The sequence below is a fragment of the Amblyomma maculatum genome, chromosome 3 (genome assembly GCF_055883805.1).
Source record: "Amblyomma maculatum isolate TAMU_Amacu chromosome 3, ASM5588380v1, whole genome shotgun sequence".
Classification (NCBI taxonomy): Eukaryota; Metazoa; Arthropoda; class Arachnida; order Ixodida; family Ixodidae; genus Amblyomma; species Amblyomma maculatum.
In genome coordinates, this window is record NC_139346.1 from 189237886 (window position 1) to 189301002 (window position 63117).

General features: G+C 46.8%; 3 protein-coding genes across 3 annotated transcripts in view; all 3 read left to right on the top strand.

Annotated features, from left to right (window-relative positions):
• Nucleotides 1-14404, top strand: part of LOC146197231 (Na(+)/dicarboxylate cotransporter 3-like) — a 24611-nt gene extending 10207 nt beyond the window's left edge. The window contains exons 7-14 of the mRNA XM_084597146.1: nt 3877-4008; nt 4898-5014; nt 6418-6504; nt 7526-7633; nt 9193-9370; nt 10926-11087; nt 12954-13091; nt 14174-14404. Of these exons, the coding sequence (XP_084453272.1) occupies nt 3877-4008; nt 4898-5014; nt 6418-6504; nt 7526-7633; nt 9193-9370; nt 10926-11087; nt 12954-13091; nt 14174-14404 (1153 nt within the window). The remainder of the gene's footprint in view (nt 1-3876; nt 4009-4897; nt 5015-6417; nt 6505-7525; nt 7634-9192; nt 9371-10925; nt 11088-12953; nt 13092-14173) is intronic.
• A 9444-nt stretch (nt 14405-23848) lies between these two features.
• LOC146197232 (Na(+)/citrate cotransporter-like) lies at nt 23849-51699 on the top strand. The gene is made up of 11 exons (XM_084597147.1): nt 23849-23946; nt 25495-25634; nt 27910-28000; nt 29685-29816; nt 33608-33727; nt 35420-35506; nt 44831-44938; nt 46641-46839; nt 49420-49581; nt 50027-50164; nt 51550-51699. The coding sequence occupies exons 1-11, from the start codon at nt 23858-23860 to the stop codon at nt 51697-51699; spliced, it is 1416 nt and encodes a 471-aa protein (XP_084453273.1). The 5' UTR covers nt 23849-23857.
• Nucleotides 51700-56427: 4728 nt separating this feature from the next.
• Nucleotides 56428-60292, top strand: LOC146197233 (uncharacterized). The gene is made up of 3 exons (XM_084597148.1): nt 56428-57948; nt 57997-58074; nt 60057-60292. The coding sequence occupies exons 1-3, from the start codon at nt 56505-56507 to the stop codon at nt 60290-60292; spliced, it is 1758 nt and encodes a 585-aa protein (XP_084453274.1). The 5' UTR covers nt 56428-56504.
• Nucleotides 60293-63117: the final 2825 nt, after the last annotated feature.

The window sequence follows — 63117 nt, forward strand, 5'->3', positions numbered from 1 at the left end:
AAGTACTCGCGACAGAAGCTGGTACACGTGGCTCTGTGTATGCAGGGAACTCATTTCGCAAGGGTAGGTCAGTGGTTACAGTGTTACAGACCAAAAATGCGAGATCAAATTGTGCTGAGGCGACCGCAAATCGACGGAGGCAAAATTCAAAATACGCCCATATTATGCGCGTTCTCAGCGAACGTTAAATTATTGCAGATTGTTTAAATTAACATGGACAGAGCCTCTCGTAGCGCATGTGTACCTTTTCACTTATGAACCATACCAGAGCACACCATACCGTACCATATAGTGTACCATACCATATATACCATGCCTTACCATACCGTAATACCTTAGCATACCATACCATGTCATGTTATACCGTACCTTATGACATAATACCATACCAAACCATATTACTGTACCACACCATACCGTACCATATATCAGTGGCTCTCAGCAAAGGATGTGTTGGGGACCCATTGTGGACCAGTGGAACTGGTGCGGGACCATTGAGACCGGGGAGGTGGAATCTTGTGCGCACTATTGCTGCCCTTCCAATAGCATGTCGCGGAACTGGGATTCAGTTGAGGGTAAAATGGCCTCTAGAAAACGCACTGTTGATAATCCAGCGCGGCTCGGCTTGCAGAAGAAGGGGAAGACAGGCGATGCGTCGGCGCCAGTATATGCATGCCGCTAGAAGGAATTCGACTCCCAACACCGAGCCGCTCACTCTTCGGACACCCGAGGCGTTTTGATTTGCAGCCCCGTCCAGCAGTGCAGCCAGAGCTGGAGTTTCATCGATGCCAGCATCAACAAATGACGTAGGAGCTCTCTCCCTATCTCGCGCGCACGCTTTCCGTTTCGGCACTCCTCTCGCGGTTATTTCGCTTTGAGAAACTATAATGTCGGCTTTGAACCTTCCTGCGTTTAACCCTGCGAAACTACCTAGCCAGGTCAGAGCTATCTCGCGACCTTTTGTGTGCGCATGGGTTTCACTGACTTCCCAAAAATCGCTTCGCAGACTTCCCCTCCCGGTGGCTCCACGCACCCCAATTTGAGAAACACTGCCATACACCCATACCATACCATACCATACCATACCATACCATACCATACCATACCATACCATACCATACCATACCATACCATACCATACAATACCATACCATACCATATTATGCCATATCATATCATACCATACCACATACCATACCATATTGTGCCATTGTCACGAAATCGGCGCCCATTTTCATCAAGTCGGCACGGCGCGAGGCCCGCGCGGCGTCGCGTGGAAAGCATGTAGAGAAAAGCCCCCTTCCCCGCGCAGGAGAGCGCGTAGCTTTGTACGCGTTGCCGTCACCCTCTTTCCCATTGCCCGGGGTGGACGGTGGTTCATCGGACTGGAATCAGCCAGATTTTTCCAGCATGTTCTATGGGACCTGGCCAATGGCGACGCGCGGCTCGACGGGAGGAAGAGAGAGCGCTATAACCAGCGAAGCTATGTGTGTGTGCGCGTTAGCTTTGACGCGTGCTAACAAACAGACGCGGCGCGCCCTATTTAAAGAGACCGCGCCGTTTGATGAGTCAGTCAGCAAGTCAGTCAGTCAGTTCGTCAGTGTTTTGCGACGTGCTCGCCTGTGATTCGGCTGGACTCCCGGGGATCACCCGCTGCTGGCAAGCCCACGGACTTTCAAGGGAGCGGCGCTCGTCTCGTATGGCGGCCACATCGTGACTCTTGAGGCGTCGGACTGCAACAGTGCCCGGTGAACAATTTGGTGTTTGTTTATGTAACTCTCTCGTGTTTGATCTGTGGTAAAACCTCTGTGTTATAGAATCATTCTGTAGTTGCATGCTTAGCGTTTGTATTCTGTGAACCTCTCGTCTGTTGTATTTCAAGGGATCTTGTGTATTCCTTTGTATCGTCTGTTGCTGTGCATAAATTGTGTTTTGTTCGTTACTTCTGACTCTGATCCTTACTCTGGTTTGAACCGGCGACAGCTGGGCACCAAACGACCACCCCCTTCTGTCACCACAAGGTAGTTGAATTCCGGCTGAGCTCGCCACGCAGGTCGAGGGCATCTCCTTTGCGACCGGAACAGCTACCCCCACTCACTCTAAGGGTGTCTGGGAGTGTGCGCACCGTTAAGGGCGCATCGTTAACAATACCCCCCTAATTATTAACGGGTGACAGCCATACCATACCATACCATACCATACCATACCATACCATACCACGCTACGCCACGCCGCCCCGCCCCGCATCACACTATACTTCTTTGTTGGACGGCGCTGCGCTTTTGTGTGGCGAGCACCTCGTAAGTACGTGCACCGCATATAGGGGCGCCACTGATAGCCGTGCCTAGTGGTCGTCTTCGAAGTCCTTCCGGGATAAAAGTGGCCGCTGCTCACACGTCGCTGAAATAATTGCCTACGTACCCGGTAACTCTTAGTGTAGAAGCGATAAAATTGATTATACTTCAGCCATCTGGAAGAAACTAATGTATACACACGCTAGGTGCCTCCTACAAACGAGTGCTAAATGGCAAGCTGGAATGTTGAGCCCAGCTTCATTGACAATGTGCTTCCCCGGCTGTTCCTTATTTCAACAGAGGAATTCCATGTTCATTTGTTCTAGTTTCTTTTTATTCACCCTGTTTTTGCTTTGTAAGCACATCATGCGCGCGTGCTGACGCGCCTATGCCTAATGAGACATTCAACGCCGACGGCCAATAAATTGTTACAGCATCGCCTTTTATGTATCGCTTCATCGGCCGAATCCAGAAGATTAACGCGACGCTATTGTGACGTAAGGGTCCTGCGTGCTACAACAAATCCGGTAGCGTCGTCGTCGGCCTTAGGCGAAAAATCCCTGGAAGAATAAAACTTAGGAACAGGTCGAAATTTTTGGACTGACTTTAAATATCTCTAAGGAGTTCATGTAAACAAAGGAAGACAGTTCAGCTGAACTGAAAATAGATAATTTTGAATGGGTGTGAAAATTGAATCCAGGGCTGAATTCAGGACTTTCAGGTTTCCAGACACGCTGCTCATAAGTCGCCGTGGGGCTCTCTCGTTCAAGCTGAATAAGGGCACAATTGTGAATGCGCAATGCGAACGGGATCCGACAAAGCAGTTGAGTTCTGCTCTTAAAGGCGAAGCCTAATTAAACGCCCCTATGTTTAAATTATTCGTCATGGGATTAGCAGAGTCGATGGATTATATCGGGACGGTGGTATACTCTAGATACCCCCGATGATGAGGCCTCCACTGCGGCATATCCCTCTCTAGAGCTCTATCTCCTTTCAATCCCACTTTCCTCCCTTCCCTTACAGCGCGGTACAGGTGTGCACGGATATGTTTGACAGATACTGCGCCTTACCTTTCCTTTATAAACCATTTGATATTGCATTTATTTACCGAAGGTATACAACCAAGACATACCCGCCCGAACTTCAGAGTGCTGTGCAAAGTACAGACAAGAACAGTCAACTAAAGGCCGCCCAGCAGGCCCGGTGTGCACTCGAAAAAAGCACAAGCCTCACGGCCCACCACAAACGGGCTAAAATGACGTAATGCAGACTAGAGCGCTCAACAGCAACAATCCATCCGCCTGGCGGCTGAGGCCGTGAAGCAACAATGTGTCTTCACCAGACCTTAGTTTGCGAGGCTCCTGAGTAGGGCTCCCTTAGGCCTGCGTGCCGGGGGGTCCAGAAAGGAGTCTCATTTCGGCGGAAATAAAACGTTTTGATGATGATGATGATAACCCTGGGTCGACACTTGGCTAGCGTCACGACGCTTGCGTTTGCCGGCATTTCATTGAAGTTATACATACATAGTTAAGTGTTTTTTCTTTTCCCTAAGTACCTCGTGGTTTAAAATCTTCGCGCACAGGCGTTCGAGTGAAATTGCCGAGTACGTCCGAAAGATGATGCTGCTTTCGGTGATGTACGCGTGCAACGTTGGAGGCACTGGCTCGCTCATCGGCGCCGCGCCCAACCAGATCCTCAAGAACGTCTTTGACAAGTAAGTGGACGCCGAACGAAGCCTCTGTATTGGATAAGTGATAGCAAATGAGCGACTTGAGGGGGAAAAGAAATGAGTGGGGACACATATAACTCAGCTTTTCTTAAGAATATATGACGCGATAGCGCTTATAGCTCCCGTTTGCGTGCGATCTTGAGGATGCTCGTTCACATACGTACATGCACTTTGCTACTCACTTAATCACTAATCTCCTTATGTGCGGCCCTGTCATCTCGCTCGTATTCATTAACCTACAGTCTTAAGTAACCCATTGATGTGAAAGGCCATCCGACATGTTACATAAAGCCCCGGTTTGATCAAGCCGCATGCGGACATGCTGAGTTGCCTATATATTAGTAGAGTGCTGAAAGGTTCGGTTCCCATCTCGTTTGAGAAACCCGAGTTGGCAGCTCCTGCCATATCACGTGCTCTCGTGACGTCACACAATCCGCCAACCAATCAGTACGCAGCTATGCCACCAGCCACCTGCCAAAGCCATATGCTCGCAATTGGTTGTTCAGGACGCTAAAAACACCGGGTTTTCTGCAAAGCGAAGCCCGCTACCGCGTTGATACCTTCTTGCGTAGGACTCAAACACGATAGCACGGCCATACTGGAGAATTCGCCCGTACCGCTAATTAGGACGGCAAAGATATGTAGCACCGGTCGGGTTTCGTATTCATTTCGGTTTCGTAATATAGATGCTGGAGCGTCCTCTTTCTCGCATGATTGAAAAGAGCAAATAACAAACATACACTATGCTTACGACCTTTCAGTCACCAGCGGGACATAGCAAGGAGACTCAATGACTTTCCGCAATGCGAATTTATTGCCACCCTTGGAGAAGGCAGAATGTTTGCCTTATATTCAGTGCTTATGCGGATCGTAGGCGCTTCCCTGAATCGAACGAGCTGACGTACGCCTGGTGGATGCTGGTCAACGTTCCCATCATGGTCGTGCTTGTGGTCGTGTCGTACGCCTACATCCAGTGGAACATCGAGCGAAAGTAAGTGTCGCACGCGGATTAGCCAACAGCGTCACCGAGGAAAGTTTAAGCGAGGGGCTATGCATACAACGTCTGTATACCCTATACCTTAATGCAGGCCAACATAATTTGTTATATTTTAACATTACTTCTGAATAGCTGCGAGTCGGATGGCTTTGATCTATAATAGTTGTTCTTGCCGGAGTCTCTGCCTAATGTATAGTGAATAGTTTTGACTATTGCATGCTCTTCCGCGGTCTTGATTGTCATGTCCTTTTTTATATTCTAGATCAAAACACGTTCAAAACGGCCTTAGATACATTTGACCTATAACGTTCCAGTTACCTGTGTACACTTTGATGATGTGCTGCCCTGTTCTTGCTACCCCCCTCCCCACGAGAAAAAGGGCTGTGGTGGGCTGGCCAACCTTCCTTAGAGCAGCTTTTTTTCCCCGCAGCATGCCCTGCATCAAATGTGCACGTATGATGGCGAATGAAAGATTAATATTGATTAATATTATTAGCACTGTTATTATTATTGTTATTTTAAGAAAATAAAAATTCTATTATACATCGCTAAGCTTAGTGCAACTTAAGTACGTAAACAAATTTTAACCTTTTTTAAATTCTTTTATCTTCATTTGGATGCTGTTTACCTTTTTCATGTGCAGCTCTCCTTGCGGAGCCTCTTTCGTGTACACGCATTGTTTCTCGCTTAATCACTAACACCACTTTCGCGCCTTTATCACCGGTACCCTATGTATCGGTACTGCCTGTGCCCAAGCTGTCGTGGAAGCTGCGGACGTGCAAAGAAAAGAGGGAAAAGAAACCCAGGGATTGCATCATGACTGTTAAGTAGTGCGGCCGACACCTGCTTAGGAACAAGCCGAAGTTATGGGGAGGGCTGCGGGGAACGGCAGATAAAGGAACAGTTGTTTTAGGCAGTTCTCCTTACCTTTCCTAAAATTTTCATTTGCACTGAGCCCCCCCCCCCCCCCCCCTACACACACACACACACACACACACACACACACACACACACACACACACACACACACACACACACACACACACACACACACACACACACCACCTTACTGTTGTATTCCCATACACGGTCCTTTCACTAGTTTTGATACTCACCTTCGTTTGTACTATAAATCTAGACTTAAAAAACACACGCCCTTGTGACACACGACATATCGTGCATGTCCAGTCTATGGGATTATAGGATTATAGGTATAGGCGGTGTATATCAGAGCGCACCAAATGACTGCGAACTCTATGCAGCCGTCCTCGAGAGGGCTGGGGCCGTCTATAGTTGTCCTATATGCATTGACGCTGGATGTCAACATTTGGTCAGGCTTGTGCGTGGTTTTTAATTTGATCTCTCTAACTTCCGGTTTCTGTCGTTTAAAATGACAGGGGCGGATCGATGATGCTGGAGGCTGCGGCCGAGGCCAGACTGACGGCCGAAGTCACGCGCCGCTACAACGATCTGGGACCGTTGACGTGAGTCGGTTATTACACACATCCTCTCTAAATTTGTCTCCTTTGGCGGCACGCATCTCGTGACATGAACTTTGTCAAGTGGCCTGTTCAGTGCCGTGCGTGATAACGGTTTCTTTTTCTACATTGTATTTTGTACTTATAATTCTGCTTGCACAACTATGTAACACTCGGGACAATTAATATTTTCTTGTTTAGATTAATATTTTTGTTGTTTTTGCTTTTTGTTGTTTATAAGTTTTGTATTTTGATTTGTTATATTTGTAATCCAGTCTTTTTGTTTTTAGACTTTGTTGTTTGCCCTCCCCCTCTATAATGTACCTTGAGGGTAAAATAAATAAATAAATAAATAAATAAATAAATAAATAAATAAATAAATAAATAAATAAATAAATAAATAAATAAATAAATAAATAAATAAATAAATAAATAAATATTCACTACACTCTAGGAGAGTCGCGACGAACACGTGACCAGCTCTTTCCGCCACGGTTCAAGGTTGAGTTATTCGACTGCGATATTCGTTAAAGTGGAGTTCACGGAAAATATAAAGCCCGCAATTTTTTGCCATTTGCACAGGACTTATCGCCTAAATATATTGCACTCTTCTGGGCCAATAGAAATAACTTGTCATCACCAATAGCAGATAAAAACAAACTCAATCGTTCAATATCACCTGATAAGAAAGTAGCCGGAGTCACTTGTGCGCACCCTCCTGCAAACGTCCAGGCACAAGCCTGCCTGGGTAACTCTCTTACTTGCGAGAAGTTTGACAGTAATTGTTTTTTACAATTTATTATGACGGCCATAGTCGCGCGGTTCATTTCAAAGAAGGTCCACCGCATAGTTAGCGTTAAAACACATAAAACAGGAGTTGGAATGGTTATCCATGGGTGCCCAGTCTCGAGATATCGTAACAGCAGTTCTGCCTGATAGGGTTTGCTGCATAGTTTTGACGAATTTTCGCATTCATTCATACGAGAATGCAACATCGATGTCACACTACCGTTTTTACGACATGCAGGTTTGCAGAGTCGATGGTCATGTTCACGTTGGTGCTCGTGGTGCTCCTGCTGCTCACCATGAACCCGCAGATCCTGCCCGGGTGGTCCACTCTGTTCCCCGAGCCAAAGTACGGCTCTCGGGTGCAGTGTCACGCCGTATTGATGCATAATGAGCTTCATTTTTAAATGGAGGAAGCGGATTTCGTTGGTATGGTTCCTGGTCGAAGGAACAGAATGGAAATACACGGGACAAGTAACAGCGCTTGTGTCATCCCGTACTGGCACCTGATCTGTGTATTTTATGCACTGTTTCGTCAGACAGAGCTAAATTTTGAATTACTTTGTACGATCTATGACAACGCCAGGCAACGGTTATAGATGGCGACTGCTCTTGGCAGATCCTTCCTGCGTGTCGTCATTGAAATGATCATTGCGCACATCGAGTGTCTTAACGCAACCGCTGCTACTGAACAGACGACGGACGTAAGCAGCAAACGCAGCACTTTTCAAGCGAACGTTGCTTGCTCACAAAACTATAGGGGCTGTAGAGCGGTTCTGTAGAGAGCGAAAATTCCGCGGATGAGAGCAGCTCGTAACTATAATACCCTTCGGTGGCGGTATTATTGAGAACAGCTTTCATTTAATCTCATCTTTTTTTATTCCTTAAAGGAAAGCTGCACCGGTTTTAGATTTATATGAGTTTCGAGCGGTTGAATGATTATAGCTTTCGCTTAAAGCATGCGAAATATCTTGGCGCTAGCATTTGAAACAATGGCGCAATTAGCGATTAAAACCGCGACGGCTACCAGGCTTCACCGCACTGCACAGCGATGGGTGGGGGACGCATGATGACATCATTGACGATGCCGGTACGTTTCCTGAATAGACACACTGGGTTTGAAGAAATAAAAAGAAGGGCACTAAAAACAAAGCTCTAGAAATGTTGATTACCACCGTCAGAGAAGGCCCAGCAGGACGTGGGCGAAGGCAACGAATATCAGAAATATTACCGTTTGTGACGTCATCACCAAGCTTCTTCGCTGAACTTCAATGCTGTGAGAAGAAGCTCGTGGTTTAATCGTCGATTACGTCATCGGTTTGAATGCTAACGCAAAAAAAAAAAAAAAAAAAACTTTGCATCCATTGCCTGCAGCCTATGTAGATTTGAATCCTTGAATATCGCGAAAATCACGAAAAGTGATGCAGCTGCTCTTTAATGGCCCGAAGGCATTATATAAGGGGGGACTATTTTGTTTTGGAAATAGCGGAAATAATGGATATAAAGCACACAGAGAAAAGTACTCGAAACTAATCCTAATTTTTCATCGTAGCGTACAGAAATTTACGCGTGCGCGAGAACAGCACGCTTGCGGTGGCGCAATTGGCAGCAGCCAGTGGTGCGTCGAGGTGCCACGTCTTTGTGATTCACTACTGAAATGTTTTCGCTTCACTGGTGGTGGTGCATTTGAAATTACTTTTTTTTTTTTTTTGCTTCCTGGCGCAGCTTGCGTCAGAACGTAATTGGAGCAGTGAAATAAAGAAAAGGAGCAACAACAGGCCAAGAAGATGGCTTTAGGATTGTTTCACAGGGACCGATATAGGCGGATAGTTTGCCCGCTGCAACAACGTGTCTTTCGGTTGCTACCTGGATTGAGTTTTCAATTTCGTGCCCGGCGTCTTGCGGCAGCTACATCCGGGCCTCGGTCCCCATGGTGCTGGCATCCGTGGCGCTGTTCATCATGCCGCGCGAGCTGGGCACGGATGACACAATCCCCATCCTGACCTGGACGGAGGTGAACAGCCGCGTCTCCTGGGGCACAGTGCTCGTCATCTGCGGCGGTTTGTCGCTCGCCCAAGCGGCCATGGTGGGCATTTCACACCTTACAATGGCATATAATTGTGTAGGAACGTAATTTACTGCAATATCATGTTGGATAGTTTTCTCCCTAGCTGAGAAGCGTCAGCGGCTGGGACATTCGGCTGCCGACAACTAGATTGCGTGATCGAATGCGGGTGCCACATTTATTCGAGGTGAAATGAATAGATGATGTATACTAACGCAACACACCAATCGACTCGACGAAGACAGGCACACATAGGCGCTAAACATCCAACTGACATGTGTGGGTAAAACTGCTTTTTAATTACTGATTTCGAAATAACAACAAAAGCATTTTATGGTGAATCATTTTGTCAGGAACTGCAACTCGGCATTTGTCAGAGCAATCGAGGGCGCTGGTATAATACAACATGCAACATGAACCAGCCCGCACTCTTACCCTACTGAAATGAATAATGCACCAGAGTGCTTCGCTGCATGTCAGTGGGTGATAAAGAACCACAGGTGGTCTAAATTATTCCAGAGCCTCCCACGCCTTCACCTGCTTCTCTCTGCTTATTCCACTTTCTCTATTACTGTGATCTGCCGGGGTGTTACAGTGGTTAGGGCACTCGACTGCTGTGCCCAGTGATGTGGGATCGAATCCCGGCCGTGGCGGCCGCTTTTAAATGGAGGCGAAAAGCAAGACACCCGTGTGCTGTGCGATGTCAGTGCACGTTAAAGAACCCCAGGTGATCGAAATTTCCGGAGCCCTCCACTACGGTGTTTCTAATAGCCTAAGTCGCTTTGGGGCGTTAAACCCCACAAACCAAGCCACCGTTTTGAGGAAGGAAAATGACCTTGATGGAAAGGGTGAATATATATGTTCTCTGCTCCCACTCATTGCACCTAAACGTTAGCCGCAGTTTGGAGAGCGACATGTATCGAAAGAGGAATGCCACTTTCTGAAATTCCCACTATAGTTAGCCAGCGTGTAATTCAAAGCTTTCAACTTGCTCACGCGGGTTTTTACATTTATTTTGTATAACTCTCTAATGCTGGCTGTTTTGAACTCCAAAATTTCAGAATGTGGATGTCCGTTGCAAGAAGTATAGACGCTTAGTCGGAACTGCCCTTGCTTGTTTTCGCTCGGCATGGCCGTGCACTAAACTACCTGGGCACGTTCTTATGCATTTACCATTCATTTAACCCTACTTCCTGCCCATGACGACGTTAAATAAGAAGGATCGTCGGATTTATAGGGAATAACGCAAACTTCGAACCAATTAACAAGCAACTTTCTTATCTTGGCTCGTCTCCACGACATTTTATACATGCTTCGCAAGATAGGGAGTAAGCAATTCTCTCTCTCTCTCTCTTTTTCTGTCTCTCTCTATTTACCCGAGCCTAGGTTTCATCGGCATTAATGGAGTGCTTTGGTGTCAACGTAAAGTTAGCGGCATGCTTTCACTGTCAGTGCCGCCGCTCGCGTCTGTACTGTCCTCAGTGAGTTGCAAAACGTGGGCGCCTAATCGAAAAGCCGTTTCTCTACCGTTGTTGAGTAAGACAGCTATAATATTGCATGAGTGAATTTCTTCCAGAAAACGGGCCTTACCCAGACGCTGGCGAATGCGCTGGCCGTTCTCGAGTCCGTGCCACGGAAGCTCGTACTGTCGGCACTGTGCCTGCTGGCGTCGTTCATGAGCGAGTTAGCCAGTAACTCAGCCGCCAGCGCACTCTTGATCCCCGTTGTCATCGAGCTGGTGAGCGGTCGCCGCTATATCGGTTAACACAGACAGAATAACATAACCTATATAGTTTATTACTATTTAGAAATTTTGTGGACACCCGGGCCCTTCCGCAGCCAAGCTCGACATTCCACGGTTCCACGTCATGGCGTTGCAGATAAAAAAAAATACTTTGAAAGGTAGAAATAACTAAATGATGTTATCTAGTTGCTAAAATGAAGGCATGATTAAGTACAAAATATATTAGTAGTCATGGCTAGGTGGCGTGAGCCTCCGCCACCCGATTCAAAGAGTTCAACCTTATCTATCCCTTTATTAACAAAGAAAGGAGCGGTCGCGGCGGCGTGTCTTCGGCGATTGCGGAATTTCCCCAGTCCCAGCGGTTTTACAAGATGTAACCGGCGACTCAGTGTATACGCCTGCATTAAAACTACGCAATGATTACGAAAAACAACAAACTGACAAGTAAAACTGTGGCCTCGGATTTGCTACTGAATTGCGGAGGCCATCTCTGAAGTCTCTGTATACGTTTTCTATAAAACGAAAGTCTGCCGCTGGGGCGAGAGTGTTCCCTCTTGCCGGTTATATTATCTTACTCTATAGTACACCGCAGGTCTAAGATGTCGTTTTAGTTGTTTCCCTTTTTCATGAATGGTGGACACTCAGTAAAGGGCTATACTGAGGACATCATCATCATCTTGGTGTTCTGGGCCAGAAATTGCTTGTTATGGCTCTTTCTGGCTAGCTGAACTTATTCGGCGCTAAAAAAGAGCATCTCTTGGGGTGAAAATTGGATTGAAAGGTGGAACGTTTTTGGGGGCAGTGCTTAATCGGTGGATGAACGTTGCCATATACGCTGTTGCCATTATCTGCCAATTATAAATTTGCGCGCTCATATTATCTTCATATATAGGCTCGTTTTAACGACGTACCTTCTGTCCGGACGCATGAAATTTCAGACAGAAAGCTACTGTTTCACTCTAAATGGCATAAGTTTAGGAGTCCGTGAATTCGCGTTGTAGCTGGAATTTTGTGCATGCTGTCCTTGCGACACTGAACGACAGGGTATAGTCTGTGAGAAATAAATATTTGGTCGCAACAAGGCTAGCGAAAGCTTCACAGTTTAATTTTGTACCACGCAAATGCATAATATGCATTTCTGAGAGCACATTATATGCTGTTACCCTGACTCCATTTGCTAGGAGAGAATGCCATCGTCGAAATTTCTTCTATTTTTGATTTTTTAAAAGAAGTAAAGCTAATAAACAAACTCAGAGGTATTTTAACAAGAACTACTTTACCCTGAGTTTGGCGCATGATGGCCTTAGTTGCCTATGTGCCATAAAACCCAACACAGCACAACACAATCCATGCCTTCGCATGGTCAAGCGGGTCAAGTGCAGTGCCCCGTCCCTGTCGGAAAGAAGTACAGAAAATTTTCTATTGTTACAACAAAAATTTTGTGCAAATTTTGACAAGAAGCTTGTTGTGGCAACAGAACTTTTACATTACATTTTTCTATAGTTACGGTAGAGAAGTACTACAGAACTACAGACAACAGAAAGCTACTACGAAAAAACTACAGAACTACAGAAAAGTAATACAAAAAATCTAACGTTTTCGACAGAAATACAGAACACTTTGTCGTATTTTTGGCATGGTTTTGTAATTTTTTTCGACTGGGATACTGCTAGGCGAGAGTGCGGACGTTTGGGGGTCTGAAGACGCATGAAAGACTCTCTCTCTAGGCTGTGAGCCAGGAGACTAACAATCGCGCTAGTGTTGTTGACATAATTGTAGTATCATGTAGTGTAGTGTATAATGTCGACAAGGGAAGTTAATTGGTTGTGCATTGCACAAATGCCTCTTCCTCTGGCGCAGGCGGTGATCACGAATAACCACCCACTGTACTACGCGCTTCCGGTGACGGTGTGCTGCTCATTTGCGTTCATGTTGCCCGCCGCCACGCCCACCAACGCCATCGTCTACCACCTCGCACATATGAAGCCGCGTGACATGGTACTGTGCTCTGACCATACGAGACTCAGCGATCCTTATTGTACTAACTTATTGTTGGGATTTAAGGGCCTGTGTTTAGCATCTATATAAGCAGTGTGGATGAGCTCTCTTAATCGTATGCACTTTCAGAAACGTGTGTGGTGAACTCAGTGTAAACAGCACTTGCAGTTGATATATGTAGTATATGCAATACCTAGCTATCACTAAAGGAACAAACATGGCTGCAGGAGGCACGACGACTGCGTAAAAAAAAAAAATAAAGAAGCAACAAGCGCAGTTCAAACACGAACTTGAAGCGCGAATGACCGATCTAGTTTGCGATCACGAAAATAAGTTTTAATTAGAGGAAGCGTTGAGACATCCGCCTCGTATTTAGGTTGTGCTGAGAAGTTCTGGGTTCATATGTGAGCAAGCGAATTTTGGTTACCAGCAGTGTCCGAAGGTGCAGTTTTGCCGGTAGGCGCCGGGCGATGGCCTTGAGGACGCCGACGCCAAATACGCAAAACGAGGAGAAAGCTAAGCACAGCTAATGTTGTACCCACTGAATGTAGGCCACCGAAGAGATATTCCTACCCTACCCCCAATTTTTTTCTGTAGGTAGGCCCTTAACGTATTACACTAACAACTATTAAAAATGACTACTTCTCCTCTCGGACTTCGAGGACCTGCGAGCCCTCGTGGAAAAAGCGAGGGCGCCGGCCTTAGCCAACGGAATCCCGGACTAAGGATCCGACCAACTTTTCAAATTATAACCCTCCCTTTTTCTTTTCAATAGAACGTTTCCGTAATGATGATGATGATGCCTCTCTACCTCCTGTCTCATATAATATCGATTCGTGGAAAAGCCATAGGCGGGGCGATGCGGGAGGCTCTTGGAGGGAGGGTATGAACTCCTAGGTGAGAGGTACATATTTACAAGTCGACATTCGGCAGTGGACTTTCACCGATAGGTGGCGCGAACTATGCTGCCAATGCCGACTGGTTCTAGTGTAGTGGCTTAAAAGATTGCTACTGAGCTAAATCTATAGATTGTCCTTTGCGCGACGTGGCGTCCTCACCACTAGCTCTGATCCGTCTCGCAGGCTCGTCCGGGCATCCTGATGAACCTGATGGCTGTGGCGGCCGAGATCTTCTCTGTTTTGCTGGTGGCCGAGTACCTGCTTGGCCTTAGCGTCATGCCCTGGTGGGCTAAGGAGGGCAGCGGTGGCGTCATCATAATTTCCGCCAAGAATCAGAGCCGCGCAGTCTCGCGCCGTGCCGCTGTCACCTCGTGGACGACGGTGCCGCCGAGACTGTTCCTTCCACACGTGTAGTATAGCCCGCCACCATGGACGCACTTCGCCTAGCACCTGCTTACATTTATTACCTTACACTTATATATCCATACAAGGGCTTGACGTTAAACAAAAAAATATATAGTATATGCGCTGGAAACGGGAAGTAGGAAAGCACAGTTCGAAAGCAACGTGAAATGCCACAGACACTGACAAACATACATTCAAGTCACACAGCTTTGATAATGTCACGAAATATTTACTCCGAATTATCGTCCAGGCACTTAAATTATGGTTCACTTCAGTGACGTCACTGATGGCGAGGAACAATGTCACCTAGCACTGTTTCTTCCCTCTGCTTTATTACGTATTCGAGCATACACTATGAATTGTTCTTTGAGGCAGTATCTTGGATTCGCTGGATGAGATTGAATGCATGGATATTCGAGGGATAGAATTACAGTTCCATGAAACTTGCCGTACTGTGTACGCCGCTCACTTATTTTATTAGTTATAGGAACACTATAGGTGTATTTTTTCTCCTTGCCTGGAAAATATGACGCTGCTTTATGTTGCATTTTGGTGCGTGTTTTTTTTCTCGTTTGGTCAGTGCGTTTCGGTAGTGTAATTTAATTGTTGATATCTCCGTGCAAATATATGAAAAAAATATTAATCTGCTAACTTCGCGCAGGTAACTGCCACTGTTGCATTAGCGCTAACCTCACCATTCCAATTTGTAACGCTTCAGAGGCTGTCGCTTAAATATGTGCATAAGCTATAGCCAATCTGTCTACTTCCGTTGCTACTGCTGACCTCAATTGCGTACTTCCCCGTAGAAGCTGCGAGTAAATATGTATTTTCTCTCTGCTCTTGCTTTTGGCTGTAAGCTAACATTAGAGCTTGCAAGCCTCGTGGGAAAATGTTTGCAATCCTTACAGCTTGAAACCGTTCCTCGCTTTCCACCAACCTTCCTCAGTGTACCCCAATGGGGTTCAATCGGAACCTCGAAGAAAGTAAAACGAAAAGCAGCGACAAATACGATACTCGGTAATGAAAAATATAAGCTCAGCTAATTACTTGCTTTCGTATTGTGCTACATTGATGAAAGAAAAAAAAAGATTCATGTAGGTATGTACAGTCACAGACCACTCTTTGCTTTCCACACTTTCCTCCTAGTTTCCTATTTTCCTCACAATCTGTACTTTGTTTATGCTAACAAAACGTGGGCCAGCACGCAAGCATTCCTACAGTGGAATAATCTTGGAGTAGCACGGGTTAGACGTTACATTTTTTAAAAAATACCGATACCTTTTCAACTGACACTTTGTTACTGAAGCCAACCATTAAAACTTAGCTGTTTAGTATTTGTTAAATAATTAACTTTGGAGAGGAAAAAATGCAGCAGGCCAAGTAACGCTACTCTCCACAGCCTACAGTAGGTCTTTTTAAAGGTTTGGTAGTGAAAACTAGGTAAAAAAATGAGATATGTTGGGGCTTTTGTAGTGTACAGTGATAGAAAATCCTCAAGGAACCCTTGAGCAGTGTGTAGGACAGTAGGCTGAGTCGTCATTGTACACTTATTGCAACATATGTTGCAAGTTGCAACATCTGTTGCAATTAGTGTACAATGATGACTAAGCATTCGTCACAAAGAATCGCCAATCACTATGATGCACAACAAATTGTGATCTCATTACTGTCAACATCTGCTGCTATTCATAAAGTCAAAGTTGCAGTTAGCACCTGTCCCGTTTACATCTGTGTTGTCCCCGTCTACATTTGTGCTATGTTTTTAAGGTACACTACTAATTGTTCGTGATGACGGGATCAACCAAGTTTATTGGTAATGAAAGCAGTGGTTTGTTATGCATTTAATTGAACTAGATCTAAAACATATATCGAAATAATTTTTATCACTTGGAAACCTTGGCGCATTAAGAAAAAATTAACACTATTACGCTACCAGATATAAAGAATGCTGGAAAGTTGTTGCATGCCGTTTGACTTTCGCTATGAAACGCCTATGTTATGTGTTGCCAACACTTCTGAATCATTATCAGTCTACTAATTTTGATTTACTTATTTCCCCAACTGCTGAACTTCGATCCACTTTTTCAGGGAGATAAAATTGATCTAACTTGTTCTGATGCCTTGTTTTTTCAACTGAAGTTTTCTTTTCTGCACTGACCAAATGCTTTGATTCGTTTGTTGCTAGAACTGCTCATTGCTGATGTCGAAATGCCGCTTTGAAATGGGGCTGCGCACTCGTCAAGCCGCCGGCAGCTTTTTTTTTTCCGCTGCCCTCCATCTGTACGGCACATGGTGGAAATAAAGATTTGATTTGATTTGATTGGAAGTTACCTTTAAGAGAAAGGTTTTGCTCGAATATTTAGGGGAATTCCCCAAGGTGGAGCAGAGTTGTAATAAAGGAGCGATTATACGACATCTCCCTTATGGAATTCCCCTAAATATTCGATCAACACCACTCTTACTTCGAGTTATTGATCATTTCGCTCTCGCCCTACCATCTGGTCTGCTGACCGTCCTGGTTAGCTCAGTTGGTAGAGTGACTGCCCCGGAAAGGCGGTTGTCCCGGTTTCAATCTCCGGACCAGGGCGAATTTTTATTTAACTACGAAGTTTCTATGAATCCTTTGTAGCCGTAAGACTGCAATTGGGTGGATGTCAATGAGTAATTACTTCCTTATCTTTAAAAGAAATTTTGTAAGTGCAAAGTAATTTGGACACGTACTTATCTTGTATCTTAATAATAATATGTGCGTGAAAAACTGGTTCGGCGTGCTGTGGGATTGATGCATTTGCGACTGAGCGGAGGGCTCGTTTCTGCACGAGAGAAATTTGCTGCCTATTCTTTTGCAGTGGGGCTATCTCGCAATAATAAAAAAAAACAGCACAAATGAAAATAAAATGTAGCATACCAATCAGCTTACTGTCTGTTACGTATAAGGTATTTACTAAGGTAATCACTAATAGAATCAGGACAACCTTAGACTGCAATCAAGCAAAGGATCAAGCAGGGTTTCGGAAACGGTACTCTACTATCGATCATATCCATACCATCAATCAGGTGATAGAAAAATGCGCGGAATATAACCAGCCCTTATACATAGCATTCATTGATTACGAAAAAGCATTTGACTCAGTTGAAACCTCGGCGGTGATGCACACATTGCGAAATCAGGGGGTAGACGAGCCGTACGTGAAAGTGCTGGAAGATATATATAGTGGCTGCACAGCAACCATAGTTCTGCATAAAGAAAGTAACAAAATTCCCATAAAGAAAGGTGTTAGGCAAGGAGACACAATCTCCCCAGTACTATTCACAGCTTGTTTAGAGGAAGTATTCAGAGACTTGGAATGGGAACAGTTAGGGATAAGGCTAGATGGAGAATACCTCAGTAATCTGCGATTTGCTGATGACATTGCCTTGCTAAGCAACTCGGGAGATGAACTGCAAATAATGATTGATGACCTAGACAGGAAAAGTAGAAAGGTAGGCTTGAAAATCAATATGCAGAAGACTAAGGTAATGTTCAACAGCCTTGGGAAGGAACAGGAGTTTACATTAGGTAGCGAAATACTGGAAGTAGTAGGCGAATATATCTACTTAGGACAGGTAGTAACCGCAGATCCGGACCATGAAAAGGAAATAACAAGAAGAATAAGATTGGGATGGAGCGCATTTGGCAAGCACTCGCAGATTATGACTAGCAGCTTACCGGTATCGCTCAAGAGGAAAGTATACAACAGTTGCATCTTGCCTGCACTCACCTATGGGGCTGAAACGTGGAGGCTAACCAAGAGAGTTCTACTTAAGTTGAGGACAACCCAGAGGGCTATGGAACGAAAAATGGTAGGGGTAACATTAAGAGATAGAAAGCGTGCAGAGTGGGTCAGAGAAATAACTCAAGTTAACGATCTCTAGTGGAAATTAAGAAGAAATGGACATGGGCAGGACATGTAGTGCGAAGAGAGGATAACCGATGGTCGCTGAGGGTAACAAACTGGATTCCAAGGGAAGGAAAGCGTAGCAGGGGGCGACAGAAAGTTAGGTGGGCGGATGAGATTAAGAAGTTCGCAGGGGTCAAGTGGATGCAGCTAGCACAGAACCGGGTTAAGTGGAGAGATATGGGAGAGGCCTTCGCCCTGCAGTGGGTATAATCAGGCTGATGATGATGATGATGATGATGATGATGATTCTTTTGCAGTGGGGCTATCTCGCAATAATAAAAAAAAACAGCACAAATGAAAATAAAATGTAGCATATTAAAATGCATGTCTTACTGCAGTTGGAAGTAAATGGCGGCAGATAGTGCGCGGTCAGGTGATGTCCTCAGGCAGTTTGTACCACACTTTACCACCACAGGTTTGGGGTGCGACCTGATGCCGGTGAACACCTCCGGCAACGCACTCCCTCATCAGAACAGGAGTTGGCCACCCTGGTGCAGTAATTGGCCACAACCTCCTATGATAAGCTCCATAAGCTCCATAAAACCCCGGCCCTCAGTCACCAGCGGCTGCGGAACAACTGACCACGGCGGTGGTCAGACCTGTGACGCAGCAGGGGGTGCTAAGAAAGCCTGGCTCCGCTGGACAGGCCGCCATTGGAAAGTGACCCTGGCAACGTTTAATGCTAGAACCCTAGCTAGTGAAGCTAGTTTAGCAGTGCTAATAGAGGAACTAGAGGGCATGAAATGGGATGTCATAGGGCTTAGTGAGGTTAGGAGGCCGAATGAGGCATATACTGTACTGAAGGATGGGCGTGTACTGTGTTATCGAGGTTTACCAGAGAGGCGACAACTAGGAGTAGGTTTCCTTGTCAATAAGTATATAGCAGGTAATATAGATGAATTCTATAGTATTAATGAGAGGGTTGCAGGCATCGTAATTAGACTTAATAAGCGGTATAAACTGAAGGTTGTACAGGCCTATGCACCTACATGTAGTTACGATGACCAGGCAGTTGAAAACTTCTATGAAGATGTAGAATCGGCAATGCGAAAAGTAAAGACGCAGTATACTGTACTAATGGGCAACTTCAATGCCAAGGTAGGGAAAAAACAGGCAGGAGACAAGGCAGTAGGTGACTATGGCATTGGTTCTAGGAATAGCAGAGGGGAGTTACTAGTTGAGTTTGCAGAGCGCAATAACTTACGAATCATGAATACCTTCTTCAGCAAACGGAAGAACCGGAAATGGACATGGAAAAGTCCTAACGGAGAGACTAAAAATGAAATCGACTTCATAATGTGTCCAACCCCCGCCATTGTGCAGGATGTAGAGGTAATCGGGAAAGTGCGATGCAGTGACCACAGGATGGTGAGGTCCCAAATTAGCCTAAATCTGAAGAAGGAACGCCACAGATTAGTAAGAAAGAAACCCATCAACGAATTAGCGGTGAGAGGGAGGGCAGAAGAGTTCAGGATCTCGCTACAGAATAGGTATTCAGCTCTAACTGAGGATGGCGACATTACCCTAGAGGCAAGGAACAATAATTTCAGAGATATCATTACTGAGTGCGCGGTAGAAGTAGGCGGTAGGATAGTTAGAGAGGATACCGGTAAGCTGTCTAAGGAGACGAAAGATTTGATTAAGAAACGCCAGAGTATGAAAGCTTCCAATCCAACAGACCAGATCGAATTGGCCGAGATATCAAAGCTAATCAATAAGCGCAAGGTGGCCGATATAAGGAAGTATAACATGGAGAAAATTGAGCATGCTGTAAAGAACGGGGGAAGCCTTGAAGCGGTGAAGAAGAAATTGGGCATAGGCAAAAACCAGATGTATGCGATAAGGGACAAAGCAGGCAACGTCATCACTAATATGGACAAGATAGTCAAAATAGCCGAGGAGTTCTATACAGATCTCCACAGTAGTCAAAGTAGTCAGGACCGTAATGAGATTGGCGGTAGGGAAAAACAGTCAGACGTTCCACCAGTGACGAAGGACGAGGTCAAGAAAGCACTAGAAACTATGAAAAGGGGGCAATCAGCTGGAGAGGATCAGATAACTACAAATTTGCTGAAGGACGGGGAGGATATCGTGCTAGAAAAACTGGCCACCCTGTATACGCAGTGCCTGGTGTCATCGACGGTACCGGAACCATGGAAGAATGCAAACATTATCCTCATTCACAAGAAAGGGGACTCTAAGGACCTTAAAAATTACAGACCAATCAGCTTACTGTCTGTTACGTATGAGGTATTTACTAAGGTAATCGCTAATAGAATCAGGACAACCTTAGACTGCAATCAAGCAAAGGATCAAGCAGGGTTTCGGAAACGGTACTCTACTATCGATCATATCCATACCATCAATCAGGTGATAGAAAAATGCTCGGAATATAACCAGCCCTTATACATAGCATTCATTGATTACGAAAAAGCATTTGACTCAGTTGAAACCTCGGCGGTGATGCAGGCATTGCGAAATCAGGGGGTAGACGAGCCGTACGTGAAAGTGCTGGAAGATATATATAGTGGCTGCACAGCAACCATAGTTCTGCATAAAGAAAGTAACAAAATTCCCATAAAGAAAGGTGTTAGGCAAGGAGACACAATCTCCCCAGTACTATTCACAGCTTGTTTAGAGGAAGTATTCAGAGACTTGGAATGGGAGCAGTTAGGGATAAGGGTAGATGGAGAATACCTCAGTAATCTGCGATTTGCTGATGACATTGCCTTGCTAAGCAACTCGGGGGATGAACTGCAAATAATGATTGATGACCTAGACAGAAAAAGTAGAAAGGTAGGCTTGAAAATCAATATGCAGAAGACTAAGGTAATGTTCAACAGCCTCGGGAAGGAACAGCAGTTTACATTAGGTAGCGAAATACTGGAAGTAGTAGGCGAATATGTCTACTTAGGACAGGTAGTAACCGCAGATCCGGACCATGAAAAGGAAATAACAAGAAGAATAAGATTGGGATGGAGCGCATTTGGCAAGCACTCGCAGATTATGACTAGCAGCTTACCGGTATCGCTCAAGAGGAAAGTATACAACAGTTGCATCTTGCCTGTACTCACCTATGGGGCTGAAACGTGGAGGCTAACCAAGAGAGTTCTACTTAAGTTGAGGACAACTCAGAGGGCTATGGAACGAAAAATGGTAGGGGTAACATTAAGAGATAGGAAGCGTGCAGAGTGGGTCTCAGAAATAACTCAAGTTACCGACATTCTAGTGGAAATTAAGAAGAAGAAATGGACATGGGCAGGACATGTAGGTCGCTGAGGGTAACAAACTGGATTCCAAGGGAAGGAAAGCGTAGCAGGGGGCGGCAGAAAGTTAGGTGGGCGGATGAGATTAAGAAGTTCGCAGGGGTCAAGTGGATGCAGCTAGCACAGAACCGGGTTAAGTGGAGAAATATGGGAGAGGCCTTCGCCCTGCAGTGAGTATAATCAGGCTGATGATGATGATGATGATTACCACCACATCTGTGAACGAAGTTTTTTATAACCACTTCTAGGAGCGTGACTCCAATTCACCAAAAAAAAAAAGAAGAAGAAAAAGAAAAAGACCACAACAACAATAGCAAGAAATTGCTTCTTGTATGAATGCCACGCAATAAATAAAACCGCATGCAATGCATCTTGCAAACGGTTCAATTTCTTTACTACTTGAAAGGCGAATAATGGTTTGAAAGCGTCATTGCTTCGCAACACCCTTGTATTCAGATGTCTGAGAGAAATATATTTTATCCTATCATTAGGATCATGGCCGAAATAATCAAAGAATTTACCTTTTAACACCTTAATGGCATTTACCGGAAATTTTGCATGTTCCTTCGTAGTTAAAAAAAAGCTTAAAAGACGCGTACAGCTACACTTCCAATGAACCCTCCTTGATTTACTCGGATTCATAGTGTGACCACTCTGGTGCTTTCATTTCCTTTTAAATCCATGCCGAAGTGAGTACCATAAACTCGAGCTCCTTAGCCAGCTTGTTACTTTGGACATGTACGTTGCCTCAAGGAGTATACACCGGAAATCCAGTTTTTCTTACCTGCTGCATGGCGGCAGGCAACAACGGGATTTAGCGCCATCGTCACTAACTTCATTTCACATAGCGCCGTGCGAAGCTCGCGTGCCGTTTGTACACGTGAAGCAGAGAAGAAGGATCAGCTTCGAAAGGCGCCGGATGTCTGCCACCGCCGGGCTGCCTCATGGTGGTCTCATTTTTATCGCAGTGGTCCAGCCATGTCCTCATGGCCATCCCCCCGCTTTTCTTCCTGCCAATGATTTACGTAAGCAACAAGGTGAGCAAAAGGAAGTCACTTCAGTAGCATTCTTGATGCATGTCGTGAGCCCGTGCAAGATGCTTCCTTTAGTAGATTAATACCCTTTCTTTGCCGGTTGTAAAATATCTTCGACTAGTTCACTGTACCCCTGGTCGTGACTGTACCATACGTACAGTCTCTGTTGACACAGTACTCCAATTTGTACTCGATTTGGCTATCAGTATCCGTCTCTACAAGATTCGTGGCATGTTAAATTTGAGGCTGTTTTATTTTTCCGAACTTTACCGAGGACTGCCTTTGTTTCGTTATGTGGTTATGTGGTTATGTGGTCTGTAAGCTGCTTAGTTATGCGCTGAGCAAGTTGTTAATTTAATTCTGCATGCTGCAGCCTATACTGTGTGCTTACGTCATGCTGTGGATGGTCATCTACTGGATGTCAGCTGTGCTTCCGCTGGGGGTGACGGCACTGATGCCTCTCGTCCTCTTCCCGGTGCTCGGCATTCTCTCCACGGAAGAAACCACCACCTCATACTTCAACGTACGCTGTGCACTAAATGGATCCTTACGTTTCGCCGTTCTAAAGTGTGTAACCTCTGAATGAAGGTTATATCAGAGTTAACTGCACTCCTGGATAACAGGGCATGTTGCTGGGCCAGTTGGTTATCCATTGTCAGAGAAATAACGCTAGAAGACGACGGACCAGGAAGAGGAGGACACACACAATAGTGAGCGCATATGTGTGTGTCCTCCTCTTCCTGGTCCGTCGTCTGCTAGTGTTCTTTCTCTGACAATGGTCCTGGATAAGTCACTTAGTCCAGGTGTATGCTCTGACCAGCCTGTTCGAGGTTCAGCTGTCGATACTGTAAGCGAGCGATGCTCCGAAAAACCGCCACAACGGGCTTCACCCCACAAAACTGATTTTGGTCCCTCGCGGATGGATCTTTCATCTAGAAAGGGCTGATGACCGAAAGGCCCTTTCTAAGCATTCGTCCCAGAAGAGCCGAGCCTTATGCCGGAAAATGTTGTAGGGCTTGTTAGAAAACTAATGGACCCGGTGGCGCTGGTACCCGGTTGCGCTGGGACCCAGTACTTCCAGAATGCGCCCTATAGTTTCTCTATATAGTCTAGAATCCGGAGCCGTTCCATCACCTCCGTAGCTGTTGATGGTGAAAAGAGCGGTTGATGAAGGACCTTCCCTACTTTTCGCAGGAAGTTGGCGCGATCATCTTGGGCTCCATGGTATTCGTTGTGGCGCTGAACAAGACCGGCCTTGCGAAACGTGTCGCTCTGCGCATGCTCTACGCTGTGGGAACCAGCAATTCCAGGTATCATATGCAAATACTGCATGCCCCACGTTTATCTCAGAACTACAGAAATTAATGCAGATACAAGCTAGTTCGTTCTTGCTGCAATGGTTGCATGAGGACAGTTACAAGGTGGTTTCCAATTAATGAGATGAACACAACTCAAACGGTTGTCTCCTATTTTTTCAGCCTTGAGCCTGGTGTAAGAAAATATTATTACGTCGTCCGTGGCTCTGATATATTATTGAATACGGGTCTGCAGTCTCTCGGCCAATAAAACTATTGCTTGTGGGTTAATCATGTTGTTGATCATGGCGTGCTCAACGTGGACTTTGCATGTCGTGCAGGGACAATTACGTGAAACACCAGAGGAAAGGGGTGAGAGAAGGAACGCCGCACCTTTAATGACTGAGAACTTCTTATAATAGTATTCACGTACTGCAAGAGAAGCAGCAGCTGCGATGCCAAACTGTGGCGCAGCCGGTTTTTCTCCGAGAGGGAAATACATCGAATGGGCTAAATGCCATGGCTTTCTCGTTACCCATTATTTGCACTGCCACATTGAAATAATCATTTTTTTTGGCACTATAGCAAAGCGAATTTCTTCCATGAGGCAAGAAGAAAAGGAAATCTTACATTTTTACCAGCTTATAAACACAAAAATTTTACATTTTCTTTTTCAGAACTGTTTATGTTTGCAAGATGCTGAAGGGAGAAAACGCCTGCTGTAGTGGCAATGCCTACATCAGTTTCCCGCGAGATATATAATCCCATAATGCAGAAATGGGAGTGATTCTGTGACAATTCTTTGGACTGTGAAATACGTTGTCTGCGTAGATCATGTGCATTTTTTTGTAGTACACTGCCTTGATCCCACTGCGCTGACTTTACTGAGATAGTGTTAACGCTTAGACCATTTGGCAAGGGTGGTCTCAGTCAGCCTGCATAGACAGAAAAGTGTGATGCAAATGTTTTTCAACAGCTTGTGCAATCCATTTCCAGCGATCTGGGTATCTTCATAAATAAAACAAACAAATGAGCTATGAGCAAGGCAGTGAATATTATGGGGCGTTGTACGACACTGCTTAGGACTGCCCTCGCCTTTTGTCCGGAACATCCGGCTTGGTGTCTTTATGCCTTGGCAGAGAAATAATTACGAGGGACTTAGCGACTAAAGTAGTGGAACGCGAAAGCCTGAGTGCCGCATTCTGCTACGCAACTGGCACTAATTAGTAATTAATAAATAAATCAATAAGCAGGTAATTGATATAACTAATTAGTCGTATAATTAGCTAATTAATAAGTTACTTAATTAGTCATTAATGAGTAATAAATTAGTAATTGATCATTGATTGACATGAGGCCATATAAGGCACGCGTTCGCGCATACTGTGGTGGTGCTCTGGGATTGGTCGATACTTCTATGACGTCATCCCACCTCGGCCAATCAGAGCCGTCGCAAAAGCCGGACACATTTTGTCCACCACAGCATGCGTCATATGCAGTCCTTCACTTTTCCCGAATTGAATAAAACAACAAGTGATACCACTGCGAGATCTCTATTTTCAGCCTCTTGTTGGCTTTAATGGCGTTCACGGCGCTGCTGTCGATGTCACTTCCCAATACGGCGTCGACCGCGATCGTGGCTCCAGTGGTGATGGCGGTGGTAGAGCACATGCGCTGCCAAACCAAACTCAGGAGGGATCTGAGTAAGTTCCCTTTGGCGTCTATGACTTTCTTCGCGGCCTCTTATGAAAGCGGATCGGCATGCGTTTGAAAAAGCAGCGCAGCTTGCCCATATCCCCGAAACAAGCTATGTGAAGGACTTTTTTTTTTTTTTTGCTTGACGCTTATTTCGCTATGTGTTTTGGATCATGCCAAAACCATAAAGTTTAAAAGTCACTCGAAACTTCTCTGAGATATTGTTATCGCATAGTTGACGCAGATAACTTGTCATAGGGATAGGATGCAAGCCTGTGCATGATCAGATATAATTCAGGGAAGAAAATGTAGCCATTACCAGTTTAAAAATATACGTGTTTTCCAAAGTAGCAGCTCGCTAATCATCCCTTGATTCTCTAAATGAGTACGGAGCCCTCCAATAAAACGACACTCTTACCATGAGTGTCACCTTATAGAGCATTGAACTTCGTATATCGGTTTATACCAAGCAACGCTTCGAGGAGAATCAGCGTCTAAGCTGTTCGTCATATCACTCCGCCGATTCCTTAAGAAGAGACAGGAAACTGCTTTGTACGTGTACGTGCAGACGCTGGCGCTAGCGCTGCCGCGTTTTTGTTGCCCGGAATAGCTGCGTGCTTTTCAAGACAAGCTTTCTTTGGCACCGTGTTGATTGTTTATGACGCGATAGCCAGGCCTTTACTCGCTCCGAATTCGTTAACTGCGTTTCATGCACATAAATTAAGTAAAAAGAGCACACACAAAGATCACGCAGAAAGGCTCTGTAAACAGTCGTGGAGCGCATAACCAGGCGCGTGCTGGCGACAAAAACATCATGAGCGAAGAGGAAATAACCTACTAGAAGGGCAACATTGACAAGTGCCGTGCCGTGAAAATTTGGGCCGTTGTTTTTCTGAAGTGTATGTCCTGTAACTTCCAGTTACAATTATCCAGGCTGTACAGTACGGTGAAGGTTGATAGAAAAAGTCGTAATTGCTCTAGAGGATTTCTCATTGATTTGGTTGTACGCGAACACCTTCATCCTAATTCCTTCACTCTAATGATGTCGTACCTGTTTCTATGAAGCATTGTCGCGTACATGATACTCGTAAGCACGAAGCATGACATTTCTCGCTTGCCCGGTAATTTCGCCGTCTGAAGTGCAACACACACACACACACACACACACACACACACACACACACACACACACACACACACACACACACACACACACACACACACACACACACACACACACACACACACACACACACACACACACACACACACACACACACACACACACACACACACACACACACACACACACACACACACACACACACACACACACACACACACACACACACACACACACACACACACACACACACACACACACACACACACACACACACACACACACACACACACACACACACACACACACACACACACACACACACACACACACACACACACACACACACACACACACACACACACACACACACACACACACACACACACACACACACACACACACACACACACACACACACACACACACACACACACACACACACACACACACACACACACACACACACACACACACACACACACACACACACACACACACACACACACACACACACACACACACACACACACACACACACACACACACACACACACACACACACACACACACACACACACACACACACACACACACACACACACACACACACACACACACACACACACACACACACACACACACACACACACACACACACACACACACACACACACACACACACACACACACACACACACACACACACACACACACACACACACACACACACACACACACACACACACACACACACACACACACACACACACACACACACACACACACACACACACACACACACACACACACACACACACACACACACACACACACACACACACACACACACACACACACACACACACACACACACACACACACACACACACACACACACACACACACACACACACGCACGCACGCACGCACGCACGCACGCACGCACGCACGCACGCACGCACGCACGCACGCACGCACACACGCACACACGCACACACACACACACACACATTATATATATTAGTGAGCGTTGTTATCCGGATCGAAAGTTGACAGATAAAGTAAGTCAGTATCTACTTATTCTCGGTTCGACGCCAACTTAGTGAAAAATAAAGTATCTTATCGTTCGTGAGTTGGATGTCTCCGTCTGTGCGCAGGCGTCGCCACGGTATCGTCACTAAGCTCACCCCGGCAGGTCGCCGATGTCTACAGGAAAGCTCAAGAAAGACTGATGGCCAGTCTCGCCGGGTAAATATAACTAGTTTTCGGTTTAGTTCAGTTTTGAGGCAGTGCCTGAGAAAGTGACATCGGCAATAGGGGGTGCCGTAGTCAAGGGTTGCTAAAATTGCCGACCAACTGAGTTACAGCCTTTGTCAAAAGTATAGAGTCTAGTGGGTCTGCTTTTCAGCTGCGTAATGGTGCTGATTTAGCATTAGTCGAGTCCCTTCGTTTCTTCTCGTTGAAAGTGAGGACGGAAAGTATTCTTACCATCAAGAGGGTCGGAACACTGGAAATGCATTACGAGCTGCACGAAGTGGATCAGAAGCAGACCCCCTGAGCTCTACACTTTTGACAAAGATTTCAATTTGACGTGCAGTGAAATTTCACGGTATGTGTGCGCCTTGCGTTTCGTTTCCATCTAAACGGGGCCGCCGTGGCAGAGGTCGACCCCGGTTCCTGCTCAGAAGTGGAGCACCCTGACCATGAGTGATCACAACAGAGCAGTTTTTTAGTTTCAGAATTTTTTTTTTCTGCCAAACAGAGTATGTCGCAACAAGAATAGGCAGAAAGAAAGCTTAGGTTACGACGCAGGACCATTGCCTTCCAAGTACGATTCAACCTAATTCAAGCTTGCTTAATGTGAACTTTCGTTGTATTCGAAAGAATAAGGGCATTTGGTTCCGTCAAGACCAAACATATTAAAGAAGGTTTAATTTGAATTTCACTTAATTCGAGCTAGTTGTCCATACCCGTCAATTCGCACAGGGGGGTCGACAGTGCAGCTAGTGGATTCGCTTAAGTGTCTACTAGGCGCTCTCGCGTGACATTATTTGCATGCGGCATGTCGGCATAACTTCAGCGAGAGCAACCCGAACAGGGACAAGACAGCGAGATGTGTTGTAGTTCCAGGCCTTCAGAATGTTTATCCGTCAATGAAATAGCAATATTAAGGCGAAGGCCTTTAAGCGCTCATACTCGCGGTGTCCGTCCGTCCGTTATATCCAAAGGCTGGAACAGTGCCACCTGTGATCCTCCCCCAATCCGGCGCACACATTAATCGCTCCTCGGCGACAAGTGGCAGCGCCGAAGCGCATGCGCAGCTTCGCATTGCAACAGTGACGTCATCTGCACCTGCAGGCGGAACGAGTACGCGCTGCGACGGCGCTCCCTCGCCAGACGTCGTTTCAGTCTAGTCAGTGAATAAGATGGCTCCCAAGCGGCCCAATGATTTCGCACCAAGCGGTTCGGACAAGCGCGGGAAGGCGGATTCTCCCAACACCAAACGGCGGAAGATCAATGAACGAATGCGTCAACGGCGGCTTCAGGCTTCTCCTGGCAATAAGGAGAGAGATGCGGAATGAAAGCGTTTGCGACGGCGCAATGCTTCGCCTGGGACGAAAGCAAGGTCATGTTGGCAGTCATTGGCGCGGCAAAGGCTTTCGCCTAGTGCACTTTAGGCTGCCAAAGTGTCCCCATAGTTTTTTTCCTCCATGTCAGAAAGCTGCACGTGTTTATTGTCATTTTTGATGTTCTATGTTTCAGAGGAAAACTTAAAACTTAGGGCCCAAAGCGATAAGCAAAGATTTGCTTCCTAAATGATGGAGTTTAGACCCCGTCCGACAGTTACTTGCTACAAGTTCTCTACGAAAAAGAATTTTAGTTGCCTCTCTTGGAATGACATCACCGTTTTGCCTCTGGTCTCAAACATCAGGATGAGCGACGAATCCTTGATGGACCTCCGCCGAGAGCTGATGATGTCCGTGGCGTACGCGTCCAGTATTGGAGGCATGAGCACCATCATGGGATCGCCACCCAACTACATTATGGTGAAGCTGTACGAAAGGTATGGCGATGTTCCGCAAGAAAGCAAGCGTCCTTTTTTCTTTTTCTGTAAAACACTCAGCCTATTTGAAAAAACTACCTTATATTACGACATTACAGTGCTGCTAGTTACCTTGCAGTATGTCTTGTTCCAACATCCACAACGCGTTCCAAATTTATTAACGACTTCTGGGCGTTAATGTTATACTCATCCTCTGTTGTTATTGTTGCCAAACATATAGTTTATAGAAGAATAGGCGGCGAAAACTTCACTGGAGCAATATATCAACAAGGGTTAGAGGCACTACACTCTTTTTCTTATTTATCTTTTGAAACACGAAACAGACACACATGTGGGATTGGTGGAAATTTTCGCAGGCGAATATGACAGCAGAGCACTTCGTCATCATCGCTGTCAAAACCATAGCGCTGCACTTAATTGTCCTTGTAACAATATGCTTGCATTCGTTTCATTCAACATAAGAAACAAAGCTGAAGGAAAAAGTTTAGTGCCGGCCACCGGAACCCCAAAGCATCTAAGCGGTGGCCGGATGAAATCAAAGACACAGGCACGGATAAGCGAGGAGAAACAAAGATGGGATAGGAAGGGAAGGTATAGAAAGTAGCATTTTGAACTATATACAAGTCGCACGCCCTCTTTCTTATTAATAAGGACACATGAAGAACCCCAGGTGGTCGAAATTACTCCGTAGCCCTCCACTACGGCTCCTCTTTCCACTTTCACTCCCACCTTCCTCCCTTCCCTTACGGCGCGGTTGCGGTGTCCACAGAAAACAAGTGAGACCGCGCCTTTCTCTTCCTATAAATAAATAAAAAGAGCTTCCGGTTGGTGTGTACACTAAGGGATGACTGTCAATCTTTACGCACTGTAAACAGAAACCACGATCGTGTCGTGCCTTGTGACACAGGGTATCACGTGAGCAGGCCACTTTTCACTGGAAGTCTGGTTGAAGCAAAATTAGTAGTTCCGCTTTTGCCTAGGCAAACATAAAATGCGATCAAAGGGCAAACATGGCTGTGGGCACATTTTGCAGTGAATATCGGGTCAAGCAAAAGTTGGCATATATATTTAAACTCTGTCTTTAAGGTTACCACACGATAAGGTCAATGGATTTCATCACTGGCTTCCCTATCACATTGCGGATCATCATTGCGGGTCCCCATAACTTCAAAGCAACGAGCCTCCTGATTAAGCGATACCGACAGATGAACCATTAATAGCCCTGGAATAGAGATTATGACACACAATTTCTGTGGGGAAGTGACTAAGACGAAGCTATCAAGGAGCTTCGCCTACGCCTTGAAAGCTTCCATTTACTAGCCGGTATACTGATGAAAACGAGGAGACTGACGTCCACACTGACGCCAGAAAAGTTAGAGGCGACACAGATACTTAGAGGCGACACAAATACAGCGGCATCAACACCTCTTTTTGGGCTAGTTCGTGCGTACTTAATTTATGAAAAAAATTGCGCCGAACCCATGCAGACCAAATGAAGGGAAGACGGCGATACACAGGCGCTACTCACAACTAAATTTTATAGAACCTATTATAGGAGGCACCTTATATAAGGTGAAGCGTCAAAGGAAAAGAAAAGTGGAATGGGAAAGAAGGTGAACAAAGACGACCATGAGGAACGCAGAGGCAAAGCAGCAGCCCAGAAAAAAAAAAAAGAAATATATTGGTTAGCTGATAGCAGCATCTTTTGATTTTGGTATTTGACCAACACCATTCCCACTTCGAGTTATAGATCAATTCGCTCTCGCCCTACCGTTTGCTCTGCTGACCGTCCTGGTTAGCTCAGTCGGTAGAGCGACTGCCCCGGAAAGGCGGTGGTGCCGGGTTCGATTCCCGGATCAGGACGAATTTTTCTTTAACTACGAAGTTTCCGAGAAAGCTGTATAGCTTTCCTTTGTAGCCGTATGGCTGCGCTTGGGTGGATGCAAAGAGTAATTACTCCTTTATTATCTTATGATTTTCTGGGCTGTTCCTTGCCTGTGCGTTCCTGGTGGTCGTCTTTGTTCACCCTTTCTTCCATTCAGCCTCTCTCCTCATTGAAGCTTCACTTTATATAAAGTGCATCTTGGGTTAATAAAATATACTTGTGAGTATCCTGTGCCTCGTCTTCTTACTTTCATGTGGTCTGCGTGGTTCGGCGCGTTTGGTCACCAGTTTATATGAGGTAGCATGGTGCACAAGTTATCGCCTATGTGAGCCGTACACTTTCGACTTCGAAATGAAACTAGTCGACGACAGAGAAACAATGTGCTGCTGTAACCTGGACCATCAGTAAGTTTCGACCATATACACATGGAAGAGTGTTTCGTGCTGTCAACAAACCGCCACACTTTATGCTGGCTGACAAGCCTTAAATAACCTTCCAGATGGTTGGCAAGATTAAGCCCCCGTTTGTAGAGGCTGACGTAGCCGTCGTATACAAGTTGGGCCGGCAGCGCCAAAATGCACACTGTTTATCACTTAGTGCCCTTAGACTCTGCTTCGCAGAAAATTACCGAAGATTACTCCTTTCTTTGTGTCGTTAGAGCATCCCCTATGGCGTAGCTCTAGACAGCAGACTCAGTTAGTTTCACTCATCATTGTTGGCGTCGTTACCTATATGTGGGTCCTAACGCCCGCTCGTCGCCGTGTACTGTCTGAATAGTGACTGAGTCGTTATTCAGGTTCTCAGTTTGTTTTCCATCGCCTCAGTGGCGTAGATTGCGAAGTTGCACAAACCACATTACTGGGTCATTTCAGAGCACAAAGCGCACAGACGTTCTACACGTTGTGCGGATGAATCCCTGCCTCGACCAACCGCGCGATGTAATTTGAGGCTAGGTGCAACCTATCACGCGTTTTGAGCCTCATGCTTCAATTCTTGTACGCTTGTACGTCGTTCTTACGATCTGGTGGAAGGAGACCGCATAGAGGCGCTGCTGCAGTAGAGGAAGCAATTACGCATGAGTTATGAGTCGACGAACCTGTAGGTAAGGGTATTCTTTTGCATGCTTCATCTGTCTGGTGCAGTGTTCACGAATGCCTTCTGTGTATTATCCGTTACAATATTATGCGAGAGGCCACCAGAAAGGCGCGCAGGGGTAGCGTACTTGTCTCGAGATACAAGGGCGTCGGTTTTCTTAGAGCTCAGCCAAACCATGACGTCACACAACCCGCCAACCCACCGATGAGTCAGTTCCCAGCCATGTCATCTACTAACTGCCCCGCCGGGGTGGCGCAGGGGTTACGGCGCTCGACTACTGTGCCCAAGGACGCGGGATCGAATCCCGGCCTAGGCGGCCGCTTTTCCATGGAGGCGGAAAGCAAGGCGCCCGTGTGCTGTGCGATGTCAGTGCACGTTAAAGAACCCCAGGTGGTCAAAATTTCCGGAGTCCTCCACTACGGCGTCTCTCATAGCCTGAGTCGCTTTGGGACGTTAAACCCCACAAACCAACCAACCAATCATCCACCAACTGCCACCTGCCAGAGACATGCTCGTAATTTTTCTGCCATAACGCGAATTCCGATGCCTGATCATTTACGTAGAACGCGGTGTTGTTAACGCTGTAGCCTTGGTTCATGATGATGGGAACTATGAACCAGTGTGGGACTGTATAGAGGAATGCAAACCAAAAGTGTTCATTAAAGCGAACTGGAATCTCAATGAATGCATAACCGCGGAGAACTGTGAAGCATGGTGGTAGCTAGCAGTTAGTTACTCTACTCATCGTTACTTACCACTTGTCTTCCTTGCGCACTACTTGAGTAAACAGCAGCATTTCCATTGCTTACAGGAGGTTTCCCAACGCTCCACGCTTAGCGCCGAGGACGTGGATGCTAACCTGCGTGCCCATTACGGTGATCTGCTTGATGGCTGCCTGGACCTGCTTCTATTGGCGCCTCAGACGCTTACCGTAAGTAGCGTAAACCAACATCGTCCTTACTATTCGCTGCGTTCAGCCCATTGTAGGTCGGGGGCCTTACCAAAATATAACTGCCAAATACTGCTAGCTAGACTTAGTCATGGCAATCGTACTCTAGGAAACATCCTAAGCTCTGGTCGCTTCTTCATGATCTTGTTACTGTCGTCGTATATCTCACGTGTTCCTCCTAGTGGTCTCCCCTGTCTGCGTCGTTAAAGCCAACCAGGACTATATTCATGTTGCAGATGGATTCACACGACTGCCCACTCGGTCTTAGAACAGACATCATCTGACGAGTTCTCGCCTGTTAGCGACCACGTTAGCGACCTTCACTGTGAACTGCCACGTGCATGTGCAATTAGCTTGAAGGCTTAACGCTTCAGGAGCGAAAGAACAAGAGTGCTGTTTATTGGCACCGGAATAAGACTGCCTGCAGAGGCCTCATGAGTCACGACCAGGCGCCGTCTCTTTTTTTTTTTTTTTTTTTTTTTTTTTTTGCGCCTGGCGGCGCGCGATATCCGGGCTTTCGGCGCCACCCAAAAGGGCGCTACAAACTTACCGCCCCGTACAGAGGTGCAGATCAGACCTGTAAGCAGCGCAGGCAGGCGCGAGGCTTTTTACGCCAACTCAGCGATCATGCGTCCAGTGCTAGAAAACAAATGCATCTCCACGATAACAAAACAGCCCCTGCCGCTTACGGGTTCAGACCGTGTGAGTGGGCGGTGTCAGGAGTGCATAGATCATCGTGCGGCACGCGTTGGTTCGCTGTAGATCTAGTCCATCTTTCCTCTTTGTCGCTTGGCCATCGGCGCTCCACGCGGGCGGGTATACATAGTTTTCCAACAAAGAGATTCTGCCGCTAACACCGCAAAAACTTACTGCGTTTATTCCCTTTGCTTTTCACGAGACAGACACTGCCCCTACGCTGGAAAATAGGGTCATTCTGTAATGCTTAATACGCTGTTAAGACCGGTCTCTATTCCGCCTTCTGAATCCACATTAACTTCCTGAACATCCTTTTTTTTTTTTTTTTTATCTCTTCAGGCTATTGCTTATAGGTAGGCATTCTATTGACCTTTTCGGTCAATGCTTAAACAAAGACAAAATAAAAGTTGCCTGTAACTTCTTGAGCCTATCAGTTCCGCTTTCTTTGCTTAATACGGGCAAATGTCGAGAAAGTGTACGTGTCGCAGTGCGTGCTTTTCGCGCGGGAAATGAAAACAGTTTACTGGCCGATAATTTTTCATAATCGTTCACAGATACTATAGCGAAAAGGCACTAGTGGATCAGTGGAAATAATTCCGCCTCGCTTAGAAGAGTTGAAAATTTTGCTACAAAGAGCATCATTAAGGGCACTATGCTCCCAAGCATCACTTGTATCAAAATTCATAAATAAGGGTATAATCCCTTATGCCGCTTCTGTGGCGAGAAATACAACTTTGAGCTTATGATCTCTGTGTGCAAGGACCGCATACCTTCATCAGAACTCTTGCCTAGTCCCTTTAGGAAGCTTGAGATAAGCTAAGGTCCAGCGAAGCCCCGGACGTTCAGTTCAAGGTCATCGAATGGGCAGACGTTTCCAAATGTCTCCACGGCCTGCGACAAGCTAGCTAGCTTCCTTCAATCCTCCCCCGTTATTCACAATAAAGTTTTATCAGTCTCAGCCACAACACTTGTTTGCAGGTTGCAACAGGAGGAAGAATCCAGGACAGCGCAGGAAAAGATTCTACGCGCAGTCGAGCAGCGGTACAGGGAGCTCGGGCAGATCAGGTAGGATTATGGCGGTTGCCAGTATACCGGGTGTCTCATCTAAGGGCTTTAAAATACACTGTGTGCCTTAACTCAGTGAAACCAACTGACAGCTGTTGAGAGCCGTCTATACTAGTCTGAATTATTTATGCATTCACAGAAGGTAATTAGTAACGACAAATTCTTCCTTACTGACTTAATGAACAAAGTATCAGTGCAAAATTGTAGATATCCCAGTCGAAAAAAAAAGTACAGATCTGTTGTCACAGCAGAGTCTCTGTGCGGTGTTTGACAATATAGTATCCAAAAATGGCTAGCTACGTTGTTTCCAACAAGCTACAATTTACGCAGCTTTAATTATTGGCCTTTAAATAACTTTTAATTATAAATCACTCGCCCAGTGTGCTGTCACGCCTCTGGTCCATGTCCGGGTATCGAGGCTCAGAGACTACAGGATGAGGTGAACGAAAGGGGAATTTGTACACTGTTTACAGTCATGGTGCAAGACACAACAATATCGGCGCGGGGGCTGAAAGCTACTGCTTATTCGCAACTGTTTTCGCACAGCCACGGTCAGGGAGACTCCGCCACGTGCACTTCGGGCGAGCAGCACTGCACTCGACGACGCTCACGAAGATTTCCCCCGAAAAACGACACCCTGGAGGTCGAATAACGAGCGCGTTGGGCTCCCGCCGCGGCACGAGGGGGACAGAATGGCCTGGCCTAGGCGCCGGATCGTCTGGAGCGTGTTGAAACACGCACCGGCGAGACTTCTCAGTTCGCCGAAGCCATGCGGGGCAACACCTTGTCTTGCAAAGGGGCATCAGGCGCTCGCTGGTATCCGCTCGGCTCCACTCGTCTACCACTGCAGGAGCTGCGGGAACCGCGACTAGTAGTCTAATCATAACAGTGCACACAAAGCGTCACCGGAGAGGGCACTGCAGAGAAAATCGAAGTTTATCTGAGACGTGTCTCGGTACTTTGTAATAGGGTCGCGGTGACATGGAGGCTTTCTGTTACCTAACGGCTTATTCTTTATGACTACTAAGAAAAAAGAAATAGAGGTGCTCAACGCTGCTGATTCGAATGTGGAGCGAAAGATTTTCCTGCGGGCGACCGAGCGTTGCATCGAATACAATCAGCGTTCTGTTGAATGCATTATAGTTCTCCGGCGTTCTAAGCAGAATCCACTGGGAAGGGCGGAGGGTGGCTGCTCCTGGCCGTACAAGGCTGGGAGAGGTAGGCCCCCGCCGTTTGCGGCAGGGGTTCACCTGAAACCAGCGGTTGCACCTGTTGTAGGTGGATGGGCCCAAAATTCCTTCTGCTGCAGTGGGAGTAGGGCAACCTCTTATATCGGTGGAATTAAAGTTATCAATCAATCAATCAATCAATCAATCAATCAATCAATCAATCAATCAATCAATCAATCAATCAATCAATCAATCAATCAATCAATCAATCAATCAATCAATCAATCAATCAATCAATCAATCAATCAATCAATCAATCAATCAATCAATCAACCTGCTGCCGTGAGCGTCGTCTGCTAGGCCGTAATTATTAGTGCGACGCCACCCCTGCGCACAAACAGCTGTTTTTTATTGATGCCCGGGATGCTGCGTTCTATTTTTTTGTCGGCTGTATACAATGCATTTGATATATCTGATGAAGAAAGCAGCGTGCGCCACACATCAAACTGCGATCGTCACTTACGAATAGCTAATAGAGAACACCCTCTATATCGTCGTATTGAGTAAGCGCCGTCGAGATACGGCACTCGCGAACACAACCGGGGCCTAGCGTCTTTCTTAGAACATTACGCGTCTGTCTCAATCAAAAAGAGCAGAAAACAGAGCAAGAAAAAAAAAAATACGCTTTCCGAAATCGGCCATAAAACTTGCTTCTCATGAAGCAGAACAACCAAATAAACGACTTTGGCTCTAGCAGCATGATCAGTGGGGGTGGTGAAGGGTGGCTGTTCCTGGCCCTACGGGGCTGGGATGGTAGGTCAACGCCGCTTGCGGCGGGGGCTAATCAGCCACCGAATTTTTCTGTTTTAGGCAGTCATTTCACCCGCCGCCTCATGCTCCAAAAGCGACAATCTGTTGTAGGCAGTCATTTCACCCGCCGAATCATGCCCCAAAAGCGACAATTCCACTACCGGAAACGAGCTAACTGCAAAATCCTCTTAACGACAATGGTGGTGGTGGTTAAAACATTTATAAATAACAATTAAATGATTACAGAGGTGTTTGGGTTAGAGACGTATTGGTCTCCCCCTCACAATACTAGGTGGAGCCCCTATTCCGGGGCCCCATTTGCAAGCAACGCCGCCCGCGTCCGTTGAACCAAGGCCTTTTGAGCCTTGAGTTCTTGACAGCCGAGCAGGGCCGCCTCCCAGTCCTCTCTAGTTGGATTGGGGTTGGGGGGAATGGATGGGTTTGAATGGCACGCCCAGACCATGTGAAAGGTGTCAGCCACCTTCCCACAGTACTGGCACGCACCATCAAAGGACGGGTTGAAATGTTTAAGCACCGCCGGGCACAGTACTGTATTGGTAAAAATTTTGATGAGGAGGCGCTCGTCAGCGCGATCCAGTCCCTTACAAGGGGCCGGGTAGCGCCTGTGCTCCTCCTTGTAGTAATCGGTGATGTCTTTGAATGTAAGGGCCAGATTGTCTGATTGGGAGTAGGCTTCCAAGGACAAGGAGATAGCCCGGGGAGAGAGTGCGCGGGCGGCCTGATCGGCCTGTTCGTTTCCCCTGAGTCCCTGGTGACCGGGTGCCCAAATGAGATTATGCAGAGTTGGGTCTATGTATCGGCAGCTAGATTGCAATATACGCCGGGCAAGCGGGGGAGCCCATCCCAGCCTATAATTCCGACAGGCCCCTCGCGAGTCGGTGATGATGTGTTTCGAATTGGGAATACTGAGAGCCAGAGCGATAGCAATCTCCTCCGCTTGAGTTGTGCTGTAGGCTTTGAAAGTTAGCCCGTTAACCGTGTTTGTGTTGTGTACGACTGCAGCCGTATACCACCCCCCATGGTAAGGGCCGGCAACATCCACATAATACACGTGTTGCTGGTGACCATAGTATCGCTCCAACGCTTCCGCGCGCGCCTGGCGACGACCGTTATGGTCTTCTTTGGACATGTTGCGGGGAAGGGGTCGGACCTGGAGGGCGCGTCTCCAGAGTTCTGGCACTCTCACCCTTTCCTCAATGTGGTAATCGTGTTTGATGTGTAGCCGGTCCAAGAGGCGGCGACCGGACGTGGTCTGTGTAAGACGCGTGTATTGGCTTAGTAAGTGGGCTTCTCGTAGCTCCCGGAACGTGTTCACCACGCCCAGAGCCAGAAGTCTCTGGTTGGATGTGCTGACCGGAAGGTCGAGAGCCTGCTTGATGACTTTCCGGTGGATGGCCTCCAATTGATCCTCATCGTGTTTACGCAGGTACAAGTAGGGTGTCGAGTAGAGGATTCTGCTCGTTACAAAAGCATGGGCAAGCCGCAGTGCATCCTTGCTTCGTAATCCGCCCCGCTTGTTGGAGACCCGGCGGACCATACGGCCCACCTGGTCTCCCACCATGCGAAGTTTGGCCAGAGTGGTGTCAACTCTGCGTTGATGGTGTATGAAGAGGCCAAGGACGCGGATCTCTTTGGCCTCCCGGATCGGTCCCGAGGGGAGACTGATGCGAAGCTGAGTTGTGTCTCGAGGGGATGGACGTACGTGCACAAATTCAGATTTAGCTGGGGCGCACTGGAGTCCGCAGTAGGTCGCGTAGTCGTCGACTACGGTCGCCGCTGCCTGCAGGCAGGACTCCATGTGGCCCAGGTTACCTTGCGTGGCCCAGATTGTGATATCATCCGCGTAAAGTGCGTGATGTATCCCGGGAAGAGAAGCCAATTTGGAGGGAAGATGAAGCATGGCTAAATTGAAGAGGAGGGGAGACAAGACAGCGCCTTGAGGTGTTCCCCTCGAGCCGATGGTGTATGGCCCGTGTTCCGCATCTTGTATGCGTATGTAGGCTTGGCGGTCTGTAAGAAATTGTTTTATGTAATTGAAAGTTTTGTTACCACAGTTGGTGTGACTGAGGTGATCGAGGATTACTTCGTGCTTCACATTGTCAAATGCGCCTTTAAGGTCCAAGGCCAGGACCACCTTGTCATTATGGGGGCATTCGACAGGATCTAATATGTCGTGGCGGAGCTGAAGGAGTATATCCTGTGCTGATTTTTGAGGGCGGAAACCGAACATGGTGTCCGCGAAAATGTGCTGTGTTTCAAGAAATTCGGAGAGTCTGTCGCGCACCATTGTCTCCATCAGCTTGCCGACACAAGACGTGAGAGAGATGGGGCGAAGGTTCTCCACATCAATAGGTTTGCCGGTTTTCGGGATAAAGGTGACGAGAGCCGACTTCCAATCGAGAGGGAGAGGAGTGTCTCCGTCCCAAATACTATTGATGTATTTTAGAAGCACAACATATGCTGCATCGGAAAGGTTGGCCAAAAGCTTGACCGTAACCTTGTCGCGCCCGGGTGCAGTGCCGCGTTTCATCTTGCTTAAGGCCGCCCGGAGGTCGTGGAGCTGGAACGGAGTGTCCAGCTCCGTGTTCTCTTTGCCTGCATACGAGTAGGCGACCGCCCGGGGGTCCTTGGTGGTGCACAGGTATCGATCCCTGAGTGTGTGCGCTAGCTGTGTTGTCGTTCCTGTAAAGTTGTGCATGACTTTATGTAAGTGGCGTTGGGTTTCCGTGCGTGTTTGTGTTGGATCGATGAGCGCGCGGAATAGGCGCCACGTATTACGACCAGACATCTGGCGCGCAGCCGTGTTGCACCTGTCTACCCAGTTAGTGTCGGCTAGCTGAGCAGCATATTCCGCGGCTTGATGTGTGAGTTCGAGGATGCGTTTTTTGAGGCGTTTGTTATGTTTCTGTTTTTTCCATCTTTTGGTGAGGCTGCGGCGGGCCTCCCAAAAATGTAGGAGGTAGTTGTCTACGTCCGTTTGCATTTCCGTGAGCTGTATCTGCCTTTCGTGTTGTTTCAGTGCAGACATGAGTGATTTGTACCAGGTGTCATATCCCGACTGGAGGGGGTCTACGATAGACAGAGAGGTGCGGAATTTTGTCCAGTTCGGGACACAAGCTTGTGTTTGTGGGCGTTTCAGTGGACGCGTGTAGATGGTTGTGTAGATTATACAGTGATCACTACCAAGAGTTTCCTCTGTGTTCAGCCAATCGGCATGGCGTATGTTGCGTGTAAATGTGAGGTCCGGGCAAGTGTCGCGTTGAATCGAATTTCCTACACGTGTTGGGTTGGTGGGGTCGGTGTGGAGGGTGAGTCCGAGTGTAGAGAGAAGTTCCGCAAGCTTCCTCCCACGTGTGTTCTCCCGGGGATACCCCCAGAGCCTGCTGTGAGCATTAAAATCACCGACAATCAGAAGTGGGTCCTTTCCCGCTACCTGCATAGCTTGCGTGAAAATTTCGCTTAACGTAACATTTTTAAGTTTCGGGGGACAATAAATGTTTAGAATGTGTACAGGTGGGTCAGACCGCCTTAGGGGCAGTGCTGACACCATCGTGTACGCGAACGGTGGTGTTGTGGGGAGTGTGACTTCCTGTGCAGTATATTGCTTGTGAACAAGTATACATGTCTGCGGGTTGTGCTGAAATGTAGTGTAGTTTGTGAGCTTGACGCCTGCGCCGGGTTCCTGAAGGGCAACCGCGGCAACGAGGAATTCAGAGGTCTCAAGGTAGAGGCGGAGTTCATCCCGCTTCTTGCTGTTCTTGAGACCTCTGCAATTCCACTGCGTTAGTGTAAGCGGCTGAGTTGTTCTGGCTCTCGACTTAGGGCTGGGGGCCATGTTCGGATACGGAGGGCGGGATTACGTTGTTAAGACCTCCCAGTCCGCTAGTGCCCGGCGCAGACATGCAGGAGTCTTCAGAAAAGTCAGACTCTTCGGGAATGACTCTGTTAAATTTTGAAGGTCGGTTAACGTCCCTGATTGCACCCATGCGTTTAAGAACGCGAGGATTTTCCTGTATCCATTTTTGGATAATGTGAGTTACAGCTTGTGTCACCTGTGTGATGACATTGTCCAGCTGACACGCGATTGTGTCATGGATAATTTTGGGAAGATCAGCCAACTGCGTTTCAATCGCGGTGACCCGAGTCTCCAAGGTTCCGAAGCGACTCTCCATATTATTAGGAATCTCCCTGTCTGTTATGTTTTCTTCCTCGTCGCTAGAAGAGGGTTGCGTAGTGATTTTATTTTTCAGCGAGTTAAGCTCACTGGCTAGTTTTTCGTTTTGAGCTCGCAAAAGGGCGAGCTCACGTTTAAGTTCCTGCGTCTCGGCGGTGCTGGTGAGGGGGGGAGGGGAAGAAGAAGAGGAGGCGACCCTTGCCCAGCTGCCTACCTTGGATTGTTTGCAGGCGGCGCCGCCAGGAGGAGGCTTTAGAGCTGGGAACTCCGCGTCTCCGGGTGGTGGCGTTGATCCAGTTGATCCCGCTGTCTTGCTATTTGGTGGCGTTCCGCCGCGGTTTTGCGTCTCCTGTTGGCGTTTCTGTTTGGCGGGGGGGCCCGATGTCTTGGGCCTTGTCTGTTGAGGCCTGATGAATTTCCCCGTGCATTCGCGGGAGCTGGTGAGGTGCGGTCCCCCGCAGATTATACACACTGGATTGCATTCGTGGGGGGCCATCCCCTCAGTACCAGCCCCCACGTTTTGGCCACTAAGTCCGCATCTTTCATTCACTGGAGTGGGACAATTGTCCGCCCGGTGACCCAGGGTGCCACAACGGTAGCACGCTGGCACTGTCTTCTTGTAACCCCTTACGGGAGTCAGTTCTGCGTTGTAGTGTACGTGCCGCGGAACGTTACGTCCCGCGAAAGTGAGCACAGCTACGTTGGAGTTCCCCAGCTTGCGCACATGGACGAGTTCTCCACCACGCCACTGCACACTATGTTTCAAAGAGTCACTGGTTTCTAGGTTGTGCATAGTAATCACTCCGCGACACACATCACCGGTGAGCTTGAGGTGTCCGTGAAGCGGAAGCGGTCCTTTGCTGGTGTTAACTTTGAAGTCCGTGAGCAGCTTCTGAACTACCTCGGCGTTCTGCGTGCCACAGACGATGATGTTTTGTTCCCAATTGGGAGAAATGGTGATGGCGTTCATGTGCTGCCTACCAATGTATTGAGAAATGGCAGCGCCGAGCTCCCCCTGTTGAAACGCTGTCTTGAGGTCGACCGTAGTACTTGGCTTGATCACGATCACGTAGTCGTCAGAATTCATCCTGACGGGTGGTTTCGGCGTCCACTTGGAGAGTGGGGATGAATTTTGTTGAGTTTTCGAAGACGGAGCGCGAGCGTCTCCCGTGTCTGCATTGTTCAGAGGAGTCTTTGACTTGGCCGCTCCTCGTGCGTTTTGCCGGCGAAGTCGCCGGTTCTCGACGACTTGAAAAAGGGCAGCTTGTTCCGCCGAAATGGTGGATTGGCCGTCCTCTGGCTGGCTTATAGGGACAGACGACCACGACAGAGTCGTGGGGTCGTAGCCGCGTTGCTCGTGCTGAGCCATGTTGATTGGGTGGCCAGCGGGCGTCTCCGCAACCAGCGGCGGGGGAGCCGCAGCCGTTAGGCTTAGCTCATCCGCTACGTGGTTATGCGCAGATTTGCTCTAAATGGCCGAAAATTGAGCGTACCTGGATATGATCGGTGTCTCCAGGATCGCGCTGCCTTCACAGATGCAGATGCGCAAGTTTCGCAGGAGTCAGATCCAGATTTCTGCGGTTCCAGCCGAAAATCGACGGAGCCAGTACGCCACGCGTCCGATCGTTCCGCGCTGCGCTGCCTCACGACAATGGCCGCTATCCCGTCTCGCTGCCCGCGAGATACTCACCCCGCGAGAACAAAAGCGTGCTCCCTACGCGCACTCCGCTGCAAATGGCGAAGCACGCTTTACAGGGGAAGACCGCTAGGACGAAGTGGACGGACGCTTCGGTGGTGGACGACGGCTGTTGTTGCTGCGCGCGTCTTTCTCTTCCTCTTTTTTTTCCTTTCTTCTCTTCTTCTGTCCACACCTGGCAGCGGAGGTGGCTCAGCTACAGAGCCAGTAGCAGGCCCGTGCATTTTCTTTTCCTTCTTCCTGCAGCCACAACGACAGCATGGTCATCGCGCATGCGCACTTCCTCTCAGGATTTCTGCTCTGCTTAATCTCGGTTTCGATACCACAGAAATCGACGCTTGCGCGATACTTAAAAAAAAAAAAAAACAACAACCACCGACTGTATTTATACAAAGCATTACAAAGAAAGAGGTAGACGGTGTTCGAACCTTAATATTTGTACTAGCTTGTTTTTGAGGTTATAGCAGAATTAGTACAGTTAGTTGCTGCGCGTGTGGGTATTCTCGATTTAAGCTCATATAAATTTCAGCACAATGGCACACAACCAATGAGGGACGAACACGGTGCTGACTGACAACTGCTTAATTATCGGCGCTCAAACAAGTTACACTGAGACAAACGCAGGCACTCACCGAGCAAGGAAAAAAGAAACAACACATCGCACATTTATCGCACAAAATTGAAATGAGCTACTACTGTCCGGAGTTCGCGGGTTCGAACCCGACCACGGCGGCTGCGTTTCGATGGAGGCGAAATGAAGTGGCGTCCGTGTGCTGTACGATGTCAGCGCACGTTAAAGATCCCAGGGTGGTCGAAATTACTCCGTAGCCCTCCACTACGGCTCCTCTTTCTCTCTTTCCACTTTCACACCCACCTTCATCCCTTCCCTTACGGCGCGGTACAGGTGTTCACATAGCAAGTGTGATAGATACTGCGCCTTTCCCTTCCTGTGAACCAATTATTATTATTATTATTATTATTATTATTATTATTATTATTATTATTATTATTATTATTATTATTATTATTATTATTATTATTATTATTATTATTATTATTATTATTATTATTATTATTATTATTATTATAATATTATTTTCTGTGCTCTACAACATAAATGATGTGTTAACATGTCAATTGTGCGTTGCGAAGTGAGAATCAGTGTTCACAATGCCAAATCTGTGGCTCCTTGTGGGAAAGCACAAGTCATTCTGCGTGTAAGAATGGAGGAGTTTGACTTTTAGCTCATGCTGTTAGACGTTACAGAGCGATAGCCGCCAAGCAAATCGAGCATCGTCGTTAATATCGCTTTAACATACGTTGAAATTTAAAACTATCCACGGCGTTCTTATTAACCTAGTGTGAAACCTTTAACCTGTGCATGCCTCTCCTCGTAACGCTTTTGCCTTGTCCAAAAGCCACTATGCGAAGACTGAATTTTACCGGTACTGCAGGTCAGACGAAATCGCTGTGCTGCTTCTGATGGCACTGCTCGTCTACCTGTGGCTGTTTAGGTTTCGGGACTCCGCCTTCAGTTGGACTCGCCTTCTACCAGCGGATGCGTAAGTGCACTCACCCTGAGCTCATCTCAGTGTTAGGGTTTCAAAGCGGGGAATCGGTTTTGGTTTCACTAACATTTAGAAGCGCTTATTTCGTTTCTCCTCTATTTGTGCGGCTCAGCATGGAACTAAACCGTATTCTGCATTTGTAACACTAGATTATCTAAAGTTCGTCTGTGCCTTATAGCTCCTGTACACACATCTGTGCGCTTCGAAAGTTAAATACGCAATGTGCGTTACCCAGCTCACGTATGCACAATTATGTTGCGTTTACACTGTGTTTCAAAACCGCTTGAAGTGCTCTAAAACACGTTTTTTTTTAACGTCTGGTACCACGAACCGTAATGGTGATTCTGCCCCGCTGGGGTGGTGCAGTGGTAAGACGCCCGACTACTGCCCGGAGTGCCCGGGTTCGAACCCGACCTCGGCGGCTGCGTTTCGATGGAGGCGAAACGAAGAGGCGTCCGTGTGCTGTGCGATGTCAGCGCACGTTAAAGATCCCCAGGTGGTCACAATTACTCCGCAGCCCTTCACTACGCTTATCGTTCTCTCTTTCCACTTTCACTCCCACCTTCCTCCCTACCCCTACGGTGCGGTTTAGGTGTGCACAGAAACAAATGTGACAGATACTGCGCCTTTCCCTTCCTGTGAACCGACTCCTCCTGAATAACTAATTATAAGTTGTTTACAGGAAAGGAGAGGCGCAGTATTTGTCACACATTCTGTGGACACCTACACCACGCCATCAGGAAACGGAGGAAGGAGGAAGTGAAAGCGGAAAGAGAGAAAGAGGTGCCGTAGTAGAGGGCTGGGGAGTATTTAGATCACCTTGGGACCTTTAACGTGCACTGACATCGCACAGCAAACAGACGCCGCTCCGTTTTGCCCCATCGAAACGCAGCCGCCGGCGGTCGGGTTCGAACCCGGGTACTCCGGCACAGTAGTCGGGCATCTTAACCACTGCACCACCGCGGCGGGGTTTCCGCCGAATTTGATAGCTTAAAAACTTTGATCGCCTTTCATTTTGACTGCCCTCAACTTTGAAACTTAATCATCTGCCCTAATTTAAGTGATACGAAAGTTTATTGGGCAGTAATAGTGACTGAATCGTATTTCTTTTGTTTCCTGTCACATAAGTAAGTTGTTCCTACTGCACAACCAACCTACACAAAATGCATGGATTCAGTAATATTGTGCAATTTCGAAAAGACGATTGTGTATTGAACTATTTGAAACTCGCGATTATTTGTCCCCGAAGCCTTGAAACGGCCCTTTACTGCAGATATTGCGAATCTATTAAAAACTAAAGTAAAACAGAATACATAAAGATGAAATAAGAAACGTACAGAGGAAGAACACAGCGAGGACAAGCCCTAACTTGTGCCTTTTTTTTTTTGAAGAAGAAGACACTCAAAACACTCCAGCAAACATTACAATGAGTGAGTTGTCCAAGTGATTTATTGCTTGGGTTCGTTTCCGAGATGTGTACAGCAGTCATTTTGGTATTTGCTTAAAAGATGCAGGTCCAAAACTAAACATCTGCCGTAGCTGCACGAAAAAAATGCTTTTTGACCAAAGGTACATCTGTAGCTTTGTTATCAATTTTCATTGCTCTCGGCTTCTGTGGCTGCTTCAGCCCCACAAATATTTTGATGACCTTTATGAGAACACACGCGGCGTCTTCAATCCGACATGTCTTTCGCAGGGATGCGAGCGTGACCGTGGGCATGTTGATCGCGTGCTTGCCACTGTTCGTCATCCCGCGGTCTCGTCAGAGAGAAGCTATCGACAACCCGACGAAGCCGTTCGACCCGATACTGACCTGGAACTTGGTGGGACCCCTGTGCCAGTGGAACCTTATATTTCTGATTTCCGGGAGCTTGACATTTTCCAAGGCGGCGAAGGTAATCAGGAAACTGCAGCGAATCTCTAAGCAAGTTGTCAGTATATTTCTGGTGCTGACAGCCGTAGTTTGAGCTTAATGTCCTTCCAGCATGCTACGTAGCACACCTACCGCCAGCTGTACCAAAAAAGGTACAGGGGTGCACTGCAGTTACATGCAGAAATATGAATGCATTGCGAATCCGCGCATTTATGATTTCCGCGTTTCGCTGCTCATTGTCTTTGCTTAATTACCGTTTCTTTTGTGAAATTCAGATGACGTCAAACTTTGGAGGTCAGCAGACCCCCGTTTTGTGCTGGCCCGTGATAATTGGATTACATCATTGAGTTGGCCGTACTCAATTAATATTAGACACCAGTTCTGGTCAAATTCGGACGAAGTCGAATTTTCCGCGTACAGGGGGAAATTTTTGGGATGGCCCGTTTAAATTTGCAAGTCATCTTTGAGCTGTTCATACTAAAATCAGGCTAGACACCAATTTCGGTCCAATTCTGAGGAGTTCAATTTTTCCCCATCCCCATCAAAATTTGGAGTTCATCATCGAGTTGGCCATACTCGAGTTGGTTATTCGTGGGGACACGTTCTGATAACAGGCTCTGTCCACAAATACTGTCGGCACGGTATAGCGACACCACTCATGAGACAAGAAATGCTTTCGAATCAACTCACCCTTTCCACATACCACATGCCGCGCCTTTATTGCCTTTATTACGAGAAAGAGAATGCGTTAATGATAGAACATCGTTTTGTGAATGTTGTCATTTGTTGTGGATTCAAGTAATATATATGTTTCATCAGTAATTTGTATTGGGGATTTGTTTTGTTTGTGTTAACAATATTATTCATTACAATTAGCGTTACGTGGTCATTTTGATTAGTGCTTATCAGTGTTAGTATCAGTCCCTAACCGTCATATAACTAACTGTATACTGCCATGCATATATATACATCTCCATTAGATATCATCGTTCTGTCTCTCAGTTATGTTGACGCTACCTTTTGGTGTGTTGATCAGGTAATTGGTGATGATCAGGTATTGATCAGGCCCCTGTCTGTTAAGGGTTGCCAGGGGTGACTAAACAGTGCTGACGTTAGTCGATCTTGGCGCTATAAACGCTAGACCAATGCTGGACCCCGTCATAAACACATACAAGCGACGTTTGACTGACAACGCTCCTTGCTAGGTAGCCCAGTTAGGTAAGAAACGCCGGGGGTTACTGAACAGTGCTGACGTTAGTCGATCTTGGTGCTATAAACACCAAACGAACGCTGGACCCCGTCATAAACCTTACAAGCGACGTTTGATAACGTTCCTTGCTAGGTAGTCCAGTTAGGTAAGAAACGCTACATGCAGCTTTGACATAAAACGCAAGCTCATGTTTATAAGCTGAAGCGTCTAGCACAGAGAAACACTATATATGACTTTCGGTTTAAGCTCAGTCGTATATTTCTTAGTTTCCCCTGTCCTTTTCTTTTTATAGTATAGACACCATCACGTCACCTGCCGCGTCTTCAGTCATCGATCTGTACGGTAGCTGATGACACTGATATTATGGAAAATATGGCGAACGAGGCGGCTATGGCAGCAAGGAACACGCCGATAAGGCTATAGAGCCATTGGCACACACTCGGTGCCAGCAGGCATTGCTTCATTGTTTTTGGGTGGATGACAGTTGTACTGTGCTCATATGACAACGTCTCCTAGTTTCCTTTTGCGAAGCACGAACCTCGTGCTGCCACGACGCCATGATTTCATAACATCTTCGCAGCGCAAGTGAAACGACTCAGGAGTCAAGAGCGCCAAATGTGATCTAGACCGAATAATGTTTACCGCATTATCGCTGGTGATGATGCGCTGTCTTTGACTGGCCGAAGGCTGCATCTTCATCAGATATATGCGTTTTTTTAAACATTTGTCGTCCTCTGTGTTGTGTTCGAAAATTCATCAGTTAACCTGAAAATTCTGCGCCCTAAAACGGTAGCGGCCTTGACAGAAGGTGCCATTTGGTCTTCCACCTGTCACCAGCATGGCCAGTAGAAGTGAGCAGACTGTTTTTGACCAGGAGCAGAAGAGGAGAGTCGTGCATACTCGAAACAGACGATTTATAAAGACGCAATAATAACGGGCGCTGAAAGAGTGATCGATTTGCTCGCAGCATCATTCGCTATCGTTAAAGACCGCTTCATATGTAACTACTCAGGAGAGCGCTCTCTGTGTTGGTCTCTTTGGAATGGGCATAAAACGTTACATGCGTCCTGTAATTTAAGCAGAAAAACACGACTAGGCCTATATAGACGAGGATACGGGTATTATCGCATATTTTGACAGCCGAAATTGCCCGTTCAGGATGATTTTCGCGACTGATGTGACCAGTGGTACTGAAAAAGCCGAAAACATAAGCGAATTTTCATGGTGTTCGGTTTCTGGAAGTGATCGGTAAACGTTTAGGTTTTGTTCAGCGCCGCTTTATGTCCCCGTTCAGACCAACTCTCCTGAAGCTTTAAAAATGCAGTTTTCATAATGACTGATGAGATACCACATATTTAACTATTCAGACTGTTTTTATTCGGGGTTTCGTAGGCATCTGGGCTGTCGGACTTGATACTGCAGTTTCTTCTCAACTTGGAAGCCATGAACCACGTCCTGGTTGTGACGGTGCTGTGCTTGCTGACAGCAGCCCTTACACAAGTGTTCACCAACTCAGGCCTCAGCAAGATGTTGATCCCGCTGGTTTTGGACACGGTATGCGTTAAGATTTTACCAAACATCTGTATATATGGGCTAACACGAGCGATTGTTAGTGAACAAAGCTGAACAAGTTGGTGCAGCTAGCTCGATGATACACAACAGCGCAGCTCAAAACAAGGAATTCCATTCAAGTAGCCGTTGCCAATCGAGCCACTGTCGAGAGCTTCAGTTGTTTTACTATATGGATATCCAACGGGTCTCTAACCATTATGAACTGATTACTGTTTAAACCTTTATGCCAGGAGGTGGTGGTTCTGAATTGCAAAAAATACGGCAGAACGGCTTTGATATAGAAGTTAACGCAGAATTACTCGGCCTTCACACGATGGGGTGTATGGAATTTAGTTTGTACACCAAACCGACAGGCGCCCTTGTACCCAACGTATTCTAAACCTATGTAATGAATCGACCGAATTTGACGCGCATGTGTGCATTGCAGGCTGTCAAGCTGCAGGTGCACCCGATGTCGTTGGCGATGCCCGTGGCCCTGTCGTGCTCTTTCTCATTTATGCTGCCAGCGTCCACTGCTCCGAACGCCCTCGTCTACGACATGGCTGGCATGGGCGTTCGGGATATGGTGCGTATGCGTCGTCGTTAAATACAGGCCGTATTTCTAGCAGTTCTAGCAATACGACGTACCTGTTGTCGGAGTTTGGAGCGAAAAATCACGGCCGTGCCTCTGACAGGTGGTAGCAGGCAGGTGGCGCGGCCGTGCACTGATTGACCGGCGGGTGGTGTGACGTTCCAGAGCACATGACATGGCCGAGCTGGCTGGAGCTGCCACCCGCAAATAGTTGGATCTGCTTTGTTGAGATGGGAGCGTTCATTGGGAATCGAACCCTCCGGGATCTTCGGTTCCCGACAGATAATCTACCCGAGGTGATACCGGCACGTCGCACGGCTTGGTTAAAAAGCTTTTTAATAACGTCAGGTACCGTTCAACATAATGTCGTTGCGGTCGACAATCGGATAATAAGAATATAACTGAACAGAGGAAACTTTAAGAGATTAGTGATAGGAGCAAGGAGCATGTACACGAGCGAGGATCCGCAAGGGTAGCTGCGTAAGTGAACTTTTAACCTTACGGTGTCATGATACTGAAAGAGGAGGTTAAATGTCCCGTGGCCGCGACGCAGTCATCCTAATTCAGATGAGCATTCGTGACACGGTGCGTAATCATTTTACTTAGTTACATGTCGCAGACCTAGCATGGTCTTACTTTACGATCACGGAATGGTAAGACTGTCTGGAAGAATTAAGATTTTAGTCGCATCCTGGATACGTTATCGACAGCAAAGACGAAGTGGAGCGACTGTTTAATGTCACAATCCGCTTCTCAAGTGAAAAATTTTGCGATGTATTCAATTTATGCTCCGGGAACTTAAACTAAGCAAACGGCACGAGGATGCTACCCAAAGGAAAGGAAAGAAAAGGAAAGGGAACCATGAACGCCATCCCGTCCTCATCTATTCGACAGTTTATTCTTCCCTTGATCTCTTTCCTGCGTAAGCTGTCCAAACCTTTGCATCCTCACCTCAGGCAGGCTAGTTCCGGCGATGAAAGGCACAAAGCGTCGCTGCGCCGAACAACGATTGGCTGAAACTAAAAAATAATGCCACTCGACGCAAATAGTAATGCTAAATGCGTCTTAGGCGTTCTGGAATGTTTTGACCTGGATTGACTTCCTTGACCTTCGTTTAAATTTAATTGTCTTCGGTTAGTAGAGATAACCACGCCCGTCATTGCTTCATTTTCAAGAAAGATAACGATAAGAACAGTTGAGGCAATTAGTTGTTTCCTTTTATCCGAGCGCTTCATTTTGTTTCCCTGCTTGCCGTGATTGTTTGAACCATGTTACCTCTACCCACTCTTGCTTTCCTACCGTGCCGTCTAGGGGTGCACTAAAATATCCGAAGCTCTTAATAAGTATTAGACCCGCTGTATTTTTTTCCCTCAAAACAGGTCTGTCCGGGTCTGGTCGTGACTATTACCAACATCATCGTCTGCGTAGGTCTAATCATCACCTGGGGACGCTTCGTACTTGGCCTTGGGGAATTTCCGCCTTGGGCCTCGAACAACGTCACCAGCACTGTGAAGCCCAGCATATCATAGCTCAGACCCACTTTGTGTATAGGATACTTCGCTTGCTTAAGTTCGACTCGCATAATTTCACGTGGAACTGTGTTAGACAAGATGCATTAATCGGCTTTCCTAATATTCCTTCGAGTTATCCCAACTGCCTGGCTTCAAGATTAGGAAGGCCTACAAGAAAAAACATGGTTTTCAAACCAAAATAACTGGAAAAACGGCGCAGAAGGAATCACAGTCGTACATGATAATCAATTTTCAGCAATGTGCCCGGAGAGGCGCCGACCGGGGCCCGTTTACGTGTGTGGAACTGACCCATTTTTTCTTTTTTATAAGACATAAAAAAGTTGGAGGTTTGAAACCACGTGGCGACTCACAAATCGAATTCTCTGTCAAAAAAAAAAAAAAAAAACACAAACAAACTGAAACGCTGCCATAGCACAACGTTCAGATGTGAGGAAGGCGGGTGCGAACAACATTCATTCTCGCAAATTAGTCAGCAGAAGGCAAATGGACACAGTTACACTGCTTTCACTTCTTGTCACAACCATGTTTTTTTATACAGGGCATATTGACTTTGGAGTAAAGCATATTCTGTAGAAGTAGTCGAATGTAACTCCAATTTGTGATAATAAAATAAAAAAAAGCTCTAGTTGATTGACCGTTTTGGATAGCTGTGTGGAATGAGTATGAACTTGGAAAAAATAAAGTCGTCGGAGTTACCACTGCGTTATATTCCTGAACGGTACGTTTCAAAATACTCGGTGCAGTCACTAGTGAATAGTCCGTGACGTACATGATTGCGTATCATGACATGCCCTCGTGTCTACTGCTACGGATGTGCACGTTTGGCTAATCGCACAACATATATGGTATGCACCAAGGCATCTGACGACCTCTGAACTTGTATTTAAATATAACAATGAATCCGGGGAGACTTCCCCTCACAGTCGCTCGCAGATAAGGCAAATATAAAGATGCATTGAGCTTGCTATTGTAATTGTGAAAGTTACAGTAAAAAAATAATAAAGCTAGCAGTAAGCATCTGCATTTCGCCGTGAATTAAACCGGCGTTTTTGAGTAAGCACACGGGGAAGGCATCGTCTGGCTTCTTCCAACTGAGTTTTTCTTGTGTTTTTTTTTTTTATTCATAGTAATGCAACGGAAATTCAATGAACTTGTTCTTTCTCTCCTGTCTTCTGGTGAAAAACTTTGTCCTGAAAATATCGTTCATTATGCGAATCGTGCACATTAGCGGGAGTAATTTTAATCATTCACGACTGCATTACTATTACTTTTACTACTGCGTCCAAAATGAACTTGTAACTCATCCACCCGGCTTGTTTATTCAACAAGGATCATGTTGAGCAGTTCACGTAGTCCTCATGCAGTGCGTCACCTGGATTGAACTTTCCGAACGGCCTGCCGTTGGAATGCAGTTTATATAAAATGGTTGCATAGGGCTACGATGTGTGGGGAAAATATAATATATATATATATATATATATATATATATATATATATATATATATATATATATATATATATATATATATATATATATATATATATATATATATATATATATATATATATGCATGTCCTGCCCATTCCCATCTTGATTTCCACTAGAATGTCAGCGACTTGAGTTATTTCTCTGCCCATTTCTGCACGTTTCCTATCTCTTAACGTTATCCCTACCATTTTTCTTTCCATAGCACTCTGCGCTGTCCTCAAATTAAGTAGAACCCTCGTTGTTAGCCTCCAAGTTTCAGTCCCATAGGTAAGTACCGGTAAGATGCAACTGTTATATACTTTACTCTTGAGCGATACCGGTAAGCTGCTAGTCATAATCTGGGAGTGCTTGCCAAATACATTCCATCCCAATCTTTTTGTTATTTCCCTTTCGTGGCCCAGCTCTGCGGTTACTACCTGTCTTAAGTAGACACATTCGCCTACTACTTCCAGTGCTTCGCTACCTAACGTAAACCACTGTTCCTTATAGGCTATTGAACATTACCTTAGTCTTCTGCGTATTGATTTTCAAGCCTACCTTTCTACTTTTCCTGTCTAGGTCATAAATCATTATTTGCAGTTAATCACCATGGGCATCGCGCTCATCGAAATGGCTATATATAGACGACTTCGCTCGCAGATATGGCGGCGCAGTGTGGTATCAACCGCCTGAGGACATGACCTGATCACGCACTATATACCACCATTTCCTTCTTCCCACAGTAAGAAGTGTATTATTTTTAATTTATTTATATTTTTGTATTTTTTAGCAAAGTATTTTAGCAGAGCGGGGAAACGAAATATCAAAGACACAAAACAATTGCAATGTACAAACGAACAGTGGCAGGTTGAAGCAAAACATCGATAAAAACAGCCTCCTAAAAACACTATTACCTAAGGACGGAAGCAAATGATGTCAGTGAAGATTGCAAAACTTAAGTGCTACCCTGCACTTAAGAGCTGAGGTAATTCTTCCATAAAATATAATATATATTTTATATTTTATGGCTACGATGTGTGGGGAAAATATATATATATATATATATATATATATATATATATATATATATATATATATATGTGTGTGTGTGTGTGTGTGTGGAAAATATTATATATATATATATATATATATATATATATATATATATATATATATATATATATATATATATATATATATATACCTCTTACCGGTATCGCTCAAGAGTAAAGTATATAACAGTTGCATCTTACCGGTACTTACCTATGGGACTGAAACGTGGAGGCTAACAACGAGGGTTCTACTTAATTTGAGGACAGCGCAGAGTGCTATGGAAAGAAAAATGGTAGGGATAACGTTAAGAGATAGGAAACGTGCAGAGATGGGCAGAGAAATAACTCAAGTCACTGACATTCTAGTGGAAATCAAGGAGAAATGGGAATGGGCAGGACATGCATAGCACGAAGAAAGGATAACCGATGGTCGCTTAGGGCAACAAACTGGATTCCAAGGGAAGGAAAGTGTAGCAGGTGCCGGCAGAAAGTTAGGTGGATGGATGAGGTTAATATGTTTGCAGGGGAAAGTGGATGCAGCTAGCACAGGACCGGGTTAAATGGAGGAGTATGGGAGAGGCCTTCGCTCTGCAGTGGGTATAGTCAGGATGATGATGATGATGATGATGATGCCCATAAAGCAAAACACTAGTAAGTGCTACTTGTATTTATACCGCACAGTAAATGAAACCGCATGACCTGCACTGTGCGAAAGGTTGAATTTCTCTAATACTTGAAAAGCAGATAATAGTTTGGAAGCGTCATTGTTCCCTGCAGCCTTGCACCCAGATGTCCGAGAGAAATATATTACAGCCTATCACTGTGATTCCAACCGAGATAATTGCGGGATTTACTATTTAGCACCTTACAAGGATTTACCAAATTTTGACCTATTTCTTTGCAGTTGCATATCTATAATGATTAAAATACGAGTACAGCTACTTTCAATGATTGCTTCTCGATTTATTCGGATGCACATTATGACCACTCTCGTGATATTTTTTTGCAAACATGCCGAAGAGAAGAGACTGCCCAAGGCTCGAGCTGCCATCCGCAGCCAGTTTATTGTTTTCGGCATGGCATATGCGGTGTTACAAGGAATACTCACCAACATCGTAGCCTTTCTTAGCTGCTCCAAGACGGCAGACAGCAACGATAGATAGATAGATGTATTTATTGAAAAGAAAAGGCAGAGAGGTTGGCCGGAATAATTCAAATCTGGCCTGCTACTCTGCACGGGGGAAGGGGAAGGAGAGAAGAAAGAAGGTCATGATGGGTGACGATGTGGGAGAATGCATATGAAATACATAATACAGACACAGCTTGTTTTACAAGCGCGAATCAAGTCCGCTGGCGCACAAAAAACGGCAAAGAGCACGCACTGCCTGGACACCCTTCCCCTTGTCCTGCCAAGCGCCCAGCAGCAGTTCCTCCGACAGAGGCCTCTTGTCTAAAGGCTTCAAGGAAGCCGCTAGTACACCTCTTTCGCGCGCATACGCTGGGCACACCAATAATATATGGTCCACAGTCTCTGGGATGCCACAAGTTTGACATTCCGGCAAGTCCATCTGTCCAATTAAATGTAAGTACTTGTGCGTGAAAGCCACGTTTAAACGAAGTCTGTAGTAAGCATGCCTGATGACGCGGAATATCACGCGGAACATAAAATTTTAATGTTTGATCGGGCCTTCTTAGACGAATGTGTCGGGCGTCTGGCTGTGCCCAGTAAGCTGCTGTAGCATTATTCATACAACTCGTAAGAAGGCACGTCGTGTCACCTCTTGAAAAAGGCACAGCTGTTTGGAGGCCATTGATGAGTGCGCTTTTCGCTTCAACATCGGCCTGTTCATTCCCATGGAGCCCGCAGTGGGCAGGGATCCATTGAAACCTTATCCTGTGGCCTTGCAGCTGGGCAGATGTGAGGAGTTCCATAATGTTTAGTGCCAGGGACTGATAGGCAGTGTGGCGTAAGAAGTTTTCCAAAATTTGTAATGCCGTTTTTGAGTCCGTTAATATATACCATTTTTGAGGTGGTTCCGCACATATGTAGCGAATAGCTTTCCGAATGGCTACAAGTTCAGCAGCGGTTGATGTAGAGGTATGTGTAGTGTTCATGGGCAACACTAGGTGCCCTTAATTAAGTGTTGTCAATACCCATCAACAGATGGCAATCACTTAAATAAAGACAGTCTCGTGTGGCATGAGCTGAGTGATCTATTCCCGCGGTCGTGCGCCGGCCAACACGACAACCTGGCGACGAGGTAATTGGATACCACGCAAGGATGGCTTCAGCCGCGCTTTCGCCGCCGCCGCCTTTTCTCGCCACCCCGGGCACTCCTGCCATACCATGGCACCGCTGGATACGCCTATTCGAAAATTTTCTTCTCGTGTCCGAAGCTGCCGAGCTGCCTGCAACCCGCCGTCGAGCCCTGTTGCTGCACTGCTTGGGACCAGAAGGACAACGCATTTTCGATGTGCTTCCACCGCCAGTGACGCCCCAGTTGCCGCCGTCCAAGCAAGTGACCTCCGGAACAACTGCAACCGCCGAAGACGCCGTAGCGACGCGTCTCCCGGACGAATACGACGTGGCCCTCGACACTCTGGCACGACATTTCGCCGAGACGCACAACGTTCGACTAGAACGCCACCAATTCCGCGAACGCCGTCAGTTACACGGTGAGTCCATATCCGACTTTGTACTCGCACTTCGAGAACTGGCAGCGTCTTGCAATTTCGGAAAGCAAGCCAACGAAAACATGTGCGAGCAGTTCATTACTGGAGTCGCATCTCCACAGTTAAGGGAACGCCTGCTCTTAGAAGGCGACGCGCTAGCGTTCGACCGTGCCGTTGAAATTGCGCTACTTCGTGAGCGAGCTCAACTCGAGTCTGAAGCTTTCGCCAACCCCGTTCAACGCATCGTACAGCAGCAGCCACGCCGGCATAACGCAGTCGGATGGAACGCGCAAGATAACCGGCGTTTCAGCAATAACGACGGACGCTCCGGTAACCAGAACAGGCCCAGTTTATCACGCGTTCGTTCTTCTGACCAGCATACTTCAGACACGGACGCCGCCTTTGTTACGTTCAGCGGAAGCCGGAAGAAATGCGGTAATTGCGGTACTACTGGTTGCGATCCGTCAGTTTGTCCCGCTCGCGGTAAAACCTGCTTCGCATGCGGCCGCCGTGGCCACTTCATGCAAGTCTGCCGTAATCCCCGCAGCGCACAAGGACGACGCCCAGCTCAGGTCCGCGAAGTGGTACCTGAACAAGATGCACCAGGACTCGTAAGCATTCTCACTGTTCACGGAAACAAGAACATTGGTGTTTACATTGACGTGACAGTCGCGCCAATCACTTCCAGTTCGCAACCGCGCGCTGTAAATTTTTTAGTCGACACTGGATCAGCTGTGTCAATTATGAGAGAGGAAGAATTTCAAAGCATGTTCGAAGACAAAATACCCTTGACTAGCTCAAAACTTACGTTGCTGGACTTCCAACGCAGGAAGATTCCTGTACTGGGCCAGTTTAGGGCTAGCGTGTCTTTCAAGAAAAAAACAGCTGTGATAACAATTCATGTCACACCCGGGCGGACTTCCCTTCTTGGTCTGGACGCTGTGCAAGCTTTAGGACTTTGTATTCTGGGCACGCAGCTACGTTGCCTGCACATGGCTGCCGAAGAAGGTTCAGAACCTATCAGCAATGAGATGGCAGGCCCTCCAAAATTCGGTATGCCAGCTCTGTTATGGTCAAAGTTTTATCATTTGTTCTCACCAGGCCTTGGACTGGCCAAGGGCGTTCAACACGAAGTCAAAATGAAGTCTTCTGTCTCTCCAGTTGTGCAGAAGCTCAGACGTTTGCCACTTTCTCTGCGCAAACCTGTTAGCGACGAGCTTGAGCGCCTTCTTTCCGACGATGTCATCGAAAGGGTTAATGCCTCTGAGTGGATCTCTCCTATCGTTGTAGTCCGCAAGAAAGACGGCAGCATCCGCTTTTGCGTTGACTTGAGGGAGGCAAACAAAGCTATTGTTGTCGACAGCTTTCCGCTGCCTCATATGGAAGAGCTATTACACTCGCTGAATGGAGCACGCTACTTCTCGAAGCTCGATTTGGCCTCCTGGAGCAAGTTCTTCAGCGTATATCCGAAGTTGGAATGAAACTTAATGAAAAGTGCATCTTTAATGCATCTGAGCTACCGTTCCTTGGGCATCGAATCAGTGCGGAGGGAATAACACCCCTACAAGATAAAGTAGACGCAATCGTCCACGCTGCCACCCCCACAGATGCAGGCATGCTGCGCTCGTTCTTGGGTCTGATAGAGTACTATGCCAACTTTATCCCTCACCTGGCTGAAGAGGTAGAACCTATGCGTAGGCTACTTCGCAAGAACATTCGTTTTGAATGGGATGACGCTGCCGAAAAGAGTTTTAAGAAAATAAAGAAGCTTCTTGCTTCACACAAAGTTCTGCGAATGTTCGACCCGACGCTCCCAGTTATTGTGGCTACAGATGCGTCTGCGTATGGTTTGGGGGCAGTACTACAGCAAGCTGACGGCCCACATGTTCGGACTGTTGCTTTCGCATCCCGAACGCTCACAGAGACAGAGCGAAAGTACTCGGCAGGAGAGCGGGAGGCCTTGGCCTGTCTGTGGGCGTGTGAGAAATGGCATATTTATCTGTGGGGACGACCATTCACTTTAGTAACGGATCATCAAGCACTAGTGTCTTTGCTTTCGACACAAAGCACAGGACAGCGACCACTTCGCATCACAAGGTGGACCGCTCGTTTGCTACGTTACAACTTCACTGTTCAGTACAGACGTGGGCAACACAACACGATAGCGGATGCCTTGTCCCGGTTACCTGTTGCAGACACAGAAAATGGTGTTCAAATTGAAGAGGAAATCGTGGCCCTCGTAACATCCTTGATTCACAAAAATGACCAACTTGCTACAACCGAGGATTGCGAGCTACAAGAAGTTGCTCATTTTGTCCAGACATCATGGCCACCCAAGAAAAGATTGACAGCAGAGTTGTCTCCTTATTATGAGGTTCGTGAGGAACTCTCCATCGCCGACGGCCTCCTCATGCGCTCGGAACGCATTGTAGTTCCAGCGAAGCTCAGAGCTGCGCTTGTTCAGCTGGCCCATGAATCGCACCCGGAAATAGTGAAGACAAAACAACGTCTTCGGGAGAAGTACTGGTGGCCAGGCCTAGACAAACAGGTCGATACTGCTATCCGCAGCTACATGATCTGCCAAGCCGCAGACAAAAATGTCAAAACGTATTCTGCTCCACTGCAACCAGTGCCCCTTCCAGACAGACCATGGAGCAAGATAGCAATTGACATTGTTGGCCCATTTGAGCGTGCATCAGCAGACTGTCGATTTGTAATATCTTTAGTTGATTACTTTTCTAGATGGCCAGAAGTTGCTTTCTGCAGGGATGTAACCTCCCGTACAGTAATGGATTTTCTCCTATCGATATTTGCACGGGAAGGATACCCTGATGAGTTGGTCTCAGATCATGGACCACAGTTTACATCCCGAGAATTTGAGTCATTTCTTCAAGACAGAGGAATCAAGCACATATTTTCTGCCGTGTATCACCCGCAAGCAAATGGCCAGGTGGAAAGGTTTAACCGTGTGCTCAAATCATATGTCCAGGTTGCCATATTGGAACAGCAACCAGTAAAAACAACTGTCACACAGTACTTGGGCGTCTATAGAGCCACCCCTCATAGTGCCACTGGAGTCTCTCCTGCTGCGCTTCTGCATGACCGGCACATGAGGACATCCTTGGACGTGATTGGACATCCCACTCCGACTTTCTTCGCAGACCCCGCTCAGGAAATGTGCTCGCTTCGGAAGAGGGTAAAGGAGTACCAGCGCAAAAATAAGGTGTATGCTGACCGACGAAGAGGGGCCCGAGTACCAAAGTTCCAAGTCGGAAAGTATGTGAGAGTTAAGAAACCGGTCCCCGGTTCGAAAGGATCTCCAAGTTTTGGACCACCGCTGAAAATCCTCAAGCGAATAGGACGTTGGTCCTTCGTCCTGGAGGATGGGCACACCTGAAACGCCTCGCAGTTGACCGCAGTACCAATGGAGGCATCGCCACAGCATGCGGTGCTAGACGAGGCCCACAGTGACCGAGCTGCACAGACATCTGTCGAAACATCACTGCCGTTTGAGCCATGTCAGTCAACATCACCAGGTCAACTACAACAGAGTTCACAACACACGCGACATGCTTCAAGTGATGGTGATGGTGGTGATAGTGATAGTGCTGGTGGTGATGGTGCTGGTAGTGACAGTGCTTGTAATGAACCTGATGCCGAGCTACCAACACTCCGTCGGTCTTCAAGAAATCGGAAGCCACCCGCAAGATTTCAAGACTATGTGCAGTGACATTTACTGCTTGTACATATCTGTATATGCTTGGCACCTCCTTTAATACTTGTATATATATGTTTCTTTTTAGGGAGGAATAGATGTAGTGTTGTCAATACCCATCAAAAGATGGCGCTGACTTTGTATATAAACTGCTGCACACTTGAATAAAGACAGTCTCGTGTGGCATGAGCTGAGTGATCTATTCCCCGCGGTCGTGCGCCGGCCAACACGACAGTATGTCCCAAAAGGAAATGCAGAGTCGTTTTCTGAGTTGGTATGACCATTGACCACAGCTGCAGCGGATGCCTGTGCTGACACAGATCCATCGGTGTATACGTGAATATAATGAGGATATTCTGACCAGATGTGCGCCAGAGTAAGTTGTTTGAGTCCACTAATTGGTACCACTGATTTCTTTAGTATTCCGGGAACACGAAGGTGCACCAAAGGTTTATCCATCGTCCAAGGTGGTTGGGCGGGACGATATGGGAGGGCATATCCTGTAGGTACTTGCGACTGATGGCAGCGGAGTGCACTTGTAAAACTGCAGTCCGGCCTTTCATCCAGAATCTTGCTGAGTGGGTGAAAACTGTGTCTTGTAAGTGCTCGTAAATATACACGCAAATAGACAGCAACGAGTTTTAGCGCAATCCTTACTGACGTCGCTTTTCTTCGTGCCGTGCGAGGCTCACGTGCCATTCGCATAGTTGAAGAAGAGAAGAAGGATAGCTTCGAAAGGCGCCGGATGTCTGCCACCGCCGGGCTGCCTCATGGTAGTCCCATTTTTATCGCAGTGGTCAAGCCACTTCATCATGGCCATCCCTCTGCTTTTCCTTCCGCCCATGATCTACCTAGGCAACAAGGTGAGTAATAGGATAAGATCCGTTAAGCAGCAGCAGCAGCAGCAGCCTTGATGCATGTCCTTAGCCAATGCAGTACACCTCCTTTAGTATATTAATCACCTTGCTTTATCGGCTGTAAATAGGACCATGTAACTAGTTCACTGTAAGGTGTTTACAATTTCTGTTGACACAGTCTTCCAGTTTTTACTCGAGTTCGCTATGCAGCATCCGTCTCTACGAGAGTCTTGGCATATTTACCTTTTACGCGGTTGTTTTATTTTCCCGCACTTCACCGATGACCACGTGCTCTTAGCTCGCAGATATAACGGTTCGGTGGTTGGTGAGCTGCTTTAGTAACGCGATGAGCGAGTGAAATGCATTCTGCACTTTGCAGCCCTTACTGTGTGCTTACGTCATGCTGTGGGTGGTCATCTACTGGGTGTCGGCTGTGCTTCCACTAGGGGTGACGGCACTGATGCCTCTCGTCCTCTTCCCGGTGCTCGGCATTCTCTCCACGGAAGAAACCACCACCTCATACTTCAACGTACGTTGTGCACTAAATGTTTTCTTACGAATTCTTCGTCTTAAAATATGTAACCCCCGAAAGAAGTCTTTTTCAGAGTTCAGTGCAGTCTTAAGCGAGTCACATAGTTCTGTTGTATGCTCTACCCAGCCAGTCTCAGTATACGTACAGGTTCAGCTTTGAGTAGCGGTCCTCCGAAATAAGTTTAGGCTACTTCAGAGAGTTCACTGTAGCCCTAGGGATATCCGAATTTTTCCGGCTGTCTGACCGCTCGAAAATACGGCCTACAAGGGCTTTACAGCTGAAAGCGGACTCGGTCCCTCGAGGATGGATGCTTCATTGAGAAAGGGTGGACTATCCAAAGGCCCTTTCTAAGCAATTCATCCCAGACGAAGCCAATCGCCAGGGCGGGAAAGTTTTTGCGGCCTGTTGAAAGAAAAAAAAAATATAACGGTGGATCTGATGGTGCTAAGGGTTGAACCCAGCACTTCAAAAATGCGAGGCGGATGCTCTACCGGCCCATAGATTCTTTATACAGAGCCGAACCTGAAGTCGTTCCCAAGCACGGCCATTTTCTGCCCATTGGAGCACCGCAGTGCGAGTATGTTTTTGGTGATTGCAGGGCTGCAGTAGCTCCGCGGCCGCGCCTGCATGATAGCCGCTATTATGCGATAGTTTACACGACCCACTTTAAGGAAATACCGGTATGCGGCGGGGTTATACATCACTAAACACTTGCCACCTTTCACTAGCTAAGGTTGGTACACGGCAAACCCCAGCTACGGCCTGCTACCTGATATGACTGCCAGTTTGCGAATTTGAGAGGAGGGAGAGACCGGAAGACCCCACCATGGTGATGCAGTGGTTAGGGCGCTCGGTTACTTTTCCCAAGGATGCGGGATAGAATCCTGGCCGTGGCGGCTGGTTTTCGGTGGAGGTGAAAATCAAGGTGCTCGTGTGCTGTGCGATGTCAGTGTACGTCGAAGAACCCCACGTGGTCGAAATTTTCGTAGCCCTCCTCTTCGGCGTCTCTTATAATCTGAGTCGCTTCGGGACGTTAAACCTCACAAACCGTGCCAAACCAAACCAGAGATCGGAACGTGTATGCCATGAAAATGTGAATTATTCGAATAAATGTAAAT

Bases quoted from the DNA above. Each gene is read 5' to 3' on its own strand.
- LOC146197232 (XM_084597147.1), top strand. From the start codon at position 23,858: ATGGTATTCGTTGTGGCGCTGAACAAGACCGGCCTTGCGAAACGTGTC. The intron at 25,635-27,909 runs GTAAGTTCCCTT...GTCTGTGCGCAG, and splicing joins CAAACTCAGGAGGGATCTGA to GCGTCGCCACGGTATCGTCA. The intron at 49,582-50,026 runs GTATGCGTTAAG...TGTGCATTGCAG, and splicing joins TCCCGCTGGTTTTGGACACG to GCTGTCAAGCTGCAGGTGCA.
- LOC146197233 (XM_084597148.1), top strand. From the start codon at position 56,505: ATGGCTTCAGCCGCGCTTTCGCCGCCGCCGCCTTTTCTCGCCACCCCG. The intron at 57,949-57,996 runs GTATGCCAGCTC...TGTTCTCACCAG, and splicing joins GGCAGGCCCTCCAAAATTCG to GCCTTGGACTGGCCAAGGGC. The intron at 58,075-60,056 runs GTTTGCCACTTT...CTTTCTTCGCAG, and splicing joins AGTTGTGCAGAAGCTCAGAC to ACCCCGCTCAGGAAATGTGC.